Source organism: Vanellus vanellus (assembly GCF_965231255.1).
Source record: "Vanellus vanellus genome assembly, chromosome: 12".
Lineage (NCBI taxonomy): Eukaryota > Metazoa > Chordata > Aves > Charadriiformes > Charadriidae > Vanellus > Vanellus vanellus.
In genome coordinates, this window is record NC_138917.1 from 12,458,289 (window position 1) to 12,530,377 (window position 72,089).

Here is a 72,089-nt window from a genome sequence, read left to right on the forward strand (position 1 = left end):
AAGAAAAAAAGTACACTGTAATTTTAGAAGCTAAAGGCTTTAAAAGGGAGAGATTTCTATGTGTTCTTAGAAAACAAGGTAATCCCCAATTCCCTTTATGAATCCATATTATGTGCACTAGTAGAATTTATTCTACAAGTGACTGGATACAGTTTTTGCTTAAAATATTGTTTGCCTTTTTTAAAAAAAAAAAAAATTCCTACAGGAAGATTGCTTTATCTTTCAGTGAATTATTTTTACAGTTACAGCTCTGTCAGACAAATGGGAAATTTAGACAGTCAGTGGGATTTCGAAGAACTCCAAAGCATGTAGGCATTTCTCAAAGTCCTACTTTGTACTCACCTACATCTTTAGGAATCTACATAGGTTTAATCTACATCTCTCTGTGGCAATTACTGTTGATATCTTGTTCTCATTAAAAAACATTGCTCATACATACTGAAAAGTAATCACCACAAATTAAAAATGACATATGATAAGCTTTTTTTTTTTTCTTTTAAATAGTTCTGCTGAATCAAGAAAATCGTTAAGAAACAGCAGGTCATTATTACAAAGGTTCTTTTATGCACTATCAATTCAAAAGATAGCAGTTTTTTTTAGTTAGGATCCAATCAAATAGTTATTAGGAAAATGCTGCTCAGCTCCTGCTGTTCTAAATCAATAGAAAGGATAGCAGTCTTTGTTGAAGGATGACTTGGAGTTTGTAAGGCCTTAAAAATAGATTGGGAAAAAAGCAATGCCTGTGTGTACGTGCGAGCACACACGTGCCTTTGCCCACCTCCCCTCTCCCTACCTCCCCAAATCCAGGCAGTGGGGTTTATGAGATCATATTGTAAAATTTTTATCTGGTCTGTTGCTAGTTTCAAAAAAGAGGGTAGAAAAAGTTCATTGCTGAAATACTTGGAAAACAACAAAGAGGGAAGAAGAAAAAAGCCTTTCAATTGATACAAAGCTTTCATACCTTTGGGTTTTAACACGCTGTACTAATGCATTATTACTGACTAGTACCTGACAATAAAAGAAAAAAAAAAAAAACAGCGATCCTACATTCTTGGCACCATATAGAGAAATAACAGGTTAAAATGGATCGTTCTGTTCCCCTCTCCTGATACTTATCTCTTAAATGATTCATCAGTCCCTTGTTAAAATATTACACTCCTACTGAAACAAGGAGTCAGGATGGGAAATCAAGTTTTGCTTGCAATTCTTCTCTTTAGCAAGTTTCTCAGGCAAAAAATAGCAAAGAAAGAAAATTAGACACTCTAGGAAACCTCTCTTTAACTTACTGCTTCACCTAGTTTGTGCTCGGAGTTGTGCTGTGGTCCTTATTTAGAATAATGTTTATGATTTCACCCTCATGTTCTTTCATATGATCGAGCAGATTTTCTTTGTTGGTAGACTCAAAACCACAAATGCAGCAGCAGAAGAGAAGAACACAGTATTCTGTGCCAATATGGGGTAGAGTGGAGTTCTTTTCTAAACTGCATGAGGTATTCATCAAGTTAGGTTTTTCATTTTCATCAGAACCTGAAATTTCATTTGTAGTCTGGTTAAGAGACTCTGTAAAAGACACCAAGTTGTCTGAACTTCCTAGTATAGGTACTGTACTTTCATCTGTGCCTTCTAATAAGGTTTTGTCAGGAAGCTGTCCTTGAAACCTGAAATAATAATAAAAACCGAAACAAATATCAAAACGTATAGTTGTTGCTTTTTGACAGGAACTTTATTTTGGATCAGAGTTGTGTCCTTTGAGAATTCTAGATGATGGGGCTTGAAAGTAAATCAGACATACCTGCTGCTTTGCGAAATTGCATCATTAATAGCCTTGTTCACTTGTTCATAGTTATAATTTTGGTCACTTGCATGTTTCCACATGTGGGACTTTAAGGATGGAGGATGGCTACATACATATCCACAGAGAGAACACCTAGGCAAAAAAGTGGACAAGGAAAAAGAGGAACATTTAGAAGTTAAATTCTATTAGTTCAGTAATGGATTAGTTCTTCCAGAAGGGTAAGTAAACAGAAAGAAACATGTCAGTCCTCGGCCCCCCTTTTCAATTTCATAACTAGGTCAAGGTAGTTTGCAGTTTCATCCTGAAATGTAAGACTATTTTTAGGGTCTGACAATTTTTAAGTTTGCTTTTCCTGACTTCTTAAACTACTGAATTAAAATCTTATCTGTTTGGCCTGTTAAAACCCTTTAAATACTGCAAAAATGCAATAGTTCTGGTGACTGCAGAAACATGGAGAACATTGGTGTGGTATCAGGCAGACAGATAGTGAGCTCTTTGCCATTGCTCTGTATCAAGCAGGAGCTGTGTAATTAGCACTGATAATTTTAATTGAACTAATAAAGTCTTTCCTGGTGTAGCATATAATACACAGAATCACAGAATGGTCAGGGTTGGAAGGGGCCTCTGGAGATCATCTAGTCCAACCCCCTGCCACAGCAGGTTCACCTACAGCAGGTGGTTCGTTTATTTAAGTATCACAGAATTGTTGAAGTTGGAAGGGACCTCTTGAGATCACCTCATCCAATCCACCCGCTCAAGCGGGATCACCTACAGCAGGCTGCCGAGGACAGTGTCCAGTCAGACTTTGAATATATTCACAGATCAAGACTCAGACAGGTGACAATTTTGTCCATAGAGTTTTCCATCAGCTCGGGTACCACAAGACTAAGTTTTCTATTTCCCCATAAAGCACTGTCTTATACAGTAAAGAACAAAACCTTGAAGAATAAATCCTATTTACATAGAGATGTAGCATATGTTTACATACACAAATAACCCAAGACTGATCAAATCTGATATGACTTTTTTCATACGTGAACATAAAACAGAGGAATTTTTTTTACAAGTGTTTTCTAAGATGATAAATTAGTCATCTCAGCACGAAGGAGCTGAGTGGTACTGCATGACATCACTCCAGAGCAGAACAACACTCATGGTAAAGGGGAAGTAGCTCCCTGTCTTTTGGACGAGGAAGCTACTTTGCTTAGCTACCTCATACTTTGGAAGTCTTCAGTTTCCCAAATCACATGGAAAAGACCAGGATCAATCGAAGGTGACCTTGTTCTAATAAATTATAGCTAAGAATGCATCTCATTATCTCATTCCTTGATGGAAGTAAGATGTTTTCTACTCAAGCAATGTGATCCTAATATGTTATGCTATGGTAAGTCTGTTAAAATGACTGCTGTACTAGTAAGTTTTTGTAAATTTTCAAGACCTTTTCAGAAATATAACCTGGAAACACAAGGCGGCCTACATAAAACAGTGTTATACGCTATAATTCTGTAAGGTTTTACCACTTCTCTTAATGGCAGTAGGATATAGTCCTTAAGCGCCTTGCAAATAATCATATACAAGAAGCTATTTCTGCTCAGCAGACGATTGTGGAGAACAGCAAAAATCTCACAAGTTAGGTGAAGGCACGGTACATTACCTTGCTTATGTAGCAAGATAATTCTGTCCTTCTGGGGAACAAGAGGCATGTCTTTCTAGCTCACTTTTCTCTATTACTTGATTTGGAATGTACTATCCTATTTTTCTCTTTTCTTTCTAATCTGAAGCCTTATAAAGAAAATGGATGCTTTCAATATAGGCAAGTTCACTCTCAGGTTGAGAATCTTAACATTTCTAATAAGGATGTTACAAAATAATGGCAGCATTGGAAATGCAAACCTTATAGTTAATTTACAGCTAAAATTAGGTGAAAATATTTTTTTTTTGCAAATCACAAAGGTCCAAAAATCTTAATCCCATTCTATATGCACATGTATTCCACTAGTCTTATATATACGATTTTTCTGCACCACTAACACAGCTTGGTCAGTGGGTTGGTAACACAGTGAATAAAGCAACAGTTCGGTGTTTGTTTTTATCCCCTTTTAATTACAGACTCATTTTCTGAAGCACATTAATTTACTCAGGTGATTTACTATCAGATTTACTTTGCTGAGCCAAATGCTGTTGACTGCTTTAGCATACATTTGAAATCAAAGACACAGAAACCCAACAGCTTTTGCCCTGATGCACTACACTTTATGTTCATATAGTTAATGTATAGTTGCAGTATATGCAAGACATTCCCAGAGAAGCAAAACTATTTTACCATTGAGTTTAGTATTAGAATCCTTTCAGTTCTATAGCATGATTTCCCTTACTGGTTGACCTATGTTGAATTATTAAACTTTACTGTTCAAGTGTATCCTAAATTGATCTACTGAGGAAACAATTATCTTGCAGCTTTTGATAGAGTATTTCCTTGGGGACTCAGCAACCAAAGTGTGGAGGTTTTCAGTAATACTAAGAGCACTCAACAATACTGTATGAAGTATGAGAGCAGAGCAAATACAACTTAGTGCTACTAGGAACATTTTGGGGGATAAAACGCAGTGGAAGGACTTTGAAGTTAGACTGAAGCAGATTTTCTTGAATAGAAACACTTATGTGAATGTACTTTATTTGGATTCTTCCTATTGCCTTTTAAATCTTCCACTAAGAAATGTGCAGAATATTCCTGATTTTCTTTCCTTTCCCAGCTTTTATTTTTTGTTGCAGATTAGTAGCAAACAATTGCACATATTTGTGCCAACTTTCTCTTATATACATACATATAAAAAACCCAAACGTATCTATGGACAGAGTATAAAGGACACACCTCACTTAAACATAATGACTATTCATACTAATTCTTAACTAGGGCAGTGTGATGCCAATCTGGATTCCAACTAACATGTATGTGCAAAGGCTGTGCCTAGACTAGGATATTAAACAAAGCCAGAGAACGTTCCTGGGTAGTGGAATTTTACAATCCATAATGTTAAATGTTGGAAGCTCCCCGGCATGGTTTTGGCACACGCATGCTCCCAAACAATTCAAAGCATGCTTTGGTAATTAACAGGGTCCGGAAACTACCTGCAATAGGCAATTTATATGTAACCACCTCACTCTGGAAAGAAAAAGCTGGATACTGTACCAGAGGGAGGTCATGGACATGTTTAATTAGCTAGCATAAACATCACCTGGGAATGCTACATCAAATCTCTTTCTGTCTCTCAAAAAAAAAAGTCACTGGAACAAAGAATGAATCTAGGAGGGAAGAGAATAGAATCTGAACTCTGCTTTGTATGTTAACATAACAAAATCACCACTATACAGCTTTTTGCCAAATTAGAACTGTTACATACTTGTACTGTTCCATTAGCTGCACTGCCTGATGCTCCTGGGGGTGGCGCCTCATATGACATTTCAAGCTATTCATATTTGTGGTGGCGAAGTCACATACTCGACATCTAAAGAGACAACAACAAGTAAACTAATCTGACAATTAACTGCTAACGCTATTCCAGAAATAAAAATCTAGGAGAAAGCAAGAATATCTGGAAAGGCTAGAGTTAAAGACTAACAATAGTTACAGAAGTCCAAGCGATGACAGTAATTTTCAATTTTTGGACCATGAGAATCTTTTGCAGCCTAAAAAAGCCTCCTCCTTTGAGCATGAATCACTAGGCGTACAGATTATGTTCCTTTCTGACATCTACCTTGTGCACCTCTACTGAAGTTGGTAAACATCACAAACTCTAGGGGAGATGTGGATGCACTTGAAGGGATGCAGCCCCGATGCAAATTGCTTGGCTATGTAATGCAAATGCAGAATATGACCGTAAGAGCTATAGGGAACACAGTGTATTTAGAAGTGAGTCTTGTTCTTCAAGAATTCGTGTTCTACTTAATGCAACAGCCATGTTTCTCATGACATTTTAAAAGCCAAACTATCTATTTAGTAATAAAATGTCTAAGTTTCAGATCATTATACCTGAAATAGAAGTGAGGGACAAGATCAACACATTTAGATTTGAGTGCCCTAAGACAAGTGTGTCACATGATGCTGTCTAAGTTTTTATTTTTTCACTTGTGTCACAATATCTTTGTATAAAAACAATACATAAAACGGTCTGGATCTAGACTTAGATCCCAAAGTATTAAAGAAACCACTATGCTATTCATAAAGATCAATATAGTACCACACAAGCTTCCTGTACATACCATATTCAAACAGCAGCCATCAAGCTCAGCTAAAACCCTGCATATTTGTTAGGACTTTAGTTGTTTCTTTTTCTGAAATGGTAAAATGTCCAATATTTACTAAGTCTGGTCTATAGCATGAAACAGTTTGAGACTGCAGGATACTTAACTTGTGATTACCCACTTTAGTTTTGAAAGGACTTAATTGTGCAGTATTAAAATCCAGAAGGTATCAAATCTGCAAAAATGCATCACTGGAGGCTATACAGTTTAATTTCCATCAATTTTTGTCAAAAAATTAAATACGTTTACAGCTATAAAAATGGCAACAATATAGTAGGTTGCTATCTGATACTGTGGAAGGCTTGAGGAATACATGTTTCAGCAGGAGAAATACCATAAATACCGGATGTTTATAGTTTTTAGGCTGTGGCTTAAGTATCCTACCAGGTCTGCAGATTTGTCTAGGGGGTTAATGAAAAAATAATAGGAAAAGCAAGCCAGATCAGTAGGCTTAAATTTAGTATGCAGCAGTCTATATCACTGATGGAAAATTTTCCAGGGTTCCTAAATCAAATAGGCTGGCTAACACCATTTCAGAAAACTACCATATACAAGACATTCTACAGTATCTGCTGTTCCAGCCCCACTAAGTAACAAGGAATGGCAATAGGGAAGTTTCTGAGGAGAAAAAAATATATATTTGTATTCCACATCTTCTCTTTGAGCAAACATCTTGCAAATTTTTTGCTGCTGTTATGCGATAGCATTATAATGCACAAATCAAAAGACAACATGTCTTCTGGGTTTGTTTATCCAAAAAGTCCCTAGCTGAGCTTGGCATTTCAAGGTGTTGAGTTTCCAGAATTTGCATTAAAAAGATAGACGTATATTAGCTCAAAAATTCTATTAACTCAGATCTATTTTCTAGCCACTAGAGAGGGACAGAGAACCACACTGAATGAGCATAGACTGAATTTGCAGGAATTTATGCAGCAACCAATAGAAAAATGCAAGATTTATTCTTCTGCTGGGGACCTGAGCTATAGTATTACACGTGGTTTTAGATATCAAAGTTTCTATATAAATCCATGTAACATTCTTGTAGAAAAGTTATAAAATCTGATCCTAAGTGAGTGTGTTAATGTTGTTAGAAAGCTGTGAAAGATGAGGGGACTGGCGATAAGACAAAGGGCAGAGTTTTGCCATACTCTGTACAAGCCAATGTGCAAAGTAGCAATATGACAATGGAGAACACTTTGCAATAAAGCAAATCCAAAACTAACTTAAGTGTGCAAGGAGTATGAGAAATATATTACTATTAGTCAAAGTTCAATATTACAATGTAATTATTTAACTTTCCATATCTGAATGCTTCAAACTGAAAACAAGCAGTAGTCTGCTATAGCAAAAGATTCATCCTGGAAAACTGATAAAATCATAGTTTGAGTCAACCAGCAAGTGTGGCTCCTTCAAATTTGCAGCAAAATTATGTAATTGAAATTCTTTAACAATATCTTCAAAATAGCATAAGCAATTAAATAACCTTTCTAGTTAAAACAAGTAAGCCAATTAGCCAGCAATAATTGAGACGCTTACCTGTATGGCTTATCGGAGTTATGAATTCGTCTGTGATTTCGTACACCAACGTAAGTTGTACTTGTGTAGTCACAAACATCACATCTATACAGTTTCTGAACCGAAGACTTATTTCCTATATGAAACAAAATCCATTATTTTAGAGTTGCATTCAGCATTGTAAGAAGTTCACAGATGATAATTTCACCCCAATCGAATTATGAAACATGAAGTAATATTTTAAAGTAATACTTTTAAATATCTATAAATATTTAATACTTTTAAAGTATCTGGAGCAAACTGGCAGTGGACATAGAGATAACAAAGCTATAGTTTATTTACTGTGCTGTTCTGCATTTGTCCTAACGTTTACTGAAGTTAGTAGAATTTTAGGAAAACACATTCTTTCTCTCTATGCAGACATTTTCGTTCTTCCTGCAATTGGGTTAAAATCCTGTGTTACAGCAAAAGGTGATAAAATCGGGAACTGCTGAACCCAGCAGTTTCACTGCTTTGCAGAATGAATCAAATCAAAGGAAAAGATGGGCATTGAGAAAGGACAAGTTTCCAACTGGCAAACATAGAAAAGAAAAGCAAAAGACCTCCCAAAGCACCTAAATCCTCTTTATCATCCACATACACTCATACTTTCAGAAGGATCCAAGATGATAAAAAAAATAGATACTGACCAGATGTGTTAAGACATAATTTGGAACTTCTCCAAATTACTAAATGCAATTGTAAAAAATAATCATTTTTTCTTTCCAGAATGAAAGAGACTCTTGAAAAATTAATGGTTGCTGAGACAAAGGCTAATGACTAATTTAACATAGGAAAATGTGTGCCTGCAAGTGCACGGTTTGAATATTTTTGAGATGTAGGTGTGTAGACTTAAATGGCCCTATTCCTGCTCCCTTGCTGAATATTTGAACTGATTTGGGTTACAATATTAACATTTGGGAAGAGGGACGGTATTTTTTATGCAGGCGATTTTTTGGCATTCCAGCCTATCATGCAGCCTTCATGCACTCCCCAAATGAGGGAACAGCAGAAACATGAAGGAACACCAAGGTTGGGGCTGTTTAAATCAGCACTACTGCCAAAAGAAACATCAAATTAAAATCAGAGAGTTTTCTTTCCGCATCTAACCTCTTCACTAGCCTAAGTAATTCTACTTTTTTTTTTTTTTCCAAGTGCAAGTAAGGTGCTCAAGTTCATTTTATCTTTACACCAAATTCTTATTAGCTGGCTGAACAAGCCATTGCTCTCGGTTACGTACATGAGCTTTGAAGAAACTCTGACAGAGATCCTTGAAGAATTTCTCTGGTGGGTAAAGACCATTACTAAAGTATATCACCAAACCAAAAGAAATATATAATTCAATAATAATGTGTGGGAGACAAAGTAAAGCTCAAATCTTGCAAGAACAGGTTTCAGAAACTCTTCATGCTCATATGAAGCGCATCTCCAGCACAAACTAATAATCTGTTTGTGTTGTGAAGGGATTTACTACTAGTGGGATACACCAGAAGATCCTAGGTGGAACAGAAAAGGGTGTATTAGCTGGATATTTTTTAGTGGATACTGCCTTAAGAAGTCTAATAATATCAGCAGGTGATCTACTTCCCAGGCCTCCCAGTGCCTCCCCACACCAAAAATAACTCCCCTCCCTGAAAAATGTAAGCTCTGATTTCCCAAATGGGATCCCTCGATTCTGAATCCTGAAGAAGACTTCTGTTAAAAGGCTTCCCAAGGTCAAGAGCACTGAAGGGCCGTTTCACACTGAGAGGAGGGTCTGTCTGTCACGGTTCAACTTGCAGTTTGAAAAGACAGACCAGCTCAACATTTGAAATAGGTGACCGCCCAAAAAGACAGAAAGCAGACTTTTTAGACACATCTCTGCTTAGGTCCAAATACAACAAACTTCTTTCCAATTTGGAGTAATAAAAACTGACTGACCCCCCTCCTTTATCAACTCCTGAATTCCAATTCTTTTTAGCTAAAGAAGCGAGGAATGAGACAAGCAGATTGAACTCAGAAGGAACTGTAGAGTTTATTTTGAAAACAGAAGTTCCATCTCCTGAGTCCAAAACACTGAGTGGATTTTATAAAGATAATTTTGTTCTGGGTTTTCCTTTTGATGATGCTGGACTCCAGCAACCCAGACTGAATCTTTTCATTACCAAAGCAACAACTAAGCATCTATATGGTAAAACTCTTTTAAGGAAACATTGCAGAGTAAAACAGTAGAAGGAGTCATCCAAAATGGAAGTTCAACTTTTCACTTTGCTTTTCTTTTTTCCACAGGTGGCCACTGAATTATATAAAAAAAAGTTGTAGATAGATTATTCTGAGGGAATACAGCTAACTCAAACAGTAAGTGAAAATTATCACTAATTACACTTTAACTCCAAAATCCAGCAGTTTTGGTTCAAGATGCAAAGTAATTAGGTCGGGGTGATAACCCCTGAGGGTTATTCTGAAGAATATATAGTATGTCATAAAAAATAGAATAGCCATCTGAATACGGTCTGAAGTAAGATTTGAATAATTTTGTGTGTACCAAGATAACAGAAAATATTTTATACTTTTTACTTTAAAACATGACAAAGTTCTCACTCTTCTAGTATTCCTATAGAAAATAATATGGAAGCAATATATAACATGGACTCTTTGCAATTGAAACTTAAAGCAAAATATATCAGAATTTTTCCTACTGTATGCTCATATAGCTTTTTAAAATGCATTAATTTTTTTCTTTAATGCAAATTATCAGAACAATCTTAATCGTATACTTTGACACTTTGGAATTCATATTTCTACAATTGTTCTTTTGTGAATGCACATTTATGTAGAAGACCTCAAATGAATACAAAGACACTCACTGGGTTGTGTGAAGGCTGAGCTATTGCATGCTCTACTTGAATGGATTTTCCATCTTAAATTCTGCAGCTTTAGAATAAACTGCTTCAAAATGTATTTGCTGTTATGAATTTGGTATTTTATCGGGCAGGCAGCTTAAAACAAACAGTATCTAATGAGATTTTTAAAGCGTTATGCAAACATATTTTCTATTGCGTAAGTGGCTAACCACCCAGTAGCACACACTTAGGAGCAATTATTTATACCAATCACTACTTTATATTTATTCCTTCAACAAAATGCATGTAAATTATAATACATCATATAATCTCTGGCTGTAGCAAAACAGCAGTCGTGTCCCCCACCCCCTCCACTGGGTTATTTCTTGTGGTTTTGGGGCCTTTTTTGCTTTCTGGATGGAGGATATCCAGTCTCTTAAAAGTGAACATGGAAATGACAGATCTTTGTTCTAGCAGCAGTAACAGGTGCTCCTGTAATGCTGCTCATTACCCTCTTCCTTCATTATTAGACATTTACAATCCAATCATATCCAGTGTCATAATGCTCCCTTTTAATTTATTGTACAGCCATGATGAATAAAGAGACTTTTAGGACTAACTATTTCATAAACAAGAAATGAAACTGATGCCAGCTCAGGCATCTTTCACATAAACAGATGCTATGCCATAAACTTCTTTGTTTTGTGTTGCTTTATAGGGATGACATCTGTTTGACAAGAGATTGCTGTACTGCAGTGGTGTTGCAATTTGATTATAAATTGGTTCTGAAATAATTTAAACATTCCACAGTACAAGTTAATAAAAGTTTAAAAGGAGAACTGTTTTCATTCAAGCCACATTACTAAATTTTATGTGGGGTAAACAATCAATTAAAGTGTATGGCTGTAACACTTTTATAAGATAATAATGAGCAAAAAATATTTTTTAAAAAATCTCTAAAGTAATTAAATTGAAAGCAGGCAGTTTTCTTGAACAGGGGCTCCTCTTTAATGGAAGTTAAGTTACAAGATCAGGATATAAACTCTAAAACCACCTTATTAAACATACTATTTTCAAAAGCAGATAGGCGTCTTGATTTTCAGTCACCTTAACAGGACTTGCTCAAAAGATACAGTATTCCCCAAAATCTGACGTTTCAGACGTTACAAGGTACTTATTCCTTTATCGTGCCATCTTTAAAAATCTTGTTTTAAAAAAACCCCAAAACATTGTCAGAAGTAATAGTCCAAGCTGTGCTCACAGGTATTTGTAACCAGCTAAATTAACAATATTTTATTTCCTATCACTCCCATTAAAACATTTATGCTATTTCTTCTGAAAGAAAAAAACCCAAACCTACTTAACAGGTATCATTCCCACTTCCAGCAGACACTCTCTAGCCTTTCTTCTGTCTCCCCTTGACTTCAGATGGCGCGCTCAGGCTTAGGGACGTAACAAGCCCTACCGATCAGTTTCCTGAATTTAAATGCCTTCTGCATTGAAGGGAGCAAAAAGGCGTCGGGAAAGGTCATTTTACCTGAGGCTGATGCAGTAATTAACTTTCACATTTCTAACTTATATACCGAAAGCCAGGAAAAGAGGCAGCATGAGCTAACAGAAGTCAGAAGTTAAGGATCTCATTTTATTCTGACATGTGCCATGTCAAATCATTAATGGTTCAAGCCATCCAGCCTGGCTCATGCTGCTTGGAGCCTTTTTTCACAAGCAGTTGCATCAATGTCAATGATTACTTTCACTCTCGGTGATCAGCTGTAGCGGTGAGAGTAGAACCCAGAAATTTCAACTGCAATCTAAGTACTATTACAGTGCACGTTTTGCTACCTAAACAAACAAAGAGACCATAGTTAGGACAGAAAAGAGCTATGTGCACATAAAGGAAATAGTTCAGCCAACAGTTTTTCAGAGGTGATACAATTACCAGTACTTTTCCACAATGCTCTAAAATTGCAAAATACTAATAACCACGGTGTTGCTTTGTAGTGGTTTGGGGCTTCAGAACAAAAATGCTGTAAATACTTTCAGGAACTTTAACTCACCAGCCAAGAAGATGCTTTCCAAGTTGCAATAATAAATATTGGGCCTCCAGGATACTCAAAGGATTTTAAGACCTCATTTTCTCCTAAACTTTAAAATTTGGCTATTTTTTCCCCTATTTCACTATCTAAACACATTGAGGGTTTGGGTTTTGCTGTTGTTTTTAAAACAAACACTATTAAATTACAAGCAGATACACAGTTAAACAAACATTTAGAAAATGCGTACCTACTGTTACCCTGGCAACTATTAGAGATACAGGTTGCATTTTTAGAATGCCTTATGTTTGCCTCTCTAGGGCTAAAACAAATGACTCATTTTGGACATTACCATAATCAAACAGAAATTTCTAAACACAGAATAGACGGTATTGCATGTATATGCTGACAGCAAACTACATTACCACAGTGAGTTTAAAAGAGGCTTTCTTTTGTTTATTGTAGGTGATTCAGAAAATACTGTAGCTGTAGAAGGAAGGAAAAAAAGATTTTTTTTTTTTCTTAAAAATTCAGAGTAATACTCCATACCAGGTTTTTGTTTTTTTTTTTTTCATAAGAAGAAATACAATGTCCAATTACAGGGGCTAAAAATGTCTTACCTACCAATAAACATCAGTAAGATATCTCAAAACTGACTATGGTAAGTTTTGCACACTGAAAAGAACATACATTTAAGGCTATGAACGGGCATGAAAACATTTCAGCATGAACGAGATCTTAAAACCAGTTTTATAGAAATATTGCAAACAGAAGTAATGTTATGAGTGACTTTTTGTAATTTCAAGTGTAAATATAAACAGTACCTTCTCTTTCATCTACTTCGTTGGAAACTATTAGTTTGTTAGATGTAGTTGTTGAAAGGATATCTGGAAGACTATGTTGTTCTCTTTCATGATTTCGCAGTTGGCTCTGAAAAAACAATTTTCCACGTTTAAATATACACTACAAACATGCACTGTTCACTTCAAATATTGCACTAATTTGTGGCATTGTTACTCAAGTTTTAATGACAACTGTTATAAAATGTACGTTAATGTACATAATAGATTATCTCTCGGGTAATTTTACTAGAAACAAAACAAAGTAAATAACAGTAATTAATAACATAAAGGATTGATGAGAGTGACTGAGAAGATTATATGATTTGTGTTTATTTAGAAAATAAATTTCCTTCTTCCCCCACTCCCATAGACAAGTGGCAAACAGTTCTTCCGCCAGAATTACTATACTCCAAAAGCTATATTAGATTAGAGGTGAGAGGCTGGCTTGTGTGAAAATTGACTCAATTTTCGTATTGCCTAGTGACTTAAGAATACGTTATTCCTGTTTCTACTTGCTTGGGGAAGAGAGGGGAGAGGCCTTTTGCTACCTTACCTCTACCTTTTTTCCAACTAGGACTAAACAACAGTAAATACGGAGAAATTTGCACTACCATTGCCTGCAAGAGTTTTGGTTGTACAGCTAGATACTGATGCTATCAATGCTATATTCCTGAGTACTAAACTGAGTACATAGAAACACACTCACCAGCACTAATGCTTAAAACAGAGATTATAAAAATGGCACAAGTACATTATTCTGCTCTGATGTGTAATCTTTCAGATCTAAGTTCTACAGAACATCCAGCCCAACACAACAAGAGAGGAAGAAAGAAAAGAATTTCTGCTTCAAAGTGTCTCATGTTACCCCCCAAATGCCACGATTACTTCTGCATACACTCACAACTAGTGGGCATGTTTGAGCACTCTGTTTAAAGTTTGAACTATTAAGTTCTCTGATGCTTCCATTTCTTCCTGTAGTTTCTACACGTGAGCAGAAAATCATTATATTGATACATCTGTAAGATGGTTCTCAGGAAAATAACTCACATGAGGAAGCAAGTTTGTTTCAGTGGGTAAAGCAGACTAGTTATAGCTGCATTGTATATTTGGAAAGGGCTGCTGGCAATAATCCCCAATAGTACTGACAATGAAGCCAGGATGTCAGACCAAATTCAGACAGAAAAAGGGATCATCACTTATTAAAAAAGTAGCAAAATAGGTTATTTAGCTATTATAGACAGTCATGGGAAAGAACTTTACCTTATAATGAAAGGATTCTTCACATTGCTTGCACTGATACATTCTTGTTTTGCAGTGGTTGATCATGTGGCTCTCTAAATCCTTACTGTCGTCAGCAATGTGTTCACAGATAGGACACTGGTACGGCTGCCTCTGACGATGGACTCTCAAGTGTTGTTTTATGTACCCCTTATTACCACTGCTATAATGGCAGAGGCGACAGCGGTAGGGTCGATCTACATTAGGTATATATTCTACTAGGTTACTTCCAGGAATATTTGCATCATTTGCATTTTGGCATTGTGCATTGTCTTGCAATTCTTTCAAAATGTCATCATCAGAAGCATTCTGATCTGTCCTCTCCTTCAGTTTTTCAATGACAGTGAGCAGTGACATACTGATGCCCATTTTAATTGGTGCTTCTGATAACTCTGGCCTTTCTTTCTGTATCTCGACTATTGCACATTCACCTTGGTTTAAGCCACTAAACTCCTCTGAAGGATTCTTAAGTGAGGATACCACTTTAGAACGAGCCATGCATGGGCCATCAGCTTCTCCTTGCCCCGCACCTGCATCCACAGCATCTTCCCCAGTCAGAGTCCTGAAGCTAGACCGTGTGAGTTCTGCAGCTCTAATAGGCATCGTAACAAGAGCTTCTGCAGCTAATGAGTGTAGTCGTAAAGACTCTGAATTTGTCCTTCTTCGTACAGGAGGTGCATTTTCATCAGTTGTTACATTTTTATTAGAGCTTAATTCATTATCTTTCTTCTCAGCATTATTCCATCCTATTATTACTTCTTGGATTTCATCTGAACGATAAACTCCATCAGGTTCTTCACAGGTAACACTGGACTCCTCCGAAATTAATTTTCTTTCTGTTTCGATGTCAGTGTTCATCAAGAAAGGCTTTTGTAAGACACTTTCTTCAGCACCTGGCAAACGCTCTACTATTACATTAACGTGACCCTTTTTATTTGGACTACAATTAATGATTTTCTGTGCTGATGAAAGTAGGCTATCAGCTATCATATTATCCTGTTCTGTATCTGATACAGTCTCCTCCAAAACCTCTGTAGTAGGAGAATGCACTACAGACTGATTTAACATCTCTTCCTCTTTTACATTTGTTCCTACTGGCGATTTGCATGACAGTTGCTCAGAATTGCAAATCTGAAGCTGAAGAGAAGGTTCACTATGGATATCAAGTTCATTGTTTTCCAAAGAAAGAACAACTGTATCCACGCTATGAGGTGTGTGAGTTACAACCATCTCTGACAAGTTGGTAGTTTCATTCTCTTCCTCAAAGATAGGATAGGAGCAATCAACCTCGCCCGCATGCTTCCAAGCGTGCGTTTTCAACATTCTTTGCTGACCGCAGGTGTACCGACAAATTAAACATCGGTACATGCCATACTGCTCGTAAGTATACCATTTTCTCCTGCCCATTTCAGGCACGTTAGTAGACTGACTTGTATCTTTACATTCCAGACTTCCTGTCTGATCAGTCCCTGATTTGACACTTCCTTCCACTGGCCCTTGCAAAAATGAACTTGCGACATTTACACATTGCTGGACTTTTGTCTGGATGCTGTTTTTACCATCATTCTCATGGTAATTTTGGAAGTGGGATTCAAGTTCTTCTTGACTTTTAGAAGCAAAATGACATTCTGAGCACATTAATATCACTTCATTTTTCTGCCCATGTTGTTTTATATGTTCTTGTAGTGTTAAGAGAGAAGGTGATAGAAACTTACATAGACTGCACTGGTAGCATGTCACCTTTTTTTTGCTTTGTGGAAGACACTCAGTCACAAAATAATCTGCTTGTAACTCTTCAGTCTTTTTAGTAGCAATAACAGACAGCTCAATTGCTTTAGTCGGGATTTCACAAAGATCATCTGCCTCAAAGGACTGGGCAGCGGCATTAGGATGGGAACGTTTTTTCCCTATTAAAAGGCATCTTTGTGACTTCTCATTTTCAACTATTTTGCTTAGTTTCTGGATAACATGGATTAGTGGATCAGTTTTACATTTTCTCTGATCTTCACTGTTCGGCAGTGTTGGGCCAATGAGTGTTTCAGAAATCAGCACAGCTTCCTGTTCCCCAATATTTGGCACCAGTACTGCAACGCTGCTTCCTTCTTCCATAATACCTAGGAGAAAAGGTTTTATAAAGTATTAGAATTTATACATGCACAATAATAAAAATACAACCCAGTGCTATTTAGATTTCTCCCGTTCTAGTAAATGTGGAAGCCTAATGCCGCTAACTTTATAAAAACGTTCAGAATGGCTACATAAATAGCCAAAGATTTTAAGGACATTTAGTGCATAGCGAAGATGCTATTCAATACAGCTGGACAGAGTAATTCCAAGAGAGCCTATAACTGCCTGCCTCCAAGTTGGGCAAGATAAATATTTTTCAAGTATAGGCTGATTAGCACTGTTACAGCTATTGTCTTTTTCTTTACAAGGACTACACGTTTGAATGCTAGACACTTAAATATACCAATCAATAGTAACTGGCGTATTTCTGTTGAAAAACCATGATATGTTATGAAAATGTATTCCTAACATCGTTACTCTGATACACTGATGTCTCCTAAAGCAAACGACAATTCGCAACAACATAATTTACAAAAATAAGGTTTATTTTGTTCCTTGAAATGTCAGGAAGAGAAAGTAATCTGGTATTTACTTGCATTAGTCATTTTGCTATGACTATATTAAAGACCATTCGAACGTCAAATCACACTTCTTATTACAAATCTCATTTTCTAGAAAAAATACTTATTATAGCTTTTTCTACAATTCTTTACTTGTAAGGAAAATCAATTGGTACGAAAGTTATAAAGAGTTTTTTTTTTTTCCTGTTTTGAGGGAAAGCTAAAGGCAATAACTATTTCCACTTACACTTCCTTTAAACATATCTAACCGTAAACCACAGGCAATAATGTGGTACTGTTGGAGGTTAAATTAGAAACCAGTATGTATAAATTTACATGAAAATATACTTTGTGATGTGGGCAAAGCTGTGGGGTGAGGCGTGGAGAAGCCGGACAAAAAGTCTTACAGTGAAATTTACTTCTGAAAAAAATGTCTAAAAAGCACCTATTCAAGTTCCACTATACATACACACGTATACTTTTTATACACAATATGTATTTTCACATACTATACTGTATTTTCATATACTATATAAAAATTAGAACATAAAGAGATGCCAGATATTTCTTTTATCAGTCATGCTTGAAAATGTATCCCAAGTTCTTTCATGTGGAATTTGGCAAGAAAAATACACAGGCCAATCCAGAACTTCCAGAACTGGTCCTAAAGACCCACGAAATCCACTCTTTTCTACTTATGTATGGATTTAGTATACAACAGTAAAATGGACAGACAAGAGAGTAGGTTCTGTGGTGCCCCTTTGCCACTATAGAAAAATTCTGGGCAGAATTACTCAAGTTACCTTTATTCGCTATTCAACTTACAATCAGAACTACCAATATAAGCAATGTTAGTATCATTCACGCTTCCTATGCTCATGTAAAATATTTCAAGTTGAAAATACAGCAATATTTGTCAATTCTGAATCATTAAGATGGACAAGATTACTCTCTTCAATGCTATTATTTTTCAGTGTTAGTTTGAAGAATATTTACTTGGTAATGGCTAAAATCTACATTAAAATTGAAAAATTAATAAAATACAAATAAAGCCATAGGGCAGTTGGATCTATGATAACTAGAAAATGAAGCTACTTAAGGACTTATGCCTTTAGCTGGATCTATGTAAGCAGACTGAAAATGATCAACACTGCACTGGAATATTACAAGAGACAGAAATAAAAAAAAAAGTATCATTTTATGTACAAGTATACCAAATAGCCTGCATATTTAATTCAAGTTCAGTATCATCTTATTAATAGGAATCTATGTCTGTATCCACAGAGTTACTATTAAACTGAAATATTCAGGTATATAAACCAGTAGATGTCTCGATGTGCATTTTCTACTTCTATTTCTATTAAGTGTTTGGCACAGTATATTGAATGACTAACACTTGTCTCTGTGGCTAAGAAAAATTATACCCCTTTCATGTAATATCTTCAATTATATATTAACTTAAAAGAAGTTTAAGGTTATTATTTGAAAACCATTCTATTTAGTTATACAAAAATACTTTGCTGTTTGTTTCATACTGGCTCTAGTAAGTTTAAAAACCATTATGACAAGTAAAAAAATGTCCTTTTTCCCCGGAAAGATGATTTAACATACATGAAGTGCTCAAAGGAATAATGTCTACTTGAAATATTTTCAATTTGAGATAGAATTAAGAAAAATTATAAGCGCATAGAGCTACTTTGAATTATACTCGGTACTTTTAAAACTTTGTAAGTAATGCTAAATAAGCAAATATTTCGCCTACCTTTTCCATCTGAAAGCAGCATGGAAACTAAGAGGAAAGATCCTAGACAGACCATAAAAGAAACGTGCTGCCACGTTCTACTGCTATGTCAAAAACGAAACCAGGGAGAGCACCTTCAGCTGTACTGATCTGGGATGCTGGCAGCCGGCGTAGGTTATCAGATGTGTAACTATGGTATATACGTGTTATGTCGTTGTTTAGATTACGTTTATTGCTTACTGCTGCAGACCTTGCTTTTTAGAGGATGGTAAGAACTGTACACAAAGATCTGGGTTTCAATAATTACATCGCTTTCACCGAGAACAAACATGATTCAATCTCCCATGATGCCGAACTTCAGCCTGGCACGCGGCTCTGCCAGCGGGCACCCTCTGCGCAGCCCCCACGGCGGCTGAAGTTCGGGGTCTGGGGATGGCAGAGGGGCCCGAAGGGAAAGGACCACACCACACCGGGGGGAAACCTGCGCTGGAGCTGCCCGTTCCGCTCCGGCGGCGCGGCACTGACGGGCTGAAATGCCTCCGGGTGTAGGAAAAGCCAACCCCCGCTTCGCACAACGCCCGCGCTCGGAGAGAGCGCTCTGATCACACCGCGGCTCCCCAGGGCACGGAAACTCCGGCAGCGGGAGCTCCGTGCTGCCGACTGCCGCCCTCAGACAGCGCAGCCCCTGCGGGACACCTCCGCCCTCCGCGCTCCCCGCCGGCCGCCCCTCCCCGCGCGGCCCCCGCTTTATATCGCGCAGGTGCCGCCGGTGCGGCCCTCCAGCCGCGGGCCCGGCGCCGCGGGGTGGGCGAGCAGCCGCGCCCGCGGCTCCGGCAGGGAGCCGGCCCGCCGGGGAGGCGATGCGGTAAGGAGGGGAGGAGAGGGGAGGAAGGCGGCCGCGGCCTGGGCCCGGCCCGGGGAAGGAGCCGCCGGCGACCGCGGCTCCGCACATGGGCTGCGGCGCGCCGCCCCGGGGCCTCCTTGCCTGCCCGCCCACCCGCCGTCGCGCCTCGCGCCCTACCTGCCGGCCGGCCGCCGGGCCGCCGCCGCCCGCTGGCCCCGGCGGCGCCGAGGGCCCGGCCCGCTTTTTACCTGGGGTTTTAATGAAGAACTAAAAAAAAATTTTTCCCTCACCCCCGGCCACCGCTTCAAGATGGCGACGATGGAGACCGTATCACGTGACCGGCGGGCTCGGGTCAGGTGACCGACGGGTGGACGCTGCCGCCGAGCCGCCGCCTCCTCGCCGTTGCCACGGAGACGAGCGCGGGCCCTGTCGTGGCCGCGTCCCGCTTTGTCCCTGCTGGGTGCCGCAGGGTCGGTCGCCCCGGGCACCGAGGCCGGTGGGGCTGCCTCAGTGCTGGCCTGCCTCACCGCCGCCGGCACCTCGCCTCCACGCTGGCTCCGTCCCGAAGGCGAGGTGGAGCCGTGCGGCGGTGCGGGTGTGCTCCTCATGGCCCTCTCCACAGAGCGCTGCACCGGCCCCCTACAAGGGCAGTGTTGGTGTAGGCGGCTCCAACAATGCATTTTTCCTCTTAACTTAAATTTCCACTCAGCGTGGAGACCCAGCAACAAGGCACGGCCACTCATGATAGCCCAGTGGAGCTGAGCTGGTGGTTTTATTCAAAGTCTCAAAATAATTGTTTATCTTGCAGTTTCTGTGCTTAGGTGATCGCCTGGCTTCTTGCCTTTGTCAGTCAGGACTTTGTCAATATTCCAGTTTCCAGTGCCAAGCCAGGCAGCACGATGTGCTTCAAGATACAGTATAGTCTCCCAAAAGGTATTTTCTTTCAGCACAGTTTTCAAATGGTAAACACCTGTAGTTAAACAAAAAACCAACACAACAACCCCCACATTTTGGGTATAAAATAGCAAATCATAGAGTTGTGTAGGTTGGAAGGGACCCTTAAGATCATCAAGTCCAACCATTAACACAACACTGCCAAAACAACCACTAAACCATGTCCCTCAGCACCATGTCTCCTCATCTTTTAAATACCTTCAGGGATGGTGACTCCACTACTTCCCCAGGCAGCCTGTTCCAATGTTTCATAACCCTTTCTGTGAAGAAATTTTTCCTAATATCCATCCTAAACCTCCCTGGCACAACTTGAGGCTGTTTCCTCTTGTCCTGTTGCTCGTTATTTGGGAGAAGAGGTTGACCCCGCCACCTTGCTACAACCTCCTTTCAAGTAGTTGTAGAGAGTGATAAGGTCTCCCATGAGCCTTCTTTTCTCCAGGCTAAACAACCCCATTTCCTTCAGCTGCTCCTCGTAAGACTTGTTCTCCAGACCCCTCACCAGCTTTGTTGCCCTTCTCTGGACATGCTTCAGAACCTCACAGTCTTTCTTGTAGTGAGGGGCCCAGAACTGAACACAATATTCGAGGTGTGACCTCACCAGTGCAGAGTACAGAGGGACAATCCCTTCCCTAGTCCAGCTGCCCACACTATTCCTCATACAGGATCAATGCAAATGTTTCCAAGCGTAAAATGCAGAGAACTGGCAAGAAGGTTTAGCAATTTAAGTGAGCAGGAACGTGGAGTTTGAAGTGTACACTGTATGTAAGGGCAACCTTAGAAGCTGCATACTAGAAATGTTACATGCTGTGAATTTATGAGATATTCCATATAAAGTGAAAAGTCAGGTGAATAATGAGTTTCAGCGGTGGCTCGTGGGTAGGTGGTGGCAATTAAAATCTAACGTTTATTTCTAGAAATGGGCTTGAGGTGTATTAATGTGGGTGGGCCTACAGTTGGATTTGGGGGGGACCTGGTTGTAGCAACTTTTTGCATGTTCACATCTGCCCACAGTTGGGAGTTTTGTTAATGATTGTATATTGTTTCATAGCAATAGGAAATGTGTTTGACATATTGGCAAATCAAGTATTATTCAAGAGGTGGATTTAGCCATCCTTTCAATAGGCATTATTTCATCTCTAATTTTACTTTGTTGCTTTGATTCCTTGAATTATGAAACTCGTTACTTGTGGGAAGTTTTAAGACACTTCAAACATTATCCTACAGTCTGTGACTTGGTAAGATAACTGGTAAGATTTTGGTAAGACTTTTTTCTAAAAGAAATTTTTGTGGGGAAAATGCAAAGATCTTCTTAACACCTACTAAAACACATTCCATTAAAAAAAAATAAAAATGTGAAGCTTCATAATATTCATAATGTAAAATGTAGAAGTAGTAATAATAATAGCAACTTGTTTCAGCTTTTCTGCCATATTAAATGGAGCCTTTTCAAAGAAATTAGATTATTTTTGTAGACCCTGTTCCTTTAAAAGCTTAGTTGCCACTTCTGTATTTGTCACAGTTTAATTAACCAGTTCTCTGAATTGAATCACCCTCATAGATACAGAACTCTCACCCTCCTTTATCCAATCAAAAATGCTAGCATCTGATATGTCTGGTTTAAAAATACTGGGTTGATAACATGTAACAGTCTCCATATACTCTATTATTCTTCTCTGTTGTAATTAAAGCTGGACTAAGTTAAAGATTTAATTCTGCATGTAAATATGATTGTACAACAAAAACAGATTGAGATTTTACACTTCTACATTGATTTGAAAGGCTTCTTAATTCACAAAGTTCTTTTAATATTTTTCATTTTCATTGCTTTCAAGTTGAAGGAGACATGAAACCAAATGAAATTTGGATAAGGCAACTATCCCTGAATGGTAGAGATGAGACACTCGTATCAAGCGTATTATGTTCAGAATGTTGATGCTTTTGTAAAAGTTTATACAAAATTGCTTCGTAATTACTGTAAATATGTACAGAATGTCAGTGGCATGAGTTCTATGGTAAACATTATAAGCTTAATTTAAAAGAGTAATGCATAGTCTAGATACACCAAGTAAATTTAGAGCTACATAAGCAAAGATGCTATCTTGAATTAAATACATGCAAAGTATACACACTTTTTTTTTGTATAAACTTTTAACATAAGAGAAATCTTTGTATGGTAACTTGCCTACAAGGTGTCTGTTTATTCTTTGTGGCCTTAGTCTCAAACTCTTTTCAGTCATCAAGATTAATGATTAGGCTTATTTTCATTAATGACTTGTGCAGCAATGAGTTATATAGTTGTCAATAAAAAATTCAATTTAGCCCATGAGTTTTCTAGACTTTTGTGCCTGGCTGTTCCAACACCATTCCAAAAGCTTTATAATTTTCACATTATTATAATGTATTATATAAATAAGGTTCCTGAATCTCCTGAGTAGAGATTAAATAAACTGCTTCATAGCTCAACGTGCAACAGAAGGGAATCCTGCAAGGAACGTGGGTTGGAACGGAGGCCTTGGCTTGTACACCTCTTCCTGGGTAAATGGTGAACAAGAGTACTGTGTGAGCTCTTTGAGTGCCATATTAAGAAGTAGTTTTTTATTTTAGATTTCACTTCAGTTTTATGTCTTGGCAGCCTGGAGGTGGCCTTCATCCATCATGAGACAGATCCGTAATAAAAAATGTGAATTTTGCTGTAGCATTGCAACACTGTTGGCAACTAGGAATTTTTCTGTCGTCTTTATAGACTAATTGCAACACATGAGCCTGGGCTTATTTTTCTCATTCTTTTTGGCTGGCTTTTGCTTATTAGTGTGTAATGACTCATAGTTCCTTAATTTATCATACCATTTACGCAGGATTCCCATATAATGTTCATTCACAATATAGTTTTTTGGAACTGCAGCAACCAACTGCTGACCAACATGATATATCTAGACAGATAGATAACAGATATCTGTGTTTATATATCTTCATTAATTTTAATGTCCGTGTTGATGATCAGTGTTTTCTATTGGCATATTATGAAAGAGCTGTGGAATAGCAGAATCCGTTTCGTATTGTCTGTATCTGCGTACTAGGTTTATCTGCTCATAGCTGTTCTGTTTCTGGAAAAGAAGTGTAGAGTGCATAAAATACAGTTGATTATCATATGCAAAATAAAATTTTGGGAGTTTCTTAGTTACAAAATCGTGGACGAATTTACATATGTTTATATGTGCATATGTATTGGCTACTTTGATTTGTCAGGCTGGCATCTTGGGGGTCCTTACTGTGAAATGGAGCCTCACACAGGGGAAATTTTGACCCTCTAAATATAGAAGTTTGCAAACCTGGTGTATAACGTATGAAAATACAGAGAGTAAGAGAAGAGGGGTAAGAACACTATATTGGAAAAAAATGATACTATGTTACTGATTTATGAAACAGGACTATATTCTGAGAGAAAATATTGCAGACATTAAGAATTATTAGAAGTACAGAAAAATTATACAGGGAAGAATGAATTGCTTCATATAGAAAGACAAAGCAATAGAACATGATAAATACATAAGGATAATAAATGGTATAAAGAAAACAAGCTACACTTTAAATATACTTCTCCTACCATTAGACTAATTGGATTTTTGGTGAAATTGAATCGTTGCACTTTCAAAACAGGTACAGGAAGTTTTAGATTTTTTTTTTTCTTATATATGTGTAATTAACCTCTAGAACTCACTGCTACAAGATATTGTAGAAAACAAAAACTTTGTAGGATTTAGAAAACAATAATTACATTTTTGTATATATATCTATATAACATATACAGCTGTTCCAGACAGAATTAGAGATGTGTTAACTATATGAAATGTGTATGGTTTTAGTATTGAGGCAAACGTTGACAGGAGTTATGAAGAATCCTCCCTTGTGAAAGGGGTATATGGTGTTTCATGCTATGAGGTTTAGATTGCAATGTTCTTTGAGGTGACTGTGCTTACCTGCTGTCAGAACCTGAATCTCATATCCAACCCTTCTGTATAGTTAGAGTTAGTTACCTTTTTTGTTGTAGCCTCAGAGGTCTTTGTGCTTTGGGATTGAGGCATTAAAACTCAGCAGAATTTATATTACTTAGATGGTTTATTTTGCTTTACACAGCCTTTTCTACTACAGAATTAGAAAAGTTCTGTATTAAGTGATATTTCAGCTGCAACAATGACATCTAGGGGCTGATTTATATTAATTTAATTTAGATACCTATCTTGTATTTTTTTAAAAGATGGTTACTAATATGTTTACTAAATCTAAATTATTAGTATTTGCTAAAAAGCTGTAAATCTGATATACGTCGTATATTCAGAGAATAACCATGACACTTTTAACTTCTTATTTTTTGTTTTGTTTTTCCTTGATCTGTCTTTTAATTATTCAGTACTGCTAACACTGCAAATCAGTGAATCTCTCTCTTCAGACCTTGCATTTTTTCATGACATGTTATCAAATGATGAGATTTTTTTTTCACTCTATGTATACTTTTCTGTCAATTAAAGGGAAATCTCTTTGACTCTGCTTTCTTATATGACTTATTCTGTTTCTTAAAATCACCTCTACTTTACTTTGTACAGGAAATGAGACCAAAAATCCCTATATTCAGTCCCCTGCTTCCCCCAGCTTTATGGGTGTGTAGATATAGGCTTGACTCCAGATTTAAACCCTATGATTCAGGGCCACCTCTAAGCTATACGTAAATCCAATTTTATGTGTGCAAGTAAGTGTATACGTAAAATATGTAATTGCAATTTAGAGATGATTTAACAGCATCTGTCCTATTATTTGCAAACTCACTTTCTTTCCCCTGAATCTTAGTTATTTGACCATAAGTCTCTTATTTGGAATTGCTTTTTACAGAAAAAAAAAATTCTATATTTCTCTCTCATTGGCCTCTTCACTTATATTTACAACTTTTTCTCAGGAATAAGAGAATATAATTCTTTTTTTGCAAAATTCCCCTTATGCCATTCTGTGGAATATATTGTACTATCTTTCGCATACTGATTTTTAATTGGTATTGAGAAGAGACCTGAGTAAGAACCCTTGAGTGTAAGAAATAGGGAAAGGCTCATCTTTTTCCTTAGATATTTCCTTAAAATTTTGAAGTCATGTTTGTGGTTTTGGGAGAGTGTTGCTGACTTTTAGCAAAATTAAATCCTAAATGTTAGGTGCTCTAAAATATAAAACTTAGAGTTATATTTTCATAGAACCTGCCAGTCAATTGTTAGGAGGCACTCAGTTTAAGAGAAGGTGAAAAATTACTTGACATGAGGTTGCTGATGATACCTTAGTTTCTACTTTTAGTATAAGCTAAGTTCCTTCATAGCTTTTCTGGTATATAATAAGAGAAAGAAACTACAACTGCATGAGCTGAAAATAGCGAGACATTACAGGAAGTTTCACCTTGGCTTAAATCAAGGTACTAAAATGTTCTCTGCAATAAATTAAAGGTGTTTTTCTGACGCAACTATACCAACAGGAGCTTATATAAGTTAAAACTTATATAGAAGTTATACTGGCACAGCAATTCTTTTCACAACTACTGTATCTGCTGGTTTCATCTGTGAAGTAAGTGAAAGCTTATTTCTGTCAGTGATATTGGCAAAACATAATTATGACTGCTTTCTATATGAAATCTTACATAAAAATGTCACCAAAAATCACATAGAATCATAGAATGGTTATAGTTGGAATGGATCTTAAAGATCATGTAGTTCCAACCCCCCTGCCATGGGCAGGGACACCTCCCATTAGACCAGGTTGCTCAAAGCCCTGTCCAAGCTGGTCTTAGACACTTCTAGGGATGGGGCATCCACAACTTCTCTGGGCAACCTGTCCGGTGTCTCACCACCCTCAAAGTAAAGAATTTCTTCCTAATATCTAATCTAAATCGCCCCTTTTTCAGTTGAAAACTGTTACCCCTCTTCCTATCGCTACACTCCCTGATAAAGAGTCCCTCCCCGTCTTTCCTGTAGGTCCCCTTTAGGTACTAGAAGGCCTCTATAAGGTCTCCCTGGAGCCTGCTGTTCTCCAGGCTGAACAAACCCAACTCTCTTAATTCATATTTCAAGGCAAAATATGGAATTAAGAGCATTGGATCCTCTGAAATCGGGGCACTGCAGGAGAAATTGTTAGGGGGTGAGCTACAATTTGTTGATTCTTTGGACTCAATTCTACAGTGAGCTAGGGCAGGGAAAGCCCCTGAGAGTCAAAAGAATCTAGCTTTCCAGTCAGCCTGTCCCTTTACAAATTTAATGTTCTCTACAGTTGTGGGAATGATATTGCCAACTGGTAGGTGACAACTGGACCTTATTGCCATCTTCTTTTTTGGGCTAATGATGAATTAGTAGGTGTGATTCTTAAGAGATGTTTCACCATTGTCTTCAAAGCCCTTAGAATATGCAGTTTTCTTATGTCTGTATTAATATAAAGGCAGTGTGGTCTGGGTACACGTACTGAGGACAGACCTTTTAAGTTAGTGAAAATCATAAAGAAAGCTTGGATTGGTTTTTACTGCTGAATTGGCCATGGGGAAACTCCACTTAGAATAGGGACAAAAAAATATTTAGCTGTACAGAAAATATCAAGGCAGTTCATAGAGACTGCCACATGAGGTACTATATTTTAACGCCCATTGTTATTTTCCCTTTTTATTACTTTGCATAGATACTGATATTTTTGCCAGCTCTTACTCCAAACAGTGCTTTCTTAGGTATGTAATCCAATTAAGGGAGTGTAGAATGTGATTTATTACTGGCAGTTGTAGCAAGGGGAGCCATACGCACAAGAGACTCCTACAATGACAGCAAACTACCACTCTTTTTTTCTTGTTATTTTCAGTGAAAATACAGAAGTGTCCTTTGCATTCGTAAGAGAAATTAACTGTATGTGAAGTATTGCATTATAGCAGATACATACTGATCCCAGTTGTTACATTTGCCATTCATATATGCCCCAGTGACTGTCTTCAGTGTGTGTTTTACACATTCAAGAGAATTCATTTGTGAATGATAAGCTGCAATAAGCCTGGAATCAGATTTGACATTGCATAAATTAATATTTCACATGTAAAAGGAGATCCCCTAAAAAGAATTGGACTCCCTGGAGTTCTAATATAGCTAATATTCCGGTAATTGATTGAATTGCTGATTATTTTTTTTTTTTACAGTTGTAGTTAAAAGGCCTTACTTTTTACTCCTTGTTAAATCAGTCATTGTAGACTAAAATACACTAACTTCTGGTGCAAGAAAGAACTCCTATATGCTAGCTCCCAAAGGACAAAATACCACCAAAAATTTGTAAATGCAGTCAGGTGTCAACGCTGGTATATTCATGACTTAATTTCAGTATCAATTACCAATATAGGCTACAATAAAGGTATTAAGGTTTCCTGCTCAGCATGGAAACTGGACAACTTAAAATATAACAAGTGCTTTTGAGTACTGCTCATATCATTAAAGGGAACTGTGGATCAGTCATCTGTCCTTGAGTGAATGGTCTGGCTAATCCTGGCAACTTTCCTTATGTTCCATAGATTGATCTCCTCCTGCAGACTTTTTTACTTGAAGTGCAGTCTGTTTTTGCCAAATGGAATTAGGTAGGGTTTTTAAATCTAGACACATAGATGCTCATGGTGGGTTTTAAGCAGTAGATTGTAATTTTAGATTGTGACATTTTTCGGGTAAGTTCAGTGTAGCAGTCATATTAACCTAACTTTGATAAATTTTGCAAAATGTATATAGCTGACCACATATTTGTCATGTGTATGATGGTGTGAGTCTTCTGTTATATTCCTGTAGAACTTTTAGGAGTACAAACTTATCTAATTTCTGAGCATCCATACAAACACACATCACTGCAGATGTTTCATAGTACGCAAGAAATACTTTGTTCCAGTTTTCTTTATTAAAATATTGATTTGTCTTCCAAAACCTTAAATTAGAAAATTTACACAATTTTCCTATCTGTGCTACAGAGCTTACTGTGCACTGTTCCCTCAATATATATATAAAAAATACTAACAGAATTATGACAAACTGGAGTTCTCCATCCTACTGTGATTTTCATCCAGAAGTTTAAAAAAGCGACAAACAAACATAAAAAAATACCCTTGAAAGGTACTGGACCAAATTCTTAATTCCCTTTTCAATTTTACTAAGGCAAATTCTTGTTCATGAGTTTGTGTAAAATCAGGACCTCGTGGTTTGGCTCACTTTATGAATGCTCCTTGACATCCAAAGACTTTTTTTTCTCTAACCCTTAGCACTATCGTGCACACAGGTCAACAGGTGCATGTGTATGCACTTCTGCGAACACAGAGACACAAAGTTATATTTTCATTGCAAATATGCGTGTGGAATCTGCACACAATAAGCACTGAATAACTGCATGAAAACAAAGGCATCCGTTCATTCTTAGTTATTGAATCTTGCTACTGTTTATTAGATATGAGTAGACCAAAATGAACTATCACACTTTTCTGTAGTGACCTTGAGGTGGCAGCAGCATTACATTCAATTCTGCCATACGCTAAGTCCATTAAAGGTGAAAGTAAAATTTGCAATAAATCAAAATAATACTGATTGTTATAATTTTATTACCAGAGCATTAAGTCAATAAAACTTATCTGAAATGTCATTTGCATTGTATACAATTTTTACTAGTTATCAAGTATGTTTTAAAAGCATGTTTAAAGCAACCAAATGAAGAAATCTGTGATAAATTGTTGGAAAGCTGGGACTTGTCTAATGGTGTAGTAAAACTAAAGTCTGTTTTGATCTCTTGTATTGTAAAAGACTGTTTCTGAAAGCATTTGTTAGTACAATAAAGTCTTGTGTCTTGACTAACTATATTTAATGTCCTAATGTCTGATTAAATATTTTCCTGCAAGTTGTCAGGTCCTTTTTCATTCATGATTTTATGTAGGAAGGTCATCTAATTATATGACACCCTTTCAGTGAAGGAGAATGTGTTTGTTTCTTTTAATAATGAGGAATAATGAAACTTATTTATGTTGGAAGTCAGAGAAATTTATTGGAGAATTACAACATGAGAAACATGAAAATTAAAAAAACCCTTTTAATAGCATATTCATTACCAAGAAGCTTGCAGGTAATGAAATAGTTGTATGAAATCCAGTATATTGGGTGATATAATACTGCTCATGTCAGTTTTCGGGACACGGTTACTATGCATTTCTATGTTGTCAGTTACTATTAGGTTACTAAATTATTATTAGCTAATTAGTCAGAATAGGAGGCACTAGAAGAAAAGGTTAAAAGCATTTGTTTTTACAAACTTCTAAACCAACTCCTGGCTGGGCAGCCAGTTAGCGTGTAGTAATTCTCCACAACAATTTTGCCATGTGGGTTGCATTGCTGCTCAGATACTGCTGTTCTGCCAGACTAACACGAGCTTGGAATAGAATTCACGAGAGATATCTATTATACAACTTAATGATGTTGAAGAAACAACACTCAAAAGTAGTTACTCTAACAAACACAGCAAAAAAGATGTTAGTGATGTGTTTATACATCAGTTAAAAACTGATTTGAAGGAAGCTCTTTATGTACATGCTGCTAAAGGAGTCTCAATAACTGATTAAAGATAACTTATGTAATACTTAAAATAATTCAGTGCTAATTTAATGAGAAATAAGGTTATATTGATTATTTAAGTTTTGGGTTTATTTAATCTTTAGGGTTTTATGTTTATACTAAGATACGATATTTAGACCTGTTTACCCTTATATTCTTTATGTTTCACTTGTTTTGTTTGTTTGTTTTGTACTGTGACAACTTTTTCAACTCCTTATGAAATACAAATATTAAATATAAACAAGCACAGCAGAATATTTAAAAGTATATAACTAAAAATATAAACGTAAGTTGAATTACAGCTTCAGAATGATGTGTTATTAGCTTTAAAAAGCAGATAGAGAATCACAAACCGCAAGCCAAGCGGAGATTACAATGCATGAATGCTGTTTGGGCCGTGCCAGTGGTTACTAAAGCCAATACAAACACTGTTACTTCACTAAGACACAGATCTGGTCTTTTACTACTTCTGATCTGTACTGTAGTTTTCTCTTTGTCACACTTTGATGTTTCTTAAGTTAATTTCTACGATTTTACAAAACTTCCAAAGGTATGAATGCAATGAGTGACAAAGCAGCAGAATAACTGAGGTAAAAACAGGATTCCTGTGAGGATTGTAATTCACTGTTATCCTCTTTCTTCTTTCTTTCTGATTTTAACCATATGGCTCTTTATCATCAAAATATATTTACCTCAGAAATAAAAGTAAGGAGACAATATATATGAGCTGAACATAGTTAACACAGAAACTAACGTGAGTGATTTCTTAGAAATATATAGAAATGAGGTTTAGAGGGTACCTCATATGCGTAGGTCAGGAACCTAGATTATCAGTATCTCAAAAGCATCAATGTGCTTTTTATTTTGTCTTTAAAGCATCATAAACACACATTTTGTTGGGGAAATAAAAAAATTACAATTGTCACAGTGGGGGCTCTTTGTAAGTATACAAAATTCAAATAAACAGGTTGTCCTCAGCTTCAGTGGGAGAAGAATCTATTATAGATGTTGCAGAATATTCCAGAGATTTTGACCTGGAGCCAGTATTTTAGGATTGGTTAGTGTTGGTTTAACATTTGCCTAATGTTTATGCACTATTGTTAAGTGAGACCTTGTTGTAAGACCTTGTTGTCCCGAAATCACAACATTGCTTTCTTAAAAGTACCATTGCTATACTGAAATGGAAGGTAACCGATGTGATTTGTCTCTTTTGGTTAAACTGCGTAGTGTCTGATAAAGGGTATTTTATTATTTTGTGGAATAATTTGTATAGAAAAGAATATATTGCAAACTGTTCAGTTACCAATACTACTGTTCGGTAAAATCACATTACCTAGAACATTAAAACAATCATTCTAAAACATGATTTATAATGATTTGAACATGTTTGTAAAAAATACATGACCATTGTACATTTACAGTTGACACAGAGGTCCCTAATGTCAAGAAAGCACTCTTGACCTTGATGGGTAGTTGCAATTCCATTTAAATCAATTGCCAGTACAAGTCAAATGAAGTTCTTATGGCTGTCTAGTGTGCACTTCCCCATTCTTCTATCATTATTGTTCTACTCCAAGTCATTCTTCAATCTTTTAACAGCTGAAAGGGACCTGCATTCTGCAGCTTTATGGGAAAACAGCACTAAGTTGTACTTCTCTGTGTTTTGAAAGCTTCCACTCTTTTCAACTGACTTTATTGCCAAGCTAACTAAGCAAACCATGTCCTTTTCTACATAAAATAAAGTACTCGGTCTGTATTTCACTATTACAGTGAATACAGAATGCCTTTTCTATGCCTACAATTTTAGTGGTCATTCATTTAATTTGATAGAAAATAAATTGAACTCTGAAAACTGGAGATCTCACTGTTAGTTTAGCCTTATTAAAAGCTTTCACTATATTAAACATGGTATATTCTAAACATTTACGTTAAAAATGATGGTGAATACAATTTTGGGGGTGTTTTGTGGGGTGGAAGAGAAAGGGACACAGCAAATCAGAAAAATAACTTGAAAATTTGTCCTGTGTTTGTGTATGTCTGGATACTTATTTCTTCAAAGGATTTTGCTAAAATTGTAGATGATACAGAAAGTGATACGAAGTTGTTAAACATCTTGCACAAAAGAGAAAATCCTTGGCTACACAGAACTTTAAAAATATCTGGAGTTTGTGTTATTAACTTGTAATGTTTTCACTCTTCTAAATGAATTTCAGTGTCTACCTTTAGACAAGTGGGAATATTAAAAGGTCACATCATGGCACAGAGTTTACAAGACTGAAAAAACCCACATACAGATACTTTCTCAAAGACAGATAGTACAAACTATGGCTAATCCTCCCCAGCCTCCCCCAAAACCTCTTTCATAAGTAGTCCAAGCTTTCAAAAGATCCTGTATTAATGAGAATAATAGGAAAACTCAATTTGACTGGTATGTTAACATTAAATACATACAACAATTAATAAGAATTGATAATGAAAAAAGTGATTCTGGTTGCCAGTGGAACCTGGCTGGGATAGTATTAACAGGTTGCTGCAATTAATGCAAAACTAATTACCAGTCCTCCATGGAGAAATGCAAATTGCAAGTTGTTAGGAGGCCTGTTCTGTTCAATAGGATTTGTATTGCAGCTAATCCACTTAGCAGTGTCTCATGTTTCTCTGTTGAGATTTTTTTTTTAGGTAGTCATGAAGTATTATTCTTTTCTAGAGATTCTGTGGATTTCTTTAGTTGCTGTATTTTGACTCTTCTGTTTTTACTAAATATGTAAGTATGTTTGCCTGCTCTTTCTTTCCCACCCCCATGTGCTCAGATTAATGTAAGTGGCCCCGTTTTGCTCATTTTCCTAAGCCCCTAGATAAACTATATTATATGAAACTATAGCTATAGAATTGACCACTTGATGTACAGGAAATGCATTACATATACTGTGCTCATCTGTGCAACTGAAACACAAAGATTCTGCTGTATCTGATGTTCTGCCTATTTGCTGGTGGGCAAGAATAGCTGCATAAAACCTGCATTTAGTCACCTGTCATTTTCAGTGTTCCACACAACATGAAACAAACCTTTGTGCTTTGTGTTTTGTTTAATTAGTTAATTTAAAAGTAGTCATAGACAACGTTGTTTTGTTGAATGGTCTTTTACTCCTCCTTACAGTATACATGCTTACCAGCAGTTGGTAGGAGGAAACATATCAGCTATGGGTTGTTCGGTTCCTTAACAAAAAAACTTGTCCCTAAGCCTGGGTATTCAAGTACCGCGACTTAATTTCGGAAGAGAGTAGCTGTGCTGAATAGAGAGAGGTAGAATGTGTCCTTCCGACATTGGTAGTATCGCAGGAAGACACATTTGAAGGAAGACACTGAATTGCAGTTACCTCCTGTTGAAACAAATGACAAAGTTGTAACATTTGTCTTTAATTGAGTGGAGAAGCAACTTCTGGCTTAGTGTACCAATGAAGGAAGAACATTGGAACACTAACGCTTGATCTTACAAACCCAGTTTTGATGGCAGTGTAAATATCATCACTTTTAATTAATTATGAAGGGATAATTCCTTTCAGAGCAAGTATAGCATGTGTTATAAGTATATGAAAAGACAATGTTATTAAAATGGAATGTTTGGCAAATATTTTGTCTGAAAGTACACACAAGTTGGTCAGTGTTTGTTTTTTCACCATGTTGTTTTGTTGCCACTTTGAAACTAAAGAGCTAAAACATAAACGGTTACAAAATCTCTTATCTTCTGTATACCGTTGAATGTTTGACCTTTTATCTTATAAGGTAGTCTTTTCATACGTTGAAGATTTTGATCCAGATATGCAACCAAACCTGAACAACTTCCAGAAAAAGAAATAATTTTGGTTTGTGCAGCCTTTTACTCTGACATGAAAGCCATTTCTAAAAAAAAAAGCCATCTGCTACTTTATTGTTTGATATCAGTGGCAGAATAATGTCCGATTTTAATATCATACTGCTTGGCTATGCACTGCACTAATTTGTTCTGCAACATCAATGAATCAAAGTAGAGTTCCTGATAGAAGAACATCAAAAGGAAATTAATCTCCCTGTGATAGTATTAATAATTTCAGAATAGACCTGTTTTGCTCAATTATTGTAACCATTGAAAGCCGTGTTTTTTTGGACTGTTAGATCAATATCACAACTGCTACACAAATCGAGTGTGTAAGAACAAGGCTGGTACTCTTCAGTAGCTGGTCAGGAGTGTCAGTGGTGATGGACATGAAGTTTACTGAACATTCTTGGTAGAATTTTATGGTTAATTAAGGAAAGGAGAGATGGAAGTGTGAAATTGGTGGGGAAGAGGGTAAGGTGTCTGGAAAAAAAAAAGTCACTTTTTAGTATGTTGGGGAAGATGGTGGGCCTGGCATTAAAGGTAGAGCAGACTCTGCATCAGCAGAGTTTGTAACCAGAAATAAACTGTGTGATACTGGAAGAAATTTAGTGCAAACGGAGGCTAATTGATAATAAACTTCAGGGATACTAAATGCATCTCAGGAAGAGATATGTGTAAAAGTATAGCATACTGAAGGTGTCATAATGTGTGTTCAGCATCTATCTCCTGAAGATACTATGTTTTTTAAAAAGTATTTTATTAGTTTCCTTTTTTTTTGTTTTATATATAATCCTTGTCAGATGTATATAATGTATATAAAGCATGTTTCTTTATGTAGACCTCCCAAATGTCCATACAGTTTCATTCACATTTTTCCCTAAAAATAGATATAGATACATACAAGATTTGACACAATAAAAGAAACTGGGCACTTGTAGCTATAGATCCTTCCAAGCGCTAACACAATTCAAGAGTAGAAGAAAGGGTTACTACAGTAAAGCATGCCTGTTGTAGCTACACAGCATGATACCCACAGACAGACTAGGACTATATTTAGGGTTCCAGTTGTGTGCTAAGAATAGTCTAAATGAGCACAGAAGCCCAAATGTGTGACTGAAATAAATATTGGCAGTATGGATGTGTGATCAAAATATCCAGATATATCAAGAGACTGACTGCAGAACTTCAAGTCAACAGTAATCCAGGTAGGGATAAGATTTCAAATCTAGTACTCCCTTCTTTTTATGTTTACTGCCTTTAACTTTTCCCCCTTTTTTGTCCTGTTCCCCCTCAACGGGCAGTCAGTAGTGTTCATCAGCCTGGGGACGGGGTGGGTTCACCTTGGACTGCAGCCACCCATGCACCCAGCTACTCGTTCATCTTCCTTCTCTGCAGGACAGGGACAAAATGAGATGGAAAAGCTCATGAGTCACGATAAAGACTGGGAGATTGCTTACCAATTACTGGCATGGGCACATCAGACTTTACTTGGGAAAATTAAGTTAATTTATTGCCAAATAAAATAGATTTGGAGGGTGAGAAACAAAGTTAAAACACCGCCTTCTTCCCATCCCCTCCTCTTCTTCCCAGGTTCAGCTTCACTCCTTCCTTGCGGACGCCTCTACCCACCCCAGCCTCCACCAGGACAGGGGTTGCAAAGGGCAGGCTGTGGTCAGCCCGTAACAGTTCATCTCTGCTGCTCTTTCCTTCTCACACTTTTCCCCTGCTTCAGTGTGGGTTTCTCCACAGGCAGCAGTTCCTTCAGGAAATATCTGCCTTCTCCAGCCTGGGGCCCTCCATGGGCTGGCGTTTCGGTGCACCTCTGCGGTTTCTCCACAGGCTGCAAAGGAATCCCGGCTCCGGCCCCTGAAGCACCTCTTCCACCTCCTTTCTCCTCCTAGCTCTGTGCTCCCGGGCTGTTCCTCACACTTTTCCAAGAGGTTTCCCCAGCGGTGCCCCAGCCCGGCTGAGGGGCTCAGCTGTGCCCTGCGCGGGGGCGGCTGCGGAACCGGCGGGAACCGGCCCTGGGCGGCCCCGCCCTCTCCTCACAGGGAGCCCCCGCGACGCCCCACAGGGAACCTGGGGACACCGACACCCAACAAAGCGTACTAATTAGCTTTGTACTAATCATCTCTTAATTTCTTTATTCAGGACTGCCGCTGATATTAATGAGCTTGTTTTTTGTCTGGGAAGATGCAATGAAATTTTTTAAGATTCCATAAAATTCCTGACAAGACTGACATACTGTCTTCTAGATGAGCCCTGTGAGAATGTGGGCTTTTATTCTGCACGACTGAGATAGCATCAGATGCTTTTACAAGCTCTTTCCATCTGATAATACTGTAATAATATCTTGTATTAAGGACAGTAGATGAGTAAGTAGACAGTATGGTGGAAAGGATTCCACTGAATGTCAGTTAGAAACCTCGGGAGGTTCAATACAAATCTAACCAGCAGCATCTGTCCCTGCCCAGGGCAGGAGGGTTGGAACTAGATGGTCTTTAAGGTCCCTTCCAACCCAAACCATTCTATGATCTCTTTTTCACCGCCTCCTTTGCTTTCCCTTCTGCCCAAGCTAGAGTTTTCAAAGGGAAACCAGCTTAAAAGGAGTTTGATAGTGTACATTTGAAGGAACTGCTTCACAACAGTTATAGAGTCACAGGACGCCATTTTGCAAATGTGCTGTTTGGATTGTCCCCACCAGTTTCAACGGTAACGAAGAAAGGCGTGCCAGGAAAACTGTGAGGTAATCCTCATGTAAGCATTGAATAGGAGCGTGTTCCCCAGTGCTGTCATGGAAATTAAAGGAAACCTTTACATTTCTGCTGGTAGATACGAGGGGACAGAGAAGTTTGTCTCTCTGTGGTTTTGCACACAAATCCCAAGGATCCGCTTTATCTGCAGAAGCCAGATTTTTATATTTTTTTAATATATTTTTTTCTCTTTCTACACATGCATGTTCTAAATAGCATAGAACTTTGGTGAATTATCAGAATGAGAGATTGTGTCCCCCAGCAGTCTTGGGAAGCCATTCAGGAAGATGCCCTTCACCTACCTTATTCTTTTGTTCCTCTTCCTCAGGAAGCACACTGATAATGCGCTTTCAGAGAACAAACTCACTTTCCCTGGAAGCCAACTTTAAAATAACTTTAAATCTGGAAAGTAGTGAATGCTAAATGCCTTTAACTGAAGAAATATTTAGACAGTATTCGTGAGCATGAAAACAGTATCTGTCATTCAGGCTAGTAGCTTATTTTCTTTATAAGAGCAGGTAAAGATCATGCAACACGTAAGCACGTGGAGTTAATGTCCATGTAGGTTTACTAAAAATCTGCACTGTCAACTGAAAAATCTGGGTTATTAAATACATAATGCATCATAACTATATGTGCAATGGCTATCTGTTTATTAGCTTTCTGCTTTTCTAAATTCCTTCTACAAAATATTTTTTATTAAGATACAACATGCCGTGTTTCGATGGAGTCCTGCAGAGAGAGATGCAATTAAGAATATTATGCAATAATACATTCTTTTTCTTACACGTAATGTATTTGTGAGCATCATACATGCTGGCAAAAGTGCTGAGCTCACTAATTCAGGTCTTCACATCTCTGTACCGTTTTGGCTACTTTAGCAGTTTAGCACAAGGGTAGTAGTTCCAAAAACAGTATTAATGATAAGCAATAGAAAATACTTCTTTTTTTTTTGTGCGATAATAATAAGCATGTTGCTATCTAAAGATTTGCCAGATATTAGTTACACTTTTCCAAGATGGCTTATGTCTGAAAAATTTTGTAAAAGAGTGATGATGAAGCAGAAATAGGCTTGCTTTCTGAAACTCAAATGCAATGTCGTTGTCAGTTAATAGTTTTTCATAAATTGTAAAAAACAACGGTGAGGAAAACTTGGCTGATTAGCAGTTATTTTCCTTTTGTTAAAGCTGGAATTTGTATTTCTTGTCTTTTCTCCAGGTTTTCTTTAAGTTTCCCAGATATTAGACTTCCTGAACAATCTTTTTGGTGGATTTTCTGCAGTTGCATAAATGTAAGATAAAGGAAATCTTAAAATATTTACCCTCAATTTTTGTTTTTCTAATGATAACATAAATTCTACTCTCTTCTCACTAACATTCACAAGAATTTAATTGTACTTTCTCCAAAACCAGATCACCTAATTAAAATAAAAAGGTAAAATGCCTACATTATAATACTGAATGCAGTTGTTCAGTAGCAAAAAAATTCCAGTGAATCAGTTTTTAATACTCTGATAAATTGTAGCAATACCTTTTATTGCCCAATTTAGTGCTATGTACTGTAAATAATAATAATTAATAGTCCTGTTTTCCTAACTTGGATGGAGTTACCATCATGACCCTTGATAATGCTGCAATAAAAGATTAAACTTTTTGAACTGTAGATGTGGGTGAATGTCTTTTATGGGAAGTAACACAAAGTTTCAGAAGCTAAAGTATTAATCTGTTGTGAATTAAACTTGAACCTGTTAGGTAACTGAAAGCTTTATCAACAAATACCTGATAATTGAGGAAATACATTTTGTTATGTATGTAAAAGTTTATTGTATTGTACTTTTAAGAAAAAATGGAGAAAACGGAATGTATTCAGTTATAGGAATTTGTGTCTTATTATGCATAAATGTTCTGCAGACGTGTCTAAATTAAACCTGAGAGGAAATGAAAAGTAATAATTTTCCCCTTACATTTACTTTTTGGAACTTCTAAGTGACCAGACTAACTTCCCAGAGTAATTATAAAAAAATTTTCTCATATTGATTGGTTTGGTATCCATGGTGATATATTACTGAGTGCTCACTGACACATTTCTTTGAGTTCTGGGTGGTGGTTTGCTTTCTATGCTTTAAAGCAAAAAAATGGATTCCACCTTTGCAGCTAATCCAGAAGGCAACGTTGTTTTAGGTTTCTCTATTTTGTAGATGCCAGACAGGGCACAAATTCAACAGTAGATAGCCAGGGAATATTGTTATGTCAGCTATAGGCGCAATCAGGTAGTGTATGACTGCTGAAATACTTGTTTGTGATTACAAATTAAAATTGTGATTAATTTTAGAATACCTGTAGTCTGCTTACAGTGTTGTGGAAGTCAAACTTAGTGGTATGGTTGATAAATTGCTTTTCATGTTAAGCCTTTTAAAACAGAAGTTTTTAATCACTGTGGTGAGTATGTGCAGTACTCCAGTAGTGTGAGCTACTTGTAATCTTTATGGTATTTGTCTCTTCAGTTTGTCTTTTTGTGATATCTGTAGTTCATGAACCAGCTTTTGACTACTGATCAGTCATTTCAGGATGTATTAGTACTATGTTGTTAATTGGTGGCTTATTTATAATCAGAGCTGTTGACGTAAGCTGTCATGTTGATCTTCTCATCTTATTTTCAAGTTGTTTGGTAGGAATATGTTCATTTCCTTACTACATCTGTATGTGAAGAACACGTAACGATACATTCTCTGTGGCTAGTTATCTGCTCTTTTTAACTCCGTTTCTTGTGTGATGTACTCTTTGATATTAATTAGCAATAGATAGAACATTAGTAAGCAAGCTCCTATTCCAAAATTGCCAGTTCTCTGATGATCTACGCTGCAATCACTTCTTCCCAAGAAGAGTGATCAGTAAACTATATGTGAATACTGCCTCTATTCCTGTGGAAATTTCACTGAGCCAGGGCAGGTAATTCAGACAAAAACCTTCAGGTGAAGATTGTGATCGGGAAGATATTAACTAGAAGAATACAAGTAATTCATAAACACCACCCCGAGGTATTCTAGAAAGATTTGCCATAAGCTGATAAAGTAGACTTCCAACTGAGTCAACAGTATTGTACTATGCAGGATCAATGTCCCAAAATTCTGAATAATTTATAACTTTTGATTTTGTTATTAATATTTACCTGGTTGGAAGCCGACATAGCTATAGGAACTAGACACGCTAGTAGTATGGGTGATTAAGACCTTTATAAGGAAACAGTGACTCCATCTTCTGGCTGAAAAGAGAAACTTAAGAATTTTTGATTGAATCTTACTTGAGAACAAAGGTAGAAAATACTAAAAGGTGTTCTCAGAATTAGCATTCAGAAAATGAAATGCAAACACCAATAGCAAATAAATATTCCATTATTTCTTCCCTTATTAATTAAACTTTTTTTTTTGACCGCAACAACAATTTTCTTGTGCTAAGATAAAGTGTATTTTATGTACGTCTCGGAAAATAAATCTTTATTACATTCATGCTATGTAGGCCAAGTTGGTTCAAATCATTTTTTGAGAACAATGATGTTATCTTGAAAGCAATTTAGAATTTTTGTCAATAATATGGATTATTGATTGACAACAGATGGCAGTATAGGAAGCGTTTTTACCTGGTAATGAACACGTCACTATATGAGACGTATAGTTAAAATTTGTAAAAAGGCATTTAGGAGCATAGTTCACTTCTCTTAGATTGTTTAGTCACTCCAGAAAATATTATCCTTTGTTAGGAATTGACTTGTATCAGGATCTGTGATAATAAAAGACGGGCAGAATTTTGCAAGTTAACTCCTCACCCAAATGAGTTGCTGCAGAGACTGAAGAAGTCTTCAGCCTATCTGAGGTAAGCAAAGCTGTCCTTTGCATTCCCTTCTCATGTCTATGTTAAGTCCAGCTTTAGTGCAGAGAGGAAATGTCCCAGTTGATTTTGTGATGTTCTAATTTCAGTTTAGTGTCTTAGCTGGAAGTGCCTATTTCACCATGTGAAGGCACAATATCAAGTTGAGAGTTTTCTCTAGATTGTTTTTACTCTGGATATATACTCGAGTAAATCTTAGAGACTCCTCTTTCAAGACGTGCTTCCCCCCTCCCCCCCCCCCCAAGTGCTTGAGAATATCAACACTGGTGATCTCAAAATCACATAAGATTTGAAAAAATGATGAGAAAACTAAATGATGAAAGAAAACTCCACATTTAGACTTTCTTTTAGAGACACGATTTTGCAAATAATTTGTTGTTTTAGTTCACATCAATTTTTAAGAGAATTGGCATGTAGTAGCAAAGTAAAATTACCAAATTATATTGTAGCAGTATACCAATTTCAATGGATCTAGAATGTGACAGTAAAGATTATTTGTATGCATTGAGCCTTATGTACATGTCTAAACAACAACCCTATTTATGGTAGCTTGTAACCTATGTGTACAGTTGGATAAACAGTTTAACTATTCATGTGCATTATTTTTATATGATGGAGTGCAGTACAGTAAGTACACCCAAAAGGATAATACTGCTCACTCCTCTTATGCTGGAGAGACCAGCAGGGACTGGCCATTTAGGGCTATCAGTAAAACCAATACTGTGCTAGGGTGAAAGGAAGCATATGAATCATAAATGTAGCATGCTTCACCTGTTTTGTTGCTAGCTTTATGATTTCATGCTGCTTAAGCATTATGATTTTGTGATTGAACTGTCTGTTTTCCTCCCTTGCATTGTAAGAAGATGACATTGAAGAAAACCCTCCTCCTTGGGTTATAGCATGTTTAAATATATCAGCATTCAATCTGAATCCCTGAAAGAGCCCTGATTTGCCCTCTATTCTTTTCAGTTTGTGAGTCTGCACTCTCTTCTAAATTACTGGATACTTCAAAGAGGAGAATAACAAGTCAAGAAGTTTTCTTCAGTTTGAGAGTGTTTGACTCCCATTTTTATTGTTTGCTTCTTCTTCCATGTCATCTTCTGTATATATTTCATGCTTGTTATACAGTTAATAGGAACAAGGATAAAATGGCTGTAGCATCTTTCCGGCCAGTTTAAATCCACATGTCAGTATGAAATTTTGTATTAAATATCCTTATTTAGGAATACTTCCTTATAAAAGAATATCCACAATTCCACTGAAGAGCTTTGGGTTAGGAGGCCCATTAGAAATGACAATGGTAAGCTGAGGTCTTTTTTATTAAATCAACTCAGTCTTTATGGCACTTTGAAACAGGTGATGCTGCAATCCCCTTTTGACGAATTCTGCAACAGGTTGGTATCAATTTTGTTTTAGCATAAATTATGGTAACTCCAAGGATGATCCACCTGTGTCAGACTGATTATGTCCTTTGTGGCCATGATTCAGGAGGAGATTGGCTGGACTGCTGCTGCCAAAATTCCTCATATCTGCTATCCTCCCGACATACTATGTATGCTCCCTCTATGCTACTGACGGAAATAGCTGTCAGGTTAAACCTCTTTAGGAACTCAAAAAAGCCATGCTGATGTTCAGGTTTGCTCCATGCTGTCTACTAGGCAACCGAAATGTGGATGAGCTGGAATTAGTATTTGGAGGTGTTCTTCCTCCAGTTCCTTGAGTATTCTATAGCTTTATTGAAGTTTAAGAACCTTGAAACAAAGAAGAAACCCCAACTCTGGGAAAAAAGAACCAGGTGCTCTTCAGAGCTCTGTACTAAACCTTAGTGTGACCCTAAGTACTCTCAACCCTATAAAAATTGGTAGAGATTGTTCACCATAATCCACATTTTGATTAAGTTGGTGCATAGTAAATCACAGCCGGAACCGGATTGGTAATAATGTATTTGTGTGTGAAGATGTGGATAGGCATCTTCTAAAAGTATGGACACGCCTAATTCCCACTAATCTTCAAATATCTCTCAGAGCTAGTTCCTTTTTTTATTACAAATTGTATGCTAACCTACACCTTTTTCGTCATTTTAGAAAATCTTGAAAGTGGCTGCTGATCTGTCATTACTTTGCTGTATCTATAGATATAATGGGTGTAGATAGTATTGCTAGAATGTTTTGCAAATTATATTTGGTAACTTTATAACAGATTTCTCATAGCTATGAGCTGTGCAGCGATGAATCATGTCTCCACATCTATGAAAATCTTTGTTAAAGAGCCTATGTTTGGCTCTCTGAGTGCAAGTGTTTAATTAGATAACTAGCCAAAATGTGATACTCAACTCTTCTATTGCAAAGCCAAGCAGAACCCAGCCAGTACACTGTAGTTTTTGTTTAAGTTAATTAATGTTTGAAACTGTAACTATTAGAAATTTTTCATTCTATTTTATTTATGCTTATTAATTCAGCCAAGGAATAGGTAAATCTGAAGGTTTTTTGAACAGAAGATACTATCTCACTCCAGAAGATCTTTCTGTGCTTTTTTAAAGAAAAAGATGGAAGTTTTGTTTTGAATTCAGACTAATTCAGATTAGCCAAAATCTAACTCTCAGTCAGTTTAGACATAAGAAACGAACAAAGGGATTCGACACAATAACATGTCATTTAGATTGTTCAGGTTACACAGTTATTTGAGAGTTTTCTCCTCTTCTTCTGAATAATTTATTTATTTATTACCAATGTAATGGTTTATGCCTTGGATTTTTGTAGTACATTTGCATTTCTGATGCTGCTATTAGACAGGAGCAATAGAACTTGGTAACAGTAGTGAGGCTGACCCAACCATGTTAGAAGGAGAAGTTACAAAGATTAAAGTTCTCTACTATCACTGTAACTTTAGAGCCATTACTTACAGGAACATTCAAGACCAATGACCACTACTTCAGATGACATTGGTTTAAAACAGTTTTTTAAAACCATTTATTTCAAGTTCTTTTTGTTTCCTGTAGTATTCTGAAACTTTTGGGTTTGAGCTTACAGTGTTTTCTCATCATTACTGAATGTTAGAAACATGATTTGAAAAAAAGAAAATGAGATTATTTTTTTTTTTTTATGTAACAATACAACTGTGGGAGTGGTTAGATGAGAAGGAATACCGAGTAGCAGGAGACTTGTGAAAAATCATGAGTGTTGCCAGCACAGTAACAAGTAAGAGAGAGATACAAATCAAAATAAGCATCCATTGTGTTCTGTTTAGACATTTTCCCATTCACCTTCCTGGAAAATTATACTATAATGTCTCCGTTATGGTGGATTCTTCAATATGCATTGCTAACTGATCTGAACTCAGAATACTAGACCAAATGCAGAAGTCATTTGTTACAAAACAGCAGTTCTTAAGTTCTCAAAACCGTGCTGTCTTAATCAGTGGTGGGTTTCTCTTCTGTTTTTTCCATTGAGATGAGATGACCCTACATATTACTTCTTTAGTAACCTATTCATTGGGCTTCTTGATAGTGAGTTACTTCTTCTGACTGAATACTCGTATTACCAACTGGTAAGTCTACTAAACTGCTAACCAAGTGTAATCAGCGGTATAAGAAAGGCCTAAAAGAAAGGAATGTCTAGGCTCGATTCATCCCAAACTTTGACATATTGTCCCATTTGAGATACCTTGGTGGTCTCTGAGGCATTCTTAGTGGGTTGATATCCTCTTGATCTCTGCACCCCTTACAGCAGCTGGCAACCTAGAGTGTCTGAAAGAGACACCTATATTTAGGAACATGTAATGAGCCCACTTAGTAAGATGGTAAAAATCGGTAAAACAAGTTGCCAGTGGGAATAAAAAGAGAAGTGAAAAATAAACTCATAGCGTTGGAATATACATCCCAATAGTTAGAGGAAGATGAATGAATTCTAGAAAGATGGTAAAACAGGAGGAAATTGTATTTCTTTTTTAAATTGTATTTTAAATAATGTGAAAGCTCCTGTTAAATTCTCTCAACTTTGAGCTATATCATATGATGAATTGTATCTCTGTGCAAGTTCTGTCTCCTGAAGGCTGAAGACAATACTGTTCTGGACCTCTGCTGAGGAATACCACACAGATGTTCATGGATCATGATATTCTGTTTTCCATTGATCAATAACTGTCATCTGTCCCCTGAAGAAGCTATTCTCTCTGTTTAGAAAAAGAGCTGTCTCTGGGGGAACTGGGAAGCACAGGTTTTAGTGAAGTGTTCAAGATTATATAAGAAGTTTATAGCAAAGCTAGGAATAAACCCCAGAACTCTCGATCTCTGTTCTTTAACTACAAGACTCTGTTTTCTCTTTGGAAAAGCCCTCTTGCAGTTTTGCTCATACCTCTTTTTATCCATCTGGAAATGTTAGTACTTTCTGTAACATAGTTAAGTTTTTGAACATAGAATTAGTTTAGGAAAGATAGCTTGCATGGTGAGATCCCCTGTGCAAAATACATTTCAAAGTAGCTGTTTAACTCAGGTGAACACCTTGAAATACTGAGTCAAGATAGGACCCCCTATAACAGCTTACATGCTGTAATAATTGGAAAGTAAGGAATAGAAAATTAAACGGTATTATGAAACTAGAAGTTTCAGATAGAGCTGCCAGACTTGCAGGTGAAATAATGTCCTGATTTTTTTTTTTTTTCTCATGATAAGACACAGAAGTGTCTTTATTCTCTGTATATGTTAGCTGCTAATCCAAATGCCCATATCTGCCTGCAGAGGTCCTATATGAGAAATGGAATCCGAATGCTTGACCATTGCAATCGCTCTAGTTGCTGAAAGGTTCCATTCACAAAGAAGCTGTTTATGTTAAAAAGGCCCAAAAATCCAAAAGAAAAAAACACACACAATTAGATCAGGTGCAGAGGAAATCAGTTCTGTGTTCCTGAGCCTTTCATCAGCAGAATGACATTTGGTATATATGCTATTAGATAATTAAAGCATTCCTTTAATCCTTCAATTACTATTAAGATGTGTTTATAAGGCAGTGAGACTCAAACGATGCCTTCTATTTATATTGTGCTTTCTTGACATAAAAATAATATGTTAATTATATATTTCAAAAAAAGAACCGTATTTCTGTAACTACTTCATATATGCGTGATTGAAATAGAAATGGCAGGGGAAAAAAAGAATAGAAAAGAAAGGAGAAACAAAAAAATAATAGAGCAAAGCAGCTGCTTACAACTACCTGAAAGAAAGATTATCTCTTATCCTAGTTTCCTCTTGCTCAGTAAAATGTGATGTGATCAGGTCACTGTATGTAAAATGCTGTAAGAATGTGATCTGTACTTCATCATTATAAAATTCAAACATTCTTGAACCTTTTATTCCACCCTGTTCATATTTATCTTTTTTGGTCCTGCCTTCATCGGGTACCACATTTGTATTGATAAATTGTAGGTACTTGGAGATGTATTGATGGGCTGAAGACAGTTCAAAATGTAGAGTGCTGTGGCTTTGCATATCATTACACCTAGCTTGCTCTTTGCCTCTTGAAAGCTGTCGATTTGTGCATTATTGCTATTCAGGCTGATAAATGACAGTAATTGTTCTTAAGTTGAAGAGCTGGCTTAATGTGCTGACTTGCTTGCGAATTCTGAGCACCAGGGTTAAACTAGTGCTCCAATGGTTCTAACAAAATGGTCTTTTCCAGCTCAGAATAGATACTTAATTGAATTACTTTCGTTTTCATGCATTTTGCAGCTTTGCATTTGAAGAAAAAATATTCATAACAAGATCAGGGAATTCGGAGCTGTTCATAGCGAGGTCAGGCTTGGTATGTGCCCCCACTTCAAGGCACCTGCTCCCAGTGGTGCTACCACAATTAAAAAAAAAAAAAAGTTAAGAGGGTGAATATGTTAGTCCTATAATGGCACTGAGAAAGACATAAAAAATAAGATGGATATGTATTCCTATTCTTTTTTCTACTGTCCCAGTGGTGGAACTTAGTAAGACACACTTATAAAGATAAAATACAGCTCATTTTGTGGGATTTTTTAAACAGTATTTTTCCATGTGTAGTGGCACTGATTTTTCAGTATATTTAGTCTAGGAGTAGTGTCTCAAAGCCTCTGTTAATTCTAAAAAAAGACAGATTTTTTCAGGTATAACTCAAGAAAAATTTCTCATGAAATTTGGATTTTTTTTTTAATATTGCTCACAGAATTCAAACCAAGAATTCAAAATTTTCAGAAGTTGAGTGTGACTTGTATTGAATTGTTGACATTCAGCACTGCTTATGTGTGCTGCAGTACAAATTAAGGTTCACAATCAAAATTATTTGAGTTTCACAGGTTTCCTTGCTTCCGCCAATTGTCTTTGTTTTAAACAATGTCTGTATAGTTCTTATGGGTGACAGCTGTGCACTTCACTTTCCACATTGATGCAAAAAAATTTCAAATCAGATTGAAAAAACCGAGCTGTTAAAAAAGAAAATAACAGGATTCAGATTGAAATTTATTTACTTCATTGTGATTCTCTGTGATTACTTACTTGTTTCATGTATAAATATTGAGTGGGATCAATCCCTTCCACATGAGGTACAGAAAGTGTTTCCTTTAACCTACAAAGATACTTTATTAATGGTGTTCTGTAGTTTTGAGCATGATATTTGGGATTTCCTGGGTTGGCATCACAAAAATATTGTTTGTTCATTCAGGATGAATTTTAGTCACAACCTCACTGCAAGATTCTTTATAAGATTATTTATAACTCCTGTAGCTTCAGTGTAGAATGTGTATATTCAAACAAAAGTTATGAAAATGCTGGAAAAATAATAAATTCAGTATTTGTTTAGTCATCTTAGTAAACAGGAGTCCTTTTCCTTAGTCTTTAAAAGGAAGATTATTTACAGTTATATATAAATGTGATAGATGATCAGTGGATAACGTTATCAGAAAGGCTTATCTTTTTCTTTCACAAAGGCTTGTGATTGTTACCCTGTGTAATTCCAGGTTAATTCTCATTCAGATAGTCTCCTCAGAGCTGGGTTTTTAAATCAGTCACCTCTATCTACCAACTAATCACCTACCAACCTCTGTAAGTTCAGGTGTAGTTTTGATGTTTGGGACCACTGAAGACTTTTCATGGGTATGCAGATGTACCCAGCATGTATCATGAATTGATCCAAGAGTATTCCTAAAGGTGACAATTGAGCGGGGAGACAGAAAGGGTTATACTACTCGTTGTCTATATATGAGACTTACTATTTTGGATTAATGTTGTTAAAGGAAGTAAACTTGATATCACTAGAGACACTTTCCAGCTCGTAGGGGGGGACATTTATGCTATTTAGATTAGATGTTGGGGTTCATCTATTGAATGTAAAAGAAATACTTGGTTTTATAGGCTGTAAAAAATGTCAATTTTCTTACTTCCAATTCCTTTGTTGCAATATAAATTTCTTACCTCTACACATATTTTTGTGTTTACTGAGCTGGAATTCATTGAAGATACTAGTTAATTCCTATTTCCTCCATTCCATGCCTCAAATACAATTCCCGATAGGAAAAGACTCATTACCTGCTTATAATAGTATAGAAAATCTGGATTTTCTTCAAGCTGCCTTTTTACTAATTTTTCCTCACTTATCTCCTTTAAAATTAAGCAGTCATTTCTTACTTTTATAATAGGAAAACAGCTTTAACTGAGTTCATAGGAAGGTGGACTTCTTAGGCCTTGTGTGGATACTGTATTTCTTCTAAATTTGATTCAACCACTTTTCTTGACTGACCTCATTTTTTGTTATTCATGAAACCTAAAGCCATTGCAGCATAAACCTTAATGGATGCTATCTTTCACATGCTGATCTTCACATGCCCAGTTTTCTTGCAGGATCTCTGATAGAAGGTTAAAGAATATTGTGACTCAAGCATATATTCTATTTTTCTTAATCTACTCTTCTCCAGTTCTTTAAATCTTTGCTATTCAAGTCAGAATGAAGAAGAAAGTATGAAAGTTCAGCTCACAGAAGAACTTAAGAAATACATAATTCAGAAATTTTATGCTATTGGGCACATTTAATATCTGTCCACAAATTTTATATAATTGCTAATACTTTTTTTTTAGCAGAAATTAATTTTTAATTTAAAGAAAAATGCCTAATCTTTTTAGTTCCAGGAGAACTTTGAAAACATAGACCTCTTGTTATAGATTTGTTTCTAGCAACATTACTTGTATATTGTATACTTTTCAAACACAAAATGACTCTCTGTTGAAGACAAACAAATGTCATCTTTCTGAATGTATGGACTGAAATAACATTTGTGAACTGTTTCATTCAATCAGTTGGTATTATGACTGTTTTAAATTCAGTAAGTGATTGCTTTTAAGGTATCTTGATTGAGAGGCAAAGTCAGGTACTATGGAGTCCAAACTACATCTCTAATTCCATATAACACGGAGTACAGAGCTTGTTTGTTTTAGAGTTCTAAGCATCTGTAGGTTCCACTCAAGTGAGTTGAAATCCTGAAGAGAAGGGCAGCTCTGAAAATCCAAAGTTTAGTTTAAAAATCTTGGGCAGTTCACTGGTTCTTTTGTTGGATGTGAATTCCTTACAGTTGTGGGTTGGTGGTTGTTTTTGTTTGTTTGTTTGTTTTTGTTTGTTTTTTGAAGTATTCTCTGCAAAATGAAATTTAATTTCTCTTTATTGAAGTGTTTGAGTAATGTGCTATAGGAAAGGTAATACTAAGGAGAAAAGTAAGATGGGTATTTTGACTGGGAAGGTAAATTTGTATTTTTCTCTCCATGCATTTCATTCTTCCTTTTAAAGGATCATTAAAAACGTTACAAGAATGTGGTCTTGTGGTTCTGCATTATGCTGAATCTATAATTATAATTTCCAGCTGGTTGACTGTCAGTTGACCTCATGGAAATTCCCTGTAGTGACTGATGTTACTTTATACCCTTTGCCTGACTTCATTCAGCTCTTCAGGTGGTTGTGGCTTTAAGTTTGGAGTAATCATGGTTGCTTCTGGATTTGTCATACAGCCAGGCTGCTTATGGCTGGTCTTGGTTCTTTTATGCTTCTGGGCATAACTTTTCTTTGCACTTGTATGCACTGTTAATGTGATCCAGCAGGAGATAACTATGCAGATGTTTAATGGTTGAAAAGCGGGGTGGGGAGGATTTTGCTGCCTGCTTTTTTACTTTCCTATTTTAATCTGTATGCTGTATATAGATGTGTCAGTATTAATTTCTGTTATGTATTCAGCATTCTTTCTGAATCAGAGCTCCACTGCTTTAATTGGCAATGCAAAGCCATTTCATGTGAGGGTACCTACACCAGGAATCTTATCAAAATTGACCAAATTCTTCCTCCAGGAAGGAAAAGGAAGGCAAATTAATTGTTGCACAGAATAAAAAAATATTCTTCAGAAAAGTGTCTACTAGAGGCTGGAGTGGAATGGATCTTTAGGCAAAATTCCTATTTAAAGCTTATTTAAATTTATGCTTTATGTGATGTACTCTGTAGAACAATGTTTTCTTCTAAAAGGGTGAACTCTTCTGCTGTAGGCATGCAAATATTGTTATAGTAGCCTATGCATCACCCTTAATTTAAGTTTACTCAACCTTTCCAATTAAAAAAATGGTTTTCAGTGTCTTGAAACTTTGTTAAGTGTCACCCATTTTTATAGGCTAAAACTTGCAAGTTCCTGAAATTTTTGTGTTTCAACTAAAATGCTTTAGGTGTTTCTGAAAACTAGATTACAGGAAATATATTATTGGCTAATGTTCAGGTAGTCTTACACCTGGTTTTTGGAAGTTTTAATGTTCATTTTCTTTGCAGTAGATCTATAGCAGGAGAGCACGTTTGTTTCAGTTTTGCATTTTGATGTCCACGTTAAAAAAAAATCATTAAGACATGTTTATATGTGTTCATTAAAAAGTTTCAACTTGGCAGGTAAGTTTGCTGCAGCCAGAGTCAAGATCTCTGCTTTGGAAAATCTGCATTAGAATATAATAACATCTTGAAAGTGCTCTCCTGCAAGTTTAATGTTTGTTCATGAAACATCATGGTTGATAGACTGGTAGCAATAAATTCAGTATGGTGAAATCATTAAGGATTAGTTATTTGGAAGTTGTCCCACCATCTGCACAGTATTCTTTCCCCAGGTTCTTTACTGGCTAAATCATTGCAGGAGCTTTGGTACTCTGATGTGAGTTTCACTTGTGTAACCAAGCTGGTTGATGGGATTCTGCTGTGTCATAAGGGACAGTTGAAAGGTTGCAGGTGAAATTACAGTAACCCAGGTCCAAACCAGTCTCTCAGAATCTTTCTTACTTTCCTGCTTGGATGGGTAAAAAGATTCTGTGATGTTTTTGGTGTTTGCTGGTTTTTTTTTGTTGTTTGTTTGGTGTTTTTTTGTTTGTTTGTTTGTTTGTTTTTTAATACTAAGACAAAAGTCTCAATCTTCCTTTGTGCCAACTCCCCCTTCCCCACCCAATCCTAACACTTGCTATAGAACCTTGTTAGACTAAGTGAGTGCAACTGGTGCTGCAGTCACAAACCACCTGGGGGAAACTGTTTAAAGGGGTGTTTCTTACTTAGTTCAGCAGTTGTAACAATTCCAGTGAATGCTTTGTGTTCCTGTTTTCCTCTGTGTGTTTGGAAAACATCTAGTTTCTTCTGAGAGAAGAGGTATGTGTGTAAAGTCTATGAATATGTATATCTGATGTAAAAATTGTGCATTTTGTGGGAGAGATTTCAAAAGGATTGTTTGATACAATAGTGGTTATTTGGTGATGAGTTAGACTTTTGCTTATCTTTGAATGTTTCCATGAAGGCTACGGAAGAGTGACCAGTAGGCAAGCTCCAAACATTTTTATGTCAAGAATTGGACCTACCGTAATCATGAGACTGGTACAAAAAAGGAGATTTTATAATGCAGAAAATACTTCTTTGTTTTCTTTTGAGTTCAGGGTTTGTTAGGGCACGCTGTCTTTTTTTTTTTTTTTTTTTTTTTTTTTTAATTTCTTTGATCATCCAGAAGCTCAGGAAAGGATTTTTGTATGGGTTTTCTTGTTGTTTTTTTTTTGTTTGTTTGTTTGTTTTTTTTTTGTTTTTCCTTCTCTTTTGGCCAACTGTAATCCTTTGTCATAAAGAGCTGAGCTTTCAAGGAAATATCAAAACTTTAATGATCAGTAATGTAAACCACCATGTTTTCTGAACAGATTTGGTCATCTTCTATTATACTTAACTTGTGGCATGTCATGATGAGCACATTTTAGGAGTCAAACTTCTTCGCACCAAATTTAACATCTGCATTATTCAGAGTATATGTATTTGTAAAGTAATGAACTAGCAAGAATCTTGAATTTTTAGCTAGCAATGCCTGATTAAAACATAGTGTATATTCATATGAAGCAACTTCATATTTATGCAGTAGAACTCAGGTAATGCAGAAGCGTGGAAATACTTCCTTCCTTGGTTACTGTTTTTGAGAAGTATGTCATTGGATGTATCACAAAGGGATGTCTATAAAATTTTTCTTATTGCCTACTTAGTCTGCAAGAATATTTTATACTTTGCAGAAACTAGCTAACAACTTCAAAGGTTATACAAGCATGGTAGCTTCCCCTGCCATCTTTTTAGAAATATGGAAAGCAGAAAAATCCCAGAATCTGGGAAATTTGCTGGAAGAATCATTTGCCCGAGTTAAGTTGAAAATTGACATTATGAGCTTTTTTTCATAATTCGTGTAATTTGTTTTCCACAATTCTTCTAGACTCACTTTTGTGGGACCTGTGATAATGCAAATAAAACAAGCGTAGCTCTAAAAATAAAATACTTCTTCATAAGTTTAATCCATTTTTAGTTTATAAGATCTCATTCACTGTGAACTTTTATAGTCTTCTCCCCAGGTGTAGGTGGGGAGAATCACAGAAAGAAATATTGAAGTCTCCAATAACAGCATGTTTCCTATTTTTCTTCTAAAGGAGTGTTTGGAAGCTATTTTTGAGGAGCTGAAATTGTTTATGTGTTGTGTGTGTTTGTTTGTTTGGCTTTTTACCTTTTTAATTATCACTGATTATAATTCCTTTGTGTTTCTTTTTAAAAGGAAATCTAAGGAATAGTTACCAGTATTAACAAAGATAATGGAGTTCTCAATGCAGTGGATCTTTTTTTGTGTGTCTTGCCTTTTTTACTATACTTTCAAATTTCTCAGTGGGTGGGAAACCTGATACGTGTGTGTGTTTTCCTTTTCTGTCCTGGCAGAACTCATTCATTGAATTTGAACCTCTGTGTTGTCTGTTTATGATGTAGAAGAGCGATACATTGCTTTGTACAGCGATGCACCTTGATTTTTGAATGCATAATGAATACTGTGTAAGGAACCAAACCTGGGGAAAGTTTTACATGTGTTTGTTCCTATATTTTTTTTTTTTTTCTTTCTCAATTTGTAACTGAAATTGAGGAGTAAAAAAATATCTGAAAACAAAACCAAAGTCTTAATTGCCCCCTACCTCCTCATACACATAATATCTTGTCAACTGCAGAATGACATGTCTCTGTAAGTTAGCCTTCAGGAGAGATTTTTGTTTCTGACTGTGGGCAAATCAAAGAACTAGCAAAATAATGTTCTCTCTTTCTAGAGGTCTGTGTGGGGAATTGTTATAGGAAAGGAAGCCTTAACTTAGGGCATGAGTGGACTTGCGTTTGAATCCTGAATTTGTTTGTTTGGTAACATAGAGCGTTTTCCCTGTCTTTTCCAAAGGAAAAATCTTTTTTAATGCCAATTTCCCATAAAAGTGATCATTAACTATATTAGCTTCATTTGGTAAACTGATTCATTTTGACAGAAATGGAAAATATAAAGTATGCAACAAATAGATTTACGTATGAATCTACCAAGGAGACCATGATGTTTACTCCTGCAGGCTTTACTGTATACAAAGCTAGTGGATTAAAGTAGTGAATTGATAAGCGTATAAGCACTTTTGAGAATGAGTACTTTTCAATTCATCTTCTTTTCTGTAAGATTTCTGCCTACGCCAACTTGTAGTCCAGAATCCCAGCTCATTTCCTGTACTTCAGTCTTTGAGTCATTTCTGCATTCAACTTCATTTCCAGGAAAGCACAACATGCCATAGTAATTAATAACCTTTGGTTTCTGATTGTGAGGCAGACCTGGTAGTTTTAAAGGATATTTTAATCTAAAATCAAGTGGTAGAGAGATAAGGGAAAGCATTAGTTGTTTTGTTGTAACAGATACATTTGTTGCCAAGACTGACCATCAAGTGGCTGAGATATCGTCATTATTTTAGATGGATAGCTAATTACTGTCCTTTTTTATTATTCCTCTTTCTGTTCTTCATGTGGTCATTGTGAATTAGCTTTGTGCCATTTTCTAAAATATCAGGCATTTTTATACATTTGGTATATTGAATGGCAAATACTTGATGTAAAGTCTGCAGTTTTACTCCATAACCAGATTGTAAAATATGAACTGAATTAATCATAACTGCAAAGAGTAATGGCACATTTTCTCTTATTTTATCTTTACTGCCTTTCAGATCATGGTTTAAAACCTTCTACATCTGGTGCACAGAATGAGGCAGCAGCTTTGGTAGTGGATAGCAAGAGGCAAAGGTCAAACCAGAGGCTGCACAAATATTGTGCACTGGATTTATTGTTTTAATTAAGAGCGTGGCAGTTCATCATAAACTGTTTATGGTGTTTTTGCACAGTGCAGCATTTTGAAATCAGCTGTTTTAATGAAAACATAATGTCATATCTGTCAAAGTTCTAAATATTTTGAAAGTGAAATATGAAAACAAGAACTTTAATTCTGGGTTTACTGGGATTAGCTCTTGGAATTGTTTTAAAATCCCTTATGTGTCATATCACAGGTAGCATAGTTCTGTGTTAGAAAGAGAATGGAAAGTACTATAAGGAGCTTGTTATTTAATTGTGAAAATACATGCTGAGGGTTAATATATTGAAAGACAAAGCTGTTATGAATTGTGTTGGAATGCCAGAATTAAGACATAAGCAGAGATGAGGCACTTCCTTATTCATAAATGATATATAATGCTGTGTCCTGATTGTGCTAAAAAAAAACCCCAACCCAACAAATAACCCCCCCACCCCAAATGAATGAATCCTTAAACCTGGAAAGAAAGAAGTATGTTGTGGGTCATATGATGGTTGATATATTAGCATCAGGGTCTTCATAAGTAATTATTTACAAGACCTAATGTCTTTCTGTGGACTTTTAAGGCTGAGCATTTTGTAGTCCAGCAATTTTCTGCTATTGTTATGTATTCATGTAGATGCGTAAGGCAATTTTGGTTACATTTTTTTTGTATAGTCTGATAAAATATTTGTATAATCTGAAAATTATATTTTTGTAGTACTCTCCTTGGAAAATAGAAATTAAGTCTGTCATTAGATGCTAGGCCACAGTAGTTGACTGAGCAGGGTAATGTATGTTACATTTTGTGCTATACTTGGTCAAGTTTCATATATATCGTATTCCACGTTATTTTATTAAATTTAATATCTACACTTCCTATTACCAGACATGCCTCTCATTCAAAGCACAGAGGCACAGTTCTCTAATCAGAAGTGACAAGCTATATACTTTCTTTCAGCCATTATTCGGTAGCCTAGAGCAAGGAGCTCTGTTTCCTTGAAAATGTTTTGAATTGGGTTATTTTTATTGAAGTATTAAAGTAATTCTTCAGATTTTAGGCTATTATTTAAGTACTTTTGGGAGAATGCAATAACCTCTGGATTCTGTAGCCTTTGTTATGTTAACAATTGTAGCTGCTAAATGTATCTTTTTAATGTTTGTTATGTAAGTGTCTGGAAAAATCATCTGACTGATAGAAACTAACAATATTTAGGAAATAAACAAGATTAGTTGGCTAAATTACTTTACTATTGAAGTGTAATATCAAAATGACTTACTATTGAAATATACCAATAGATTCTGGTACATTTGTTGCTGAAGGTATGGTGACATGATTAACTGTTTGCTACTTTGTTGCAACACAAAGTTCATATTTGGCAGATTTATTCTTAAGGAGTCTGAAAATGATACTTTCCTATCTTAAGGCAATCTATTGCTCATGATGATGTTGGTTAAAGCCCTGTACAAACACATCTGGTATTTAGGTTTGTTGAATATCTTTTATATGAAAGGACTTCTGAAATCTTTGCAAATTTTGTACCTCCTTCTCTTTCCTTTAAGATAGACAGCAGTGTGAAGATGTCAAAATAGATAGGGTAGATTTGGTATTGAAGGAGAAAGGAAGCAGTTGTCCCAAACCTCAAAGATATGGCTACCTTTGTACCTCTTCTGAAATAATATGCGTCAAAGAGAAACTCAAGACAAAGTAGCTTTATTGGGGGTATAGTCCTTTTGGGGTACAGATGTTTTCTGAAAGGTGATCTTAATGTATCAAATGTCAGTTTTCCTCCCATGTCTTGTGTGTGTATTCATGGGGGGAGATGTGTGAAGTATAATAGAAGAGCTGCCAATATTTATTAGAATTGGGTGAACAATATGGAGAGATGCAGAGTGTTGTTAGCAGGTCTCCCTCGCATCAGTAGAAATATTGGTCTTTGTTGAGGGTGGAGACAGTGAACCTTGCGAAATTTTGCAGTGATGTTAATGGATACACGAGAGAAGGGGTAATGCTAAGAACAAAATCCACTCTTGAATAAAGAGCTTATTTTTCTAGGCAAACATTATGGGCACAATTCAAAGTATTTTTCCAGAAAAAATTTCATAGTAAATTTCTGCCAGTTGTAGGTATTATTCTTACCTTGTCTCTGTAGTTTTGCTTTTTTAAAGTAGAATATGTGTTAAGTTTTGAGAGCTTTTTTTTGTAAGTATGCTTGATGTGCTTATGTTAGTATGCTTAGTAGGACCATAGCATTAAACGTCAACTTTCTTTATCAGTGTTCTGTACAATTTTGGCATATTTAAAAATGCAGTGGGAGCTAATTGCAACATTTGATTGACTGTCCTAGATCTAAACACAGCTTTGTGTGTATATTATCAATTCCAAATGATTGTGTTATTTTCTAATTCAGATGAATGAAAATGTAGCGGATCCATAGGCGATGTAGACCATACTAAGCAAAGAAAGAGAAATAGAAAGTACTCATGAGCATGTTAATGGGAAAGCAGGAAGACCTGCAGACAATGTGAGAAATATGTATGCTGAAAACAGGGCAAGTTCATTATGTTGCCAGGTACAGTGGTTTTGTATGTAGATTTGATTAAGTAATTACATGTGTATTATACTATTTGATTTGCAAATGCAAACTGTATCGCGTGCACAAAAATTAGATGACTATTCTATGGAAAATATGGCCCTGAACAGAATTTCAGAATGACAGTTCTTAGTTTGGTGGAATTAGAATTACAATTCAACTATATCATTAATTTTTTTTAAATGAATTTATGTTGAAAATTTTTTAACATTTATGAAAATGTTGAAAACAAGAATGGGTAATATTTAAGTGGTTAATATTAAAATAAATTAAATGCATAAGAACTGACGTAAACCAATAGAGTAAAAACCCATCAGAGATGACCAAAACACATTAGAAATTAAAGCATTGACTCCAGTAATAACCAACACTATATAGAGAGATTGAAAACATCAACAGTGTAATGACATTACATGTCTAAAATACTTTATAAGATGCTGAGCGATACTTTGAAAAGATACGGAGTGGCAGTAGAAGGCTTCAGATAGAAATGTAGATGAAAAACAATGGAAATTCTGACCTGAGACTAGCTGAATTCAGGGAGAATATTAGAGGGAAGTATCTCATCCTGGCCCTGCTTTCTTCATACCTTCTGCTTCCACCCACTGTTGGAGACAGCGTACAAATTAAATGACCTGTTGATCTGACACTGTGACTTGAGCTTTAGAGTTCGAGTGTGCAACCTGAATGGTGGGTAAGAGGTGGAGAATCCTTAGTGCTTCAGTGCCAGCAATTAGACTGGCAGAAGGAATGAATGGTATTGCCAGCTAGCTGCAGATACACTAGGAAGGGTAAATGTGTAGTCTACACAGATGTGCATGGGCATGCCATGAATTTCCCAATATCCTGGCCCCTATCTGGCCTTCATTTTAGGGGTAAAATTGAGAATATGGCCATGGTATACAACTACGCAAACAGCTTAAAAATGCTTCTGGGTCCCCTAGTTTAATGTAGTCATAGTTTAATTTAGCCATAGCCAAGCCAAGCTAAATCTTGCTTGGTACTTATTGAGCAAAGTGCTATGTCTAGTATTTAATGGTACAACAGCGATAGTCTGCAAGTTAGGAGTAAGTATGTAAGGCAGCGAGTATGTGCTAAACTCGATAGTAAATGCTGACCCAGGATATGCTTTGCACTCAACAATGTGCTTCACAGGATGTCGTCTTGCCTCTCCCAGAGAAATGACTGTCAGAAATTTGTTAGCAACGAAAACAGGAGGGAAAAAGTTTGCTGTTTCCATTCTGCAGTAATGTGGGCTATTTTTAACCTGTTTTCATCCACTGCTTATAGCAATTCAGTCTGTTGGATTTGATCTGGGAATTGCTTGGTGAAGTGTTGTGGCAAAAGTAAGTCAGGCTAGGTAGAACATGTGATTCCTTTCGGCATTGAAAATCTATGGACCTTTATCAGACGTGGATCTGTAACACCACTAATGAATATTAGAATTCATTCAGTGCTCTGCTAAAATGATATGAGACAACTCACTTAGGAGAGATGTAAAAAATTTCATTAGTATCTGCAACTTGACTATTTTTAATTTCCAGAACTTCTATTTTGAAATCATAGGTGTGTAAGATTTGGAAAGATATCAGTTACTTGACAGGGCAACATACAAATTGTTCAGCATTTCAGTGGTATTGTATGTACATAGGAACATTTTATATTTGAAGTTGTAAGTCCTGAATTTGAAAAAAGCATCCATGTTTCTGCAGAGAAAATGCATGCTGTCACTAACATGCATTTAAAAAAAAAAAAAAGAGGAAATAATCCAAAGAAAAAAACGGAAAAAAATTATACTCCCTTTAAAACTACTAATCCTGCTTTTTGACATGCACAAGTTTTTACAACCTGCTAATCCTTGATATGATTTCATTTGTAGGAAAAAAAAAAATAATTGTTGTTAGCAATAACATAGACATATCGGTGGAAATGACAAGAGGATATGTAAATGGAATGAGATGTCTAGAGCTGTCACAAAAGACAGAGAAATGTTTATTCCAAAATGGGACAGATAAATAGTATTTGGGGATCTTCTGTTTAAATGTTAGTGGAAGCAAATCTGAATGGTAGAAGTTATGAAATAAATCACGGAGGAAATAGAACTTTAGAACTTCTTTCTCTTAATTTTTCTCAATTGAGTGTGTTTATTATTGAATGATATTGAATATTGACTATTAAAATTTATTTTCTTGAATAGTGCTGGCATACTATATGGTAATTTAAATGACACATTGCTAAAAAACGTATAATTAGCAACCTTAATGAAACGCCATAGCTTGATAGGCCAATTTCTGTAGTCTTAAAGCAACCCCCCCCCATATTTATTGTAATAATCCACAGCAAGATAATATGAATAGAAATATCTGAAAATATATTAAGATATATGTATGTACATTGGACAGTAGTGCTATATACAAAATGTATTGAGAATGAGTTTCATAATATTTCAAACATTGTTGACCTTTGTTATATAATACCAAGCTCAGGGAAATATATTTGCATAGATTTAGTAATATATTGTAAATAACTACATAGGACAGTGCACATTTTTCCTTAAGATGCAGCATTATAAGCAAGACATTAAATTATGCCTATCAGACAAAGCAGCAGAATCTCAACATTTTTTTTTTATAGCACGTTCTATTGGGAAGACATCTCTGCTTCTAAAAAGCACATGCATTAACTGCCTGATTCATGTGGTGACATGTGGCATATCCAAATGTGTTATGGATCTCCCAGGAATAAAAACAACATAGCAAAATCATCACCTTGGGATGTTCATTGAGTGAATATTTTACAGACATACTCCTTTTATATTTATATAATAATTTAGTGTTATGACAATTTTTTTAGCAGTGTTGGCAGTTTTTCTTTTTTATAATGGTATTATATTTGTGAGCCTATTAAGTGCACATGGGCTAAACTACAGAAAAAAGTATTTTTCATAATTCCTTAGGGTGCTTGTAGCAAAAGAACCATATTCGTATAGAAAAATGTTAATAAAAGGTCAAGCAGAACTTTCCAATGTTTATCATGATAGCAATAGCAATTTGGGCCTTTTTTGTATTGTATATTGAATAAGCAGATTTATGGAGTGTATAGAGGTAACTGTACCTGCTATACATTGTACATGAACTCTTTATTAAGAGATACATCTAAGTTTTAACAATAATTAAAATAATTAATTTCCACCATTTTTCCTTTTAAATATTTGGAAATTGGTGTGAAATTATATGAAGTGAGCTAAAGAAGTCTGCTTGTTTTGCTGTGTTTCTGTGGTACAACTATTGCTATCTCCTCTAGAATTGAGAATGGTGCTTACATCAATGTAGTAATTTTTGCTGCTCGAGAGAGCTGGCATTCAAAATAGGAGCAGTGTAGAGTGTATGCATATACAACAGATAATTCCTAAATCATAACCCAGCATTTCTTTATCTGTTCTTTCTGGTGCCTCATGATATTCTACTCACCTTACATTTATATTTGCACTGAAACAAGGACCTAGCTAGGCTATTGTTGATCAAAAGCCTCCTGGAGTCATGTAAGAAAGTCTGAGCTCAAATTTTGATTTGAGGATTCTTTTGGAGTGTTTCTTCTTGCAGAGATGCTGTGTTTTGTTTAATTATAGAATAGATGTGTCTATTTAGAGTGTACAATTTATAAAATGCTTTTCAGTGTTTATCCAACAAATTTGAAGTAGTGAAAGCCAGGTAATGCATGTGTAGACTATCTCTGAGTGGAATGAAAGCTGGCTGGCTGATTCAGATTTCATTGGTACCTTGCTTTGTGTTCTTTCAGACTGACCAAATGTCTGGTCTTGTACCCTTGAATTCTGTGTGATTTTTTTTTTTGTTGTTTTTTTTTTAAGGATATTTAAATGCAAGATATGAGATTAACTATGGTGTGAATGTATACATGTGTCTTTACACTCTTTTGCTGTGAGATTACAGCCCATCAGATATTATTAACTCCTCAATGAAAGAGTAGTAAGTAAATTTTTGTGGTACTTCTTTGTGCGTTAATTTGCTTGAGTGTCTCTTTCCTAAACCAAATAAACCAATTTTTTCATTGTCTTCCTGGTGACAAGAGCAGGTCATACACTTCGATATAATGCTAATGAATGAGTATTGTCACACCTTGTAACTTGATTAGGATTAACTGCTACAAAGAGTCTCATTGCTGATCAGGTCAGAAGACATGGATGATCTACACATGACAATGCAAGCACCTGCAGACCCAATGTTGTGATGACACTGATTTTTAGTTAATTTTCTGTTTCTGCTTCAACAGATACACTACTATTACATGCACCTAATACAGTTTATGTACAGTGCATAAATGATATTAAGAATTCTGAACTACATACTACTCTACATTATTTAGAAAATGCAAAGAAAAATTTCTTCAACTGCTTTGTGAATCTTTCTCTGATCGTTTGCTGTTTTAATTATATGCAAGTTACAAAACTGTTATCCTGCAGATTAAAATACTGACCACAGACAAATACTGCATCTCCTCAAAACAGAAATGCGTTTTCTGTGCAAAAGTGTAGATAAAGGCTATTTTCTTGAAATTGATCCAAGTTGGCTCCACAGCAACAGAAGCATGGGCATCCAAAGTAGCTGTAGCAGCAGGAAATGCACTTTTCATTGCTGTTTTGCTGTATCCCTTGTGAGAAGGGTTGAAAATAGTGCAGGGAAACTACAGGAAATCTATATCAAATTTTCTTAGAGATCCATCGTATTGTTTAGCAATTTTCCATTGTATCCTATTAGCAGTGTATTTAGTATTTCTTTCTGGCAGAAACAGTAGTGGCAATTTTTATGTTATCAAAGTGATATTAAGAATTAACAAAGAAGTGTTAGTGAAAAGCAAATGATGTTGGTAAAATACTGTTTATATATTTTATATACTTTATCAGGTTTGCCGTACAAACTGATACGTAATATGCTGCTTAATATCTGGTGTCAAGTTATTCATGGTTTCCACTTTTATCATATGGTCTAGAAAAAAAAATTCTTATGGGTCCATGCAACACTAAAAATAAATACTATTTTCTCTTTCTTTCAAAAAATTATTTTTGGGCATCACAAGGTTTCCCTGAAAGCATTGCTGTGCAGTGAAATTGTGATGCTTTTCACACGTATAGAAGTCTTTTGTAGGTACGCCTTAAAGAGCTAGTGAGTTGGTGAACTGAGCTACACAAGACCCACACAATGTGGAGATGAAACATGTTGAACGTGGGCGTGATAATAAAGCATTGCAATTCCTATGATTTGGGGGAGTAGCAACTATTGTAACTTCAGATGTCTTAGATAAGTACAGACAGAGATCGGTACTCAAATTTTGCATGCCTACAGAACAAATATCTTAGAAATTGTCAGTTCAGTCTTTAATTCTGAAATGTTTGAATTTCACATTAGAGTTTTGAGTTTCACTGTATGTTTTGGTTCCCAGCTACCAGGGATACACCAGTAGCACCGAGGCATGGCATGAAGCCTAAATTAATAAGCTCTTTCAGGCTTATTAAGCTGTGCCCTGTGCTGACACTGCCAAAGTGGGCAGCTGGGGGAGGAGGGAGGTAGCAGCAGGGGTCAGAAGAACAAAGGAGAGAAGACAAGGAGACAGCATCAGGCAGTGGCAAGAAGCAATGTGGTGAATAGGAGGGAGGAAAGGGAAGGTGGTGGCTGGAAGGGAGGCAGGTCATGAAGAGAAGAAAGTGGGGGTAATGAAGTTCCTTCCAAAAAAGAAAACTGGGGACCAAGGACCTATTTAATTCAATGTGACATGCAATATGAGACTTGATATGAGTTACTTGTCAGCTAAAATAGTTATTTTTCTAAAATTGAACTCTTGGGATTTTTACATATAGAACTGGTCTCTACTGGAACCATTGTTATATGTAAGCCCTGTTAATTTTTTGCTGTTGGCTAATATGTGAACAGAACAAAAATGAACCAGTCTCATGAGAAATCCCATCTAGTCTGTGCCCTGTAGTTTAGCACCTGAACAGGCTGTATCTATGGGGGTACAGTGGTGGGTTGTACTTCCTATCTAAAAATTGTTAAAACACATCATGCTGACTGTGGGAGTGGCTGAGGAGAGGGGGAAGGGGAGGCCTTACAGTGAGGGCAAGGCTGCTGGAAATGTACATCATTGTCCTCTTTGAGCTGTGAGGATGGTCATGAAAGTCTCATTTCTACATAGTCCTTCAAGGATTGCTAGTAATTGTCTTCTAGCTCATCTTCAGTCTGCCATGGAGCTAATGTAAAGTCAGCACATCTGGAAGCAAGATGGTAAAAAGGCCAAAGTTCAGTCTTGGCCTCCAATGGATCATCTGTATTAAAAAACAGACCTCTTGGAGCTATTGTAGTGTGATTCTGTCTCTGCTTTGTCCTTTCTTGATGAAGTGATCAAGGAAAAGTTCTGACAGGTTTTCTGCAGATATTTTCTTTGTTTAAATTCATCAAATCCAGGAGGAATAGTAATTTGGACACAGGGGCTCACTCACCCTGCTATAATGGGAAGTGAGGTTTTTGTGGTACATCTTCTTTAAAGTGTTGTCGTTCATTATTCATGGAATATCACCCTTAATTGAAGAGTTCGTTTTCACTTTTCAAGGATCTGTGTATTCCTTCCTCTTTTAGTTGTTCCTATTTTAATTTTGAATGCATAAGATTGCTTGCATCTTTTGTTGGCTATTTTGCCAGAAATATCCAATGTATTCTGTGAGCTTGAAGTTTAAAAGAGTGGCACTGAAGCAGGTTGGAGAACTTTGAAATTCATATGATCTGTTCTTTTTTTTTTTTAACATCTCCGCCAAATTTTGCGAGGTGCCGGGATATGCAATGAGCTACCCGAACAGATGAAAATGTACAATACCACAGTAATGGTAGTATCTAGCCACGTTCTGACTGCTGTTTATGTTCCTGTAAATATATAATGTTCTCTTCAACGAGTTATTTTGGGGACACGGGGAAGTTGCTGTTGTTGACTTGGGAACAACTATTCAAACCTGAGAAGTCTGCCTAATTCATATGATCTAAAAATGTATGTACTGGTCTGTCATTCACAAGGAACTGCAAACAGACTGTTATTAAGAACATAAATGAGAATTAGACATCCATGTCCTGTTAAATTACTCGGAAGTATCTCACTGTCATTTGTGCCTTTGACCGCTTCTAGGGTGTGTATCTTGTTTGGACATAGTTATGCTTCTGCTAGGTCCAATTACTTTTTTTTGCTGGGATTCCTGCAGCAGAGGTCCTGCGCTCTTGAGTGGTCTTCTCCAAGTGCTAGCTCTCTGGAGCTGGAGCTTTGCAGTTGTGCCATCCCCATGAAATACAGCTGTGCTGCAGAATTGTCTCTACTCATTCTTCTCATCTGTTGCTGCCCCGGGGTTTGTAATGCCTGAGTAAAATTTGACTTAACGTCTTTAGTGTTACTCCTTCTTCCCGAAAATAGACAACATGTAGATAACAGTATTTCCTTTGCTCTATTCTTTTTCTTGTGCAATTTGTTAGAAAATAAAGACTGTGTAAATTCCTGCCCAAGTAACAGATATCCCAGCTTAAGGCAGATGTAGACATTGGTAAATAAAAAGGAACAGCCGTGTTACATATTGCGTCATAAGTGATTGAAAAATATTAAAGCATATTCATAATTTAAACGTAACCTATTCCCAGCCACTTCCAAAACTGTTATCTGACTTGTATGGTTTTTGTGGTCTTAGCTGCTTCTGGAATATCTCCATCCCTCTCCTTCTGTTTGTTGTGTGTTTTTGTGTGTGGTGGTATGTTTTTTTTCTTAAATAAAAAGTTCTTCTTGTATCATCAATGAGAATTTTAAGGTATTTTATCGTACAAGTAAATAGAGGGATGGATAATGTTAAAAACATCTAGCAATTCTGAGAGACGTGGTCAGGTATCTGAAATTCCTGCTTGTATTTTGTTTTCTACCCAATGCAGTTTTCAACTTATTGCAGCATTTCCCCCCTTTTTTAAAATTGTGATAGTAATGGTTATTTTTTTTTTTTTTTAAAAAATCCTGTCCATGGGGTTTCACAGTAGTAAATATGTTATTGTAAAATGAATATATCAGATTCACAACATGAAATTAGTTGTCCAAAAGATTACTTTGACCCAATTCTACCTGTTACAAGTTTGTGGTGGTGTTTTTTTTTTTTTTTTTTTTAACGTGACCTCCATTTGCTGCCATAGTTAACAATACTATTGAGTGATTAGGAATTAGTTATATGAATAACAATTTCAGAATATATCTAAAATTTGGGTAACGTAACTCACCAGGGATTTTCTATTTGTATGGTAATATTGGACAAGGATGTTATAGAACTAGTCAATAAATTTATTAGTTTTAAGAATTTTACCTTTGAGTCCTGCTGTATGTTTACATTTGTAGAGAATAATATTTGGCCATGGATTTGAGCTGGCAGCTATTGCTGAGACACTAAGAACTTCAGGAAAATGTGTAGTGAAAGAGAACTTTTAGGATAATTATGTATATACTAATCTATATTTTTATTTTCTGTCGTTAATATTTTGAATTTTATTTAAATAGGATTTTTAAGTATTTAACTATTGTGGAATTTTGCCTCAGTTCTATGAATAACACTCTGAAATGCTCTGGCCACATTTTTGGGGGTGTCTTTTAGCTGATGGTGATCATTAGAAGTCATTGTTTTGTCCAGCTGTTGTTTGTCTATAGAAATGGACTGTTTTTCATATTTGTTCACTGACCGTATTGCTTTTTTTTGCTACACACGGCAACACGAAAATTCGTTTCTGTGCTCTAACGTGAATCCTCCTACTGGTGTTGGGCAGAAGCACCCAGGGAGCGATCCCACGTGTGGCCTGTTGGTGGGAGTATAGGCACATGCAGGTGCATCAGCACACCGGTGCATCAGCAAACTGCAATGAGGCCATGGTTGACCTTTGTCAGGCTCAATAGCCTTTCATTTATCACTGATCACAAGAGTGGAATGAACATATTTACTTGTGTTTTACTTTCCACTTATAATATCTAGTGGCATGGGAGGAAAATGAAAACAATTGTTCATATGGGAAATTTATGTGCTTCATCTGGCTGTATGATTTCCACAGTTGTACCAGTGCCACTTAGGGACTGGTATTGCATTTTACATCTTTAGGCTACAACAAAGTAGCTTTTCCATCTGCTGTGAAGCCTCTAATAACGCTTGTCTCGCTGTGTTTTTGTAGTACAGTGTTTCATTTGAATAGCAGACTTCTTTAGCTCTTTGTTTAACAAATGCCTTTCATCTCATGTAAAAAAACCCCACTTTTGTTTTAAGGATGTTTTCCTTTTATCCTTAGCGAACAGAAGATTCCAATTTCTGATTTCTCCTGTTACATGCTGGGTACAAATTCATTTAAGTACCTGAACTAGTCTTATTCCAGTTCCCGAGTTCTAGATGGAAATCATTCCTGGATACTATGCAAAGGGTTTCTGAATTCATTCGCATCATAGCTTTGACACTATGTTCATCCTGTACTCTTCTATGCTTTACTTATTCAAATAGTCCCATTAAAATCTATGGGATTATTCATGTAAGTAAGGCAAGTGGGAGCTGGGTTTTAATTTGAGTGTGTGTTTTTTTTTTTTTTTTTTCTGGGACTTAGTTGTTTTCATCATGTGTTTCAATTTCTGTAATGATTAAGTCTGTAGTATTTTCTGATTTTGAGCACTATTTTTCAGTTTTGTGTTAGTTTAAAATTTGTACGTATCAGTACGCTTGTATAAATTTACCTAGAAATAAATTCTCCTTTCATTGCTTTTACAGTATGTAACAATGGCAGGTTTATTACCTGCATTACAATGTTGAATGCGCTCTAATTTAATTTGGTTCAAATTTCTAGAAAGGCAAATAATTTCTTTCAACTTCACAGATTAAAGAAAATACACATATACTCGCCAGATTCTGATCGCTAAATCAGAAGTTTCTTTCATTATCTCCTATATGTTAGCAAATTGTGGTGGTTTAGTGATAATTTTTAGATAAGGTTTAAATAAAGTGTAAATAATTTGTTTACATAATAGTAAAAGGTGAATAGGTGGAACAATAAGTATTATAGTATACTGTTTGGAATTTACATATCATTGTAAAATTAATAAATGCATGACTTGTTAACGGTAAGTGAGATTGCTTTACAAATACTTTTATATATAGCAATGTTTATCAGTAGATAATTTTCAGAGATGCTATAGGTATGTGTATAATAACGGTAATAAATTATGAAATACTGTGATATACAGATGGATTTTATTTTTCTACTGGACTGCTTGCATTTGTAATGTAGTTTCTCTTTATGTAATTTACATGGTTTGCAGATTGGAAGCAGACCCAGATTACAGGGAAATCAAATAGGGTAATAGAATGAAACTGCATTGAAAGCAGAGTTGAATGAAATTTCAAAATTATTTTAATATTGTGTTCTGCAAACTCTGATTTCATGATAAGTTTTTCACTTTAGAAAGAAGACATTACTCTGTCTGCGTGACAGGAATACCTACTGTTTGAATACTGCATGTAGAACACAGAAAGTACAAATGTATTCTGCTTTGGTATGATGGTGATTAAAGGGTGTTGCAGTCCTGCCAACGGACAGCAGAGTTTACAAAAAGCTTTATCTTGTTTTTTCAGTATATTTCTTATAGGCAGATCACACTTCTGTATTAATCAGTAGTAGGATGTATGAGTCAAAAAATAGAAAAAGAGGAATAATGAAACGTACAAAATGATACTGTTGTGTAAAAATACATGCTATATACTGATCAGTTGAATGTTATGTACTTAGATATTGTCTGAGGCTAATCCTGGTTTTAATGCCCAACCCAAGCACCTTGGGGCTTCAGCACATATATTTAATTTTTTATTTGTAGCTGTCCTTTTGTTTCTGTAGAAGTGATACATTTGAAATGCTTTTACTGTATCTATTTCCTTAATTTAAGAGATAACATTTACTTGCTTAAAAGCAAACTTTTGAAGTTACTGAAGACAAACAGCAGTCATCTTCTGAGGTGAATGGAATCTTCTCTCAGCTAATTAAACTTTACCCCATTTTCCCAGCAGTCTTACAATCGAATTATTCAAAATTTAATTTCTTTATTGCATGTTGCCAAATTCCAAGGTGAGAAAATAGTAAGATAATGAACAAATATTTATGAAAAATTATTACACTTTATGCGTAAGAAAAACACTTTCTATTAAGATTAGTATATATAATAAACCACACGTTATAGCAGAACTGGACAGAAGATGGTTTGATACTGAAATAAATGTATGACACATTTTTGAACGGGCAAATACTAATGGTGGGAGACAGGTATACATGCATATGTGGATTGTAGTCATGTGCAAAGAATTCTAAGATGCTGAAATGCTTTTTTTTTTTTTTTAGTGCTGGTTTCAGTGAATACAAAATGATAAAAGAACTAAAGAATGTGAAATATTTTACTAATTTTATTTGCATTTAAGTTTTAAAAATCTCTTATTTCTTGAAACTGAATTTAACTTTTTAAATTATTTATGGTAGCAATAATGCATGTTTTTGTTATTGAACTATATCTCTATAGTTCATCTAGTGAACAAAATCCTCCCTCAGCTAATTATAACTTACAGTATTTTCCCAGCAGTCTTACAATCAAATTATTCAAAATTGCATTTCTTTATTGCATATTGCTAAAACCCAAGACAAGCAAACATCAAGATAATAAACAATTATTTATTGCAAATTATTACCTAATATATAAGATTAACAGCTTGTAACTATTAAGATTAATACATGTGGTAAACTGTATTTATTATACTTATTTTGTAGCAAATATCTTTGTATAAAACATATGTTTATGTATTGCAATTAATGAGAAAAAGTGTAAGATTAACAATTTAAGCTGTGTTTTGTTCTTAGATTTATGCACACTGTAAAATTTATTTATTGCACTTATTAAAACTATTTAATGATAGACTTTTAGATGCTATATTTTTAATGTGCAAATATAAACTAAAGGAGTGTTAAATTACAAAATGGAAAATTATAACTGAAGTCAAAGGATCTAACTATTTTCTGCTATAAATCTACTTTAAAATGATCATCATTGGAATTGCAGAATCCTTAAATTGTGGCCTTTATAGTACATAATGAGTTGTGATGAGTTTTTCTTTTTAAAGGCTTTTTTCATCATTAGAACTAAACTCAACATCTTGCTCTTAAAGATAAATGTTGCTCATAGTATAAACATTGGAATCATATCTTTTTATGACGAGAAGTTAAAATAACATTTCTGAGAGGAGAGAGGGAGAGAGCAAAACCAGACAACTTGTGATGCACTGCAAGAAAGAAACAATTTAAAAATGAGGCTTCTGCTTTGTCTTTGGAGAAGAGCTACTGCTGCAATCACACAGATTGCTCAGGTTGACTGAGAAGATGTTTCAACACACTCTTATTGAGAATTCTTTGGTCAAAGCACTTCTAAACTGATTTTTGCTTTTGCAGAAGTATATTTTCCAGCATCTTTTATGCTTTATTTTTGTAGGAAATTTTTACTGCTTCAATCTGTCAGTGATTAGGCTCTGGTATAATATGTTGTCTTAGCATTTTGTTTCAGAAAATATTGATGTATTGCAAGTACATTCAGAACCTATTTATAGACTGTATTTTTTGTAAAGAAACTGTTTTTGGGGAAAGCAATCTTTCAGCTGAAATGTATTTGTACTTCTTCTTCTTCCTATGTGACCATGCTTAGTACCAGGCATTTAGAATGTACTTAATGATATAATTATAAGAAACAAGTGATGCAATTTCGATGGATTTCATACTTAAGCAAACAACCCCATATATAGGCAGATTGGATAGGGGAAAAAAACCACACTACATCTACAAGTTGGGTTTTTTTTTTGTTTATTTTTTTAATTTTGTGTGAATGGGATAGATTCTCATTTAATGCTATACAGACAGTATTTCTAAAAAGATTAAATGAAATTTTTATGTCACTAATTAGGTACTTTAACAGATTTTTTTTTTTTAAAAGAGCATTCAAAAAGTATCACAGTATGAAGAGAAGGAATTAATAAGAATGGCAAGCTGTGTATTTTTATTTTTTAGGTATTCTAAGCAGTTATTCTCACTATTATTGCTTTTAAGCATTCTCTACTGTGTTTAAATAACTTTACTAGGTTGGACTCGAAATATTGAGCTACAAGTGTGTGTTAAGTCAGGTAAAAATATAGTTTCTTTATGATAACTATAATAATTTGATGAGATGATAACTATGATAATTTGAATGAGAATCAAGTAAAAATAGCTTGTTAAAAGCAGTGAAAGCTTTGAGCTGAAAATGAGGTGGTCTTTTTTTGTTAAGCTTTCTGTAACATAAGAAAAATGTCTCTTTTTGCAAACAAAACAGATTTTAGTTTTGTGTTTTAAATGCATTAAAACACTAATATACTGAGAAGTTCTGCTTATTGCCGTAGTTGTTACTACCTTTTAAAAAATGCATCATTTTTTCTCTAGGTGTAATTGAAAAAATCTCGAATGACTGTATAATAACAAAAATGCTAATAATGACAAACTGGTCTTGTTTCACTTGAAGTCAAAAGGCTCTCTGAGTCTTTTTTTTTATTATTCCTCATTTATTATAAACACAGATATGAGTCTAAAAATGCCTGTCAAAATATGTAACATACTCTGAGGTTATGTTAAAGTCTTACGACCTTAGTATGACGCTTCAGTTATAAAACACTGACCTTTGCTAATTTTGAAGTAGTAAAGTTCCTGTGTGTTATATTGTCTGCACATCTGTGGAACTCTAGAAATATTTGATCCAAATTCTCTAATGCTCAGGGAATTTAAATGGTCTGATTTTGGATGTGTGTGGCTAGCTGAAATTTCCTGGAGTGGGAATCAGTAGTCTAGTGCTCCCTCCTGCCTTCAAACTTGCGATTATAACAATAACTATTCTGGAGCAGACTGAAAGCCTTCTAGAACACTGTCCTTTTTGTGACATTGGCCAATGAAGGATTTAGAGGGAAAGAGTGGAAGAAGCAGAGCAAAAGTAGGGTTATATTTTTCCCAAATTTGTGCTCCCTGTTTCTGGAAGCCAACAATTTATGACCTATACTTTTACACTTCTCATTATCCTTGTTTCTTGTCTCCAGTGCCCTCTTTAGTTCTATTATCCTTTTTTTGAGAAATGGTTACCAGAATGCACTCGGGTTTAAAGAGGTATGCATTCAGAAGCTCTGCTGAGGAAGGGAAAAATGGCTTAAGAGCACAAGAGCTCAGTCCTTCATTGGTGTAAGCTCCCATAGCTACCATTTGTGACTGGTCTTCTGTAGGCAAATACCCTCACAGCTCAAGCTGGGACTGTCAGACTGGTATCAGAATTATTGAGCTATAATTAGGCCCATGATGCTCCTCTTAGTGTCATCCTTCACGGGGCAGTACTTGGACTCAGGAAAGACACTGACCTTACGATTTGTTAACAAAGATGATGCTTTTGCCAATGAACTTGTGTGTGTGTGTGTGTCTAGAATTGGCTCTAGTCCTAAGAGGTTCTGACTTGAGTAGAAGTTGTAGCTCAGAGGATGAGGTTTGGTAATTGAAGAACTGAATATAGAATTTTACAAAAGTCACAGTTTAGACAAGTCCTCTGATTCTGTATTCATTATATCTGTTTTCTTTGAGATTAGCTTGACTGTGACATTTCTGGAATTTTACTTCATTGACGTGAGAACAAAACAACCAATTCTTGCAGCTGATCTGTGAAAAGCCATTATCATTAGGCCATCTGGGAAAAAAAAAAAGCATTTTTAGGTCTTGAACAGTGGCTAAGAGCTTGTTTTTGAAGAATAAAATTCCTGTGATTGCCACATGATAGTGACACTGCATTACAGAAAAA

General features: G+C 36.0%; 1 protein-coding gene across 1 annotated transcript; it reads right to left on the reverse strand.

Annotated features, from left to right (window-relative positions):
• Nucleotides 1-1,145: 1,145 nt before the first annotated feature.
• Nucleotides 1,146-20,165, reverse strand: ZNF507 (zinc finger protein 507). The gene is made up of 6 exons (XM_082489197.1): nucleotides 20,129-20,165; nucleotides 14,609-16,740; nucleotides 13,331-13,436; nucleotides 7,634-7,748; nucleotides 1,793-1,927; nucleotides 1,146-1,658 (listed from the first exon to the last, which is right to left on the reverse strand). The coding sequence occupies exons 2-6, from the start codon at nucleotides 16,733-16,735 to the stop codon at nucleotides 1,295-1,297; spliced, it is 2,847 nt and encodes a 948-aa protein (XP_082345323.1). The 5' UTR covers nucleotides 16,736-16,740; nucleotides 20,129-20,165; the 3' UTR covers nucleotides 1,146-1,294.
• Between the last annotated feature and the right edge of the window lie 51,924 nt (nucleotides 20,166-72,089).

What these genes read in the sequence shown, in the direction of transcription:
- ZNF507 (XM_082489197.1), bottom strand. Translation starts at nt 16,735, where the DNA reads ATGGAAGAAGGAAGCAGCGTTGCAGTACTGGTGCCAAATATTGGGGAA. An exon ending in CGAAGTAGATGAAAGAGAAG is followed by an intron (nt 7,749 to 13,330) that starts GTACTGTTTATA and finishes TGTTTCATATAG; the next exon opens with GAAATAAGTCTTCGGTTCAG. An exon ending in GCAATTTCGCAAAGCAGCAG is followed by an intron (nt 1,659 to 1,792) that starts GTATGTCTGATT and finishes TTATTATTTCAG; the next exon opens with GTTTCAAGGACAGCTTCCTG.